The 72089-nt window shown below is 36.0% G+C and overlaps 1 protein-coding gene across 2 annotated transcripts; it reads left to right on the forward strand.

The window, feature by feature from the left end:
* Positions 1-16154: 16154 nt before the first annotated feature.
* Positions 16155-53440, forward strand: LOC149530887 (uncharacterized). Of its 2 annotated transcripts, none has more exons than XM_089808979.1 (4): positions 16155-16672; positions 51649-51767; positions 51869-51956; positions 52741-53440. In XM_089808979.1, the coding sequence occupies exons 2-4, from the start codon at positions 51654-51656 to the stop codon at positions 52869-52871; spliced, it is 333 nt and encodes a 110-aa protein (XP_089665105.1). In that variant the 5' UTR covers positions 16155-16672; positions 51649-51653; the 3' UTR covers positions 52872-53440. The 2 variants fall into 2 exon arrangements, with proteins under 2 accessions (XP_089665105.1, XP_089665106.1); XM_089808980.1 differs by having other exon boundaries at positions 16212-16672; positions 51636-51767.
* The last annotated feature ends 18649 nt before the right edge of the window (positions 53441-72089 follow it).

Below are 72089 nucleotides of genomic sequence, written 5' to 3' on the forward strand. Positions count from 1 at the left end.
TATTCGGTGAATTGGAAAAGGAGGAGTTTGATGAAACATAGGATTTTAAGACTCCTTCAGCACACAGTCAAATTAATTACCAATAGGATCTCGAAATATATATGAATTAGGAAGGATTGAACTCTCCAATATATGGCAAATCAAAAGGGAAAAAAGGAAAGAAATCTTTGAAGGAGTTAAGAGAGGTTGATAGTTTGTGCAAAAAATAGATAAAAATTGATTATTTACTTAATATTGCGAAGGGGAAGTGCCTTCCCAAGGCATCATGAGGATTACCACATGGAATGCTAGGGGCCTAAATGCTCTAGCAAAAAAAGGTTAATTAAACAATATCTAAAATTAATTAATTCAGATGTAATTTTGCTCTAGGAAACAAAATTAAACTTGTTAGAAGGTTCAAAATTTAATAGGTTGTTAGGAGTATGAGAATCGGTCTTTCTAGAAGCTATAGGTGCATCTGGTGGTTTAGGTATAATTTGGAATCCTAAGAAAGTAGATTTGCATTATTTAGAACATAGTAGTAATTGGATGTGTGCCAGTGTGCAGAGTTCAAAATCAAATTTGAAATTTATTTTAATCAATATTTATGTTCCAAACAGCCCTATACGGAAGAAAGTTCTTTGGGATGAATTAAGTTTAGCTTTTCTTAATTACAATGATAGTCAAATTGTAATAGGTGGTGACTTTAACACCATTTTAAGCTTGGATGAAAAGGTAGGAGGTGTGCAACACCTCGCTTCTGCATCTTTAGAATTTAAAGCTTGGATAGATAAACATAGTATGATAGACATCCCTTTAAATAATGGTCCTTTCACATGGAAAAATAGAAGAAAGGATCAAGCTTATATCGCAGAGAACCTTGATAGGTTTTTTATTTTATGAAATTTTTATGATTGTAAGAAAAACTTTCAATCCTTCATCCTACCTTATGCAAGATCGGATCATTTCCCTATTTGTATGGACTTTTTTTGAACCCTCTAAACCAATCAGAAATCCATTTAAATGTGAAAAGATGTGGTTTTAGGATCTGAAGTTTATTGAGCACATTAGGACATGGTTGACACAAGCTAGCTTTGAAGGTTCTAAGATGTTTATATTTATTTCTAAACTAAAATTATTAAAAGAAAATATCCTAAGGTGGAATAGAGAGCATTTTAACAACATCTTCAGAGAAAAGATGGAAATTGAAGAAAAGTTAAAAATTTGGAATCAAGATATTATAAAGTAGAGCATGAACTATGAGATTTATTCATTTCAAAAAGAGCTTCTCATGAAACAGGAAGATATCCTTTCCAAAGAAGAAATATTCTAGAGACAGAAATCTCAAGAAAAATGGTTGGATGAGGGTGACCGGAACACAAATTATTTTCTCAATTCAACCATCTACAATAGATCTCAAAATAAAATCACTAGTATCACTAATCAACTAGGTATTCGCACAGAAAATCCTCAAAAAATAGCAAATACATTAGTTTCTCATTTTCAGGAACTATTAAATAACTACGAAGGTTCAAATAGGGAGGCTCAATCCAAGATGCTCAAATTTATCCCTAAATTGATTATGTCTACAAATAATAAAAATCTTAATAAACCTATTACTTTGCATGAAGTATGATCTGTAGTTTTTAATATCAATCCTGACAAATCTCTTGGACCCAATGGTTTTCAGGCATTTTTCTTTCAAAAGTGTTGGGATATTTTTGGGGAAAATCTATGGAAAGCAATTGAAGCTTCTAGGAATGGAGGATCCTTGTTGGCTGAAATTAATTACTCCTTTTTTACTCTAATTCCTAAGAAGAATGGGTTGAAACATCCTGGAGACTTCTATCCAATCACCTTATATAATACGATATATAAAATCTTTTCTAAACTTTTGGCAAATAGACTCAAGGGTCTTTTGCCAAATTGATCTCTAAAGAACAGACAGGTTTTGTCCCTGGAAGATCTATTTTGGATAGTATTCTCACTATCCAAGAAACTATCCATTTGGCATCTAAAGACAAAGTAGCTTGTATGTTCATGAAATTAGACATTCAAAAGGCTTATGATATGGTTGATTGGTGTTTCCTCTACAAGTTCCTCGAGGCTTTCAGTTTCTCTCATCAATGGATCAACCTAATCTTTAAATTCATTTCTACGCCAAAGATTTCTATTCTTATCAATGGTACGCCTAAGGGTTTTTTTTGAAATTTCTAGAGCTATTAGACAAGGAGACCCATTATCTCCTTTTCTCTTCATTATCATGGTAGAAGCTTTTGGTAGAGTAGTTTTAGATGCATATCTTAATCAGAATATTTCTAGTATAACTATAACTAGAAATTTTCCAAACATTACTCACCAACAGTATGCAAATGACACAATTCAACTCGGCAAAAGTTGTCCTTGGGGCTTTGGGTATTCAGTCCTATATGGATGCCTCGGGATAGAAAGTTAATAAAAAAAATATGAAATATTCTTTTTGAATACTAATCTAGATTTGGAAGATTGGATATGTAGGATTATGGGTTAAATAAGGGGCTTTTTCCGTGTAAGTATTTAGGTATTTCCCTGGAAAAGGGCTCAAAATCTAGTAAAGTGTGGATGGATATGCTTGAGAAGGTGGATAAGCAAATAGGTAGCAAGAAAGATAAGTGCCTTACTAAGGCCAAAAAAACTGCAAAGATTAGTTCAATCGTTTCAGCCATTCCAATATTTCCTATGGTTTGCCTTCCCCTTTCCAATTGGATGTCTTCAAATTTTGAATCCAAACTTAGAAACTTCCTGTGGAAAGATAGGAATGATGATAATAAGTTAGCCCTTATTAAATAGAAAAATTATGTAAACCTAAAGAATATGGGGGCTTAGGGAATAAGAAGCTTTAGTGGCAAAATGAAGCCTTAGGTGCTAAACTTATATGGTGACTATATACAGAAAGTAACCACAAATGGGCCAAGATCTTTTATAATAAATATCTTAATCCATTTGATCCTTTGTTGCTTTTCATAATGAAAAGTTTGCCAAAAGGGTTGGAATGCTGGAAATTTATGTCTAATTGTCAAAAATTGATATGTAAATTTTTGACCTGGGATGTGGGGTTGGGGGATAAAAACTTTTTTTGGGAAGACTCCTGGGATGGGCATCCTCTGATCCTTTCCTCCCCTTGTCATGATAGTCTAAAAACTATGCTGACATCATTATGGGGTGATAAGGTCAAGGATTATACAATTAATTTTTACTCTGATGGGTTCCAACAATGGAGGTGGTGTCAGGTTGATGGGTTAGGTCTAGATTTTGACTCAGTAAAGGCATATGAGAAGATTGTTTCTGAAATATGTATCAAACAATTCGAAAGAATAGACAATCTCATTTGGGCTAGTTCTAAGGATGGTAAATATAGTGTGAAACAAGGCTATAAGGCCTTAGTCCACTCTTAGAGTTGGAAACTTGTTGAGATGTCACTCAGACTCTACTGGGATATTTCTTGTCTTCCAAAAGCTAGGTTCTTTTTATGGCTTACCCTTCAAAATAGAGTCCTAACCACTAGCAGACTTGCTAGATTTGGTATTATAGGCCCTTCTTGGTGTGTTTTATGAAAACAAAGAAACAAAGATGTGGATCACCTATTTTATAATTGTCCTTTTGCACTATCTTGTTGGGAGTGGCTCAGATCTTGGCTTATGTGGTCTACACCTTTACCAAACTCCTTTCAAGCTCTCCTCTTATCATAGCCTACAATCTTGGACCATGGGATTTATTCTAAGCTTTGAAACATTTGTCCCTCGATCATTGTGTGGGAGTTGTGGAAGGAAAAAAATCATCATGTTTTTCAGGATAGAGAAATATCCATGGAAAGATTTTTGTTAAAATTAGAAGCTTCCATTGTGGAGGTGTTCAATTCTCATCTTAGGAAATCTATTAAAGAAGAAGGTTCATTTTCCTATTGGGATGGGCTTTTGAAAAAGAATTGGTCCAACCTCATCAATCCACCCCTCGTTTATTTGAAGAAAAATATGGAGGCGCGAGCTAGTTGCAAATGGGTTCCTCCTTTGTGTGGGTGGTTTAAACATAATTTGGGTGGTTGGCTAGTATTGGTCACATAATTTATGATGATTCTGGCAAGTGGGTAGGAAAATTAGCGTCATCCCTTCCACCTACCTCTAATAACTTGGTAGAATTAGAACTATTAGACAGAGGTCTTCAGCTTTGTATTAATCTAGGAGTATCTAAGGTAATCATTCAAGGTGATTCTCAAATTATTCTAAATGCATTAAGGAAGTGAGATACACCTAATTGGATCCTAAACTCTAAACTAAAAGAAGTCCTAGTGCACCTTGATTGTTTAGAAGAGATGGAAATTTGCCATATATTCCGAGAAGGAAATAAAAAAGTGGATTGGCTAAAAAATAAGGGAGCTGATGGTGAGTCAATTTTAGTTTACAATATATAGTAGGGTCTTTTGGTTTCTTTAGTTACTGGTCTGATATAATAGGCTATTATTTTTAATATAGGTGAGTAAATCTATAGGTATTAAAGGGTTAGTTGAGATGGGTTTAAAATCTATTTTGCTAAGTTTTTTATTGGCCATATGCTTTTTATTTTTTCCTTTTTTGACCTTCCTTTGATTTAGGTTGGCTTTTGTATCTTTGTTTTGACTCTTTAGATATGTTTAATTTTAGTTAGTTTATTGAACTTTCTATCATATAAGGAGGTCTTTGTGGGATTTCCATTTCCATATTGGGAAATGTTTTAGACTTGCCTCTTGTCCTATCATTTTGATATACTTAATGTTTATGCTGAGTTTGTGATGTGTAATGATGCAGGAGCATCTTGGGTTTGCTTGCAATCCTGCATGTTTGAGAGGGATTTTGGTTAATGGTTATGGAGCTTGGTGAATATTGGTTGCTTGGCATGGTCTGGAAATTTTGTGCCTGTTTCAATTCGTGTAACTAATTTTATATAATGAGTTAGATGATGAAAATTTCAAGAATTGAAGAGAGCCTATATTTCTATCTATGGTTCGAAGCACGAGTTCTAATTCATTCTGAGCTAGGAGATATCGCAATTTTACTAAGACATCGATTTTGGAAATTTAATTGTTGTAGGAGGCCGACTTTGGCATTTAATTTATGTGTTTGTATTAAATTTGTGTTCTGGGCCGACCTGTGGCTTAGATTGTTATAAGTAGGGGTTGTGGGGAAGTCTTTGGGATGATCATTCAGCAAGGAGAAGTAGAGGAGCTTAGAAGAGCAAATTTTGAGAAGGACTAGTAGCCAGGGTTTTGTGATTGGATCTTGAGGGATCTTGCAGAACTATTACTTGCTTTGTATTTGGCCATAACCGAGAAGGCCTTATAGCCTAGCACATTGCATGTAATTAGTTATATTTTATGAATATATTATTATGATTTGGTATCAGATCTTGCATTATTTCTCCTTGTCCTTGCATTGTTGCTTCTTGTTATTTTTCTGCTGCATTGTTGTATAGCTGGGGGCTAGGATATCTCCTTTGGGGATTCTTTTGCCTTGCACTACATCAGGTGGTATTAGAGAAAAGGTTGTTCCTGAGTGTGTGGACAAATTACTGAAGTTGAGGCAATTTGCACTAGGACTTGGGTTGAAGAGGTAGATTTTGGTCGTGGATTTGTTGCTTAGGGTTTTCTAATAATTTGGAAGATGCCTCCAAAAAGATCAGACCCTAAGGAGATTGATGATGCTGTGGAAGAAAGGCTCTTAGAGAAGATTAAAGAAGATTTCAGATTTGAAATAGAGGAGGTTAGGGCAGAGTTTAGATCTCAGATAGCATTGATGAAGAGTGACATGACTGTTAAAATTGTGAGTGCTTTAGGTGGTTTACCTAGACATGTGGGTATTGAAGGCAGTTATGAGGAAGTTACAAAGGACTTTGAAGTTGCTAGATCTAGTGGTGAGGATAGAATTGATCATGTGGAGAGACCTATTGGAACTAGTGTTGGTCAGTTTGCTATACCTGGATCTCAGTTGAAGTTGAAGCATAAGATGGAGGTTTCTAATTTCTCAGGTACTTTGAATCCTGAAGACTTGATTGATTGGATTGGTGAATTGGAAGACTACTTTGAGCTTGAGGATATTGAGGATCCACTCAGAGTGAGGTTGGCACAAAAAAAGTTAAAGGGACATGCTGCTCTTTAGTGGATGGAACTACAAAGAGACAGAGAAGAGGAAGGTGAAATGAAGATCACTAAATGGAGGTTAATGGTGACTAAGTTGAAGGCTAAGTTCATTCCTGCTGATTATGAACTTGAGTTGTTTAAAAGATTGCAGAATCTGAAGCAGAAAGATATGTCTGTGAAGGATTATACAGAGGAGTTCTACAAGTTGACTATTCGGTCTAGTCATAAAGAATTGTCAAAAGAGAAGGTAGCTTGGTACATTAATGGTTTGAGATTCAATATTCAAGATGAGGTTGGTATGCTAAATATTTCTTTAGTTGAGGATGCTTATCAATATGCTTTGAGAGTAGAGGAGAAACTAAAAAGGAAGAATCAAGGTAGTTCCTAAGGAAAGGAGAAGCAAGATAGTTAAGCACAAGCTAAACCAAAAGAAGAAGGTGAACCAAAACTTGTTGAACAAAGGAGAAGGATAGGTGGAGGTGGGTTCAGAGGTAATTGTTTCAAGTGTGGTCAAGAGGAACATAGATCTTTTGAATGTCCAATTGGTAGGACAACTGCTATTGTGAATGAGGTTGAAGTCAAGGAGAGTTAGCCTAAGCAAGGAGAGAGTTTGTTGGCTCAACAAGTATTGGTCAGTGAGAGGAAATTGGATTCCTGTCACAGGACTAGTCTATTCAAAACTCATTGTAAGTGTGGTGGTAAAGTCTGTAAAGTGATTGTGGATGGTGGTAGTACTGATAACCTTGTTGTTGAAGAGATGGTTTAGAAACTTGGTTTAAAGAGAATGAGACATCCTTATCCTTATAGGATTGGTTGGTTGCAAGGTGAGCATGCTTTGGATGTAAGGGAGCAATGCCTTGTTGATTTCTAGATTGGTCAATATAAGGATCAAGTGTTGTGTGATATTGTGGATATGAATAGTTGTCATATGTTGCTTGGTAGACCTTGGTAGTATGATTGTAGGGTTGTGCATGATTGTGTTAGGAATGTGTTTACTATTGAGAAAGGTGGTAGGAAGTTTTCCTTGATTCCTTTGCAGAATGAAGAGCTTGGTAGGAGGAACCTGAGTATTGGTAGCCAAGTTGAGCTGGCAGATTCTAAGAGGGTTGGAGATCAACATGGAAAGCAGACCTATGGAACACCCGTGGTGGATGTAAAGAAGAAGAAAAGAAAGGGAAGTAGTGTGCAAGTTGAAGACTTAGAGGATATGTATGTGAATACCCAATTTGGAATTTATGTGTTGAATCCTAGAAGATGTTCTTCCAATTACCATAACATCTTTTCAAACCTAGGGTGTCTGATGTAGGAGCATCTTGGGTTCGCTTGCAATCCTGCATGTTTGAGAGGGATTTTGGTTAATGGTTATGGAGCTTGGTGAATATTGGTGCTCGACATACACAAAGAGCTCAGCATGGTCTATGGAGCTCGACATGGTCTATGAGCTTAGCATGGTCTATGGAGCTCGACATGGTCTATGGAGCTTGGCATAGTCTTTGGAGCTCGGCATGGTCTTTGGTTGCTCGACATGGTATGGAAATTTTGTGTCTATTTCAAGATGTATAACTAATTTTTTGCAATGAGTTAGAGAATGAAAATTTTAGGGCTTGAAGAGGACCTAGATTTCTACCTATGGTTTGAAGCTTGAGTTCTAATTCATTCAGAGCTAGGAGATATCATGATTTTACTAAGGCATCGATTTTGGGAATTTAATTGTTATTGTTGGCCGACTTGTGGCATTTAATTTATGTATTTGTATTTAATTTGTGTTATAGGCCTACTTGTGGCTTAAGTTGGTATACGTAGGGGTTGGGGGGAAGTCTTTAGTCATTAATCATCCATTATGGAGAAGAGGAGGAGCTTGGAAGAGCGAATTTTGAGAAGGGCTAGCAGCTACGTCTTAGAAAACAAGGAGATTGCTTGGTGGGCTTGCAAGCACAAGTTGAGATCTTCCTTGGAGGTTTCTACCAAAGTGTGGATCTGGACTAGCTAGGGTTTGGGATTGGATCTTGAGGGATCTTGCAGAACTATTACTTGCTTTGTATTTGGCCGTAACCAAGAAGGCCTTATAGCCCGACACATTGCATGTAATCAATTATATTTTATGAATATATTATTGTGATTTGATATCAAATCTTGTATTTTGCTTCTTGTTATTGTGTTTTCGTTGCATGGTTGTATAGCTGGGGGCTAGGACATCTCCTTTGGGGATACTCCTGCCTTGCACTATGCCAGTGAAGGCGGGCTTTGAGTTGAGCTCCCCTGCAACATAATTGTCTGCAACTTGTTTTTGATGGTGAAGGTTGGCAAGCCAAACTTGGAGATCTGTATCAAACAGATTCATGGCAAGAGCTTCAATGGCGGTACGAAGATCTTTGATAGTGGCCTCATAGGATCTCTTGTGATACATAGCCAATTGCCTCCCACAAATGCAAAGAAACCTCGCAGTACCGATGATGGCGTCATTCCACCACTAGATCCACCCAAAGGATGAGTGGGGCCCAAGTTCAAGGTTCCAAGTTTGTAAAATATGGGTGGCGGTGGGTGGATGGGACATCACATAAGTATTAAGGTAAAATTGAGTTTTACAATTACGAGGGGTAGAATGCCAGGTAATAGAGAAGTGGATGGGAAAATGGTTTGAAAGAGTCACGTTAGGGAGTGGAGTGACAAGTAGCAGACTCATGTGAGAAAAAGAAAAAAAGGACTGAACATAAATCATAGCACGATCCAACCTTTTAAGGACCTTGTTAGCTCCCTCTTGAAAGTTGGACCATGTGTACCAGATGCCATCAGTCCAACGATGATGAACATTGGGATCAAAAAGACCCAACTTGTTCCGCATGTAGAACCAGGCTTCTCGCTCACCAGCTAACCATCGAAAAGGTAGAAGGCCCACTTTATCAATAGCCAGCTCAACCATATTAAAATTCTTGCAAAATAACCAAGTGGCAGGTGGCAAAGAATCAACTAGCCACCTCCACAAGTGTGAGTGCTCAATCAGATCATTAGAAGCATAGATATTGACAATGCCAAAAGAATGATTTTGAAAAGACAAAAAAATCCAAACTACTCACTGCATGGGGTAAGAACCATGAGAAATAACAAAAGGAGAAAGCCAAGGAGAGAGGAGAGTGACTACACCACCTTGACCAGCTTCATGCTGGGAAGTAAAACTAACACCATTTGGCCATATCACACGACAAGCTGAGTTGAGAAGGAACCCAAAGACTTTAACTTCTTGCAAACACAAAACATCAATATTGCCAAGCCTACGCTTGGTATCACAAACATAATACTTTCTAGGGAGGTCTGTTAGCCCCCGCACATTCTACAAGAGAAAATTCATCATAAACTAGCTTGCATATTCTCCTCGTCCTCAAGCTAGGAGAAATTGTTAATGCAAGAAAGCAGAGGGTTCAAACGAAGAGTCACCCAAAGTGATGGTTCTTCGCTTATTGCCTTCAGGGCTGCATGAGCAACAAGAAGACGAAGAAGAAATCATAGAAGCTGCTTGAGGTGCCTGAACCTAGGTAGCTTGTACCTTTGGCTTAGCTATCCCTTGTGATACAAGGTTTAAAATGGGTGGTGGTGACACACCCAAAGGAGCCTCTGGTGCCGAAGGCAAAAGAGGAGCCGCACTTGAACTAGGTCGGCTAGGATCTTGAGAAGCAGGGTTTGGCTTAGCAACACCCTTGCCTTTCTTGACAACTGTTGTCCACTCATCTTTTTTAACAGCCAGAGCCGGCTTGGGTTCCTGCACTGGAGAGCGATTGTGCTCAAGAAGAGGACAATCCTTGATCTTGTGACTTGCAGATTGACAACAAAAACAAGGATTTAGGAGATTCAAGTAAAGAACCTTTTGAGAAAAGGTGGTAGCTGTAGGGACCCTCCTCGTATGAAACTATCTACTATGAATTCTCTGTTAAAACTATCATAGGAGATTGAAATGGATGTAAATAAATGCTTATACTGTGATTGTCCTAAAAGAAACTAAGATTTTTCATTTCATTCATGTTTAGACACTTAGTGAATAAAGAACTACTACATCAACTCGATTGTTTAAAATATTGAATTTTTTTCTAACGATGGTATGAAGTGTTTTCACCTGATGATGAGGATGTTGATTTGATATCTCGATGATCAAGTTTTATGCTTCGGATAGTTTAGTATTCTTTAATTGGTGTTGTTATGATGATTAGGCATATGCATGCCTAACGATGATTATTTTGGTATTTTACTCTGAGTTAATGAATAAGTTATGTTATTTATGATGTGTGATGCTTTACTTTTAGATATTTGATTTCGTTATTTAATGCTTTACGAACATGTATTGGTGATAAAGTAAATGAATGCAAACTAACACTTTGATTATATAATTCAAATGGTCGGAAATATGAGTAGAATTAGATAAATAATTGATCATTAGAAAAATGGATGTTTTAATTTATATGATTTTTCTGATACGTAAATTTCATAATGCATGTGATTTTTTGAACCTACTGATGTGTCCAATGAGTGTGAAGGACATGTAACTGGGAAACCTAAAGGAAAGACAAAATTGAACCCCTTGTTTAAATGAGCTATCCTTGCATTGTCTATCTTTAAAAGGTTGGTATTTGATTTTATTATTCTCCTAGCTTTAATTGTTCCTATTATGTCTTTAAGGGTTAAAAACATCAAATTTAAGTGCCCTCGGGGTAAGGGTATGGGTGGGGAGTACTTTCCACCCCCTTAGCCTCTTAGTTTGACTTTTAGGGTCTCTCAAAAGCCCTATTTTTGATGGATTGCGAAAATGGATTGTCATCTACTTGAGTTGTACTCAAAACTCCATCTTGAGTTTGCTTGAAGTCGAGTTGAGTTAAGGATCATACTTAGAGGATTTTGGAGGAGTTTTGGGGTTGTCACCTAATCTCTAGTTTTAGAGAAAGTTGAAGATTGAAGGAAGAAAAGGGAAAAGCTCTTCTCAACTTACCATTCTACCATAACTCTTGTGGAGGTAGGATTTCTTCACTCATTTGGTTTTGTTCTTCATGTTGTTCATGCTTGAATCTTGCATAAAGTATTGTGTTGTTCTTGTTTTTGCTTGCTTGTGTGTTGGGATGGATTGGGAGGGATTTTTGTTTGTTCTTGATGCATTCTTATGCTTGCCTTGATGTTTTGTGTTTTGAGGGGATTTCATGGGGATTGTGTTGGCATTACTCACCCTTGGATAGGGAAAAAGTGGCCATGTACGGGGGTAGGGCATAAGTTGGACCTCAATGGTGTAGAATCTTCTCTCATGGTGAGAGGAGGGAAAGAGGGTAGGGTGTATGGGCCCCTACTTGTCATCACATGCCTTGTTTGATATTGTGAATTCTTGAATATGGAAAGGAATGAAAATCCTTGTGGTATTAGCCTCGAAAGGGCCTTGTAGAAGAACGAAAGTTCTTGAATTTTTAGCCTCGAAAGGGCTATGTTATGGCATGGTGATTGACATCTCCCATTGAGAAAATCCACCTCCCCCCTAGTCAGGTTCTATGTTTGGACCTATTGTGCAAAACTGGGTTAGGGTGTATGCTTGAATTGCTATTGATGTTGTGATGTTTTACCCGAGGTCGACTTTTGTCTTCTCCTGGTGTTCCTTGAAGAATTGAAGATATTGGAAGAAAGCACTTGTGATGATTTTAGAAGAGATTTCATTTGAATTGTAATATTATGTAAAATGTATTTGAATTTATGTAAAATGTGCTTGAATTTTGATGTATTGGCAAAGACATTGGGTTTTCTTACTGGTTCTTTCCCAATGGAGCCTTGAACTAGGTTTATTAATAGAGGAGAAAAGATTGAGAAACTCTCTTGCAATGTGTCTTACGTTATTTAGATCTTGCATATGTGTGTTGATAGATAGGGTAAATGGTGATGATCAAATATGTGAATAGCATCCTTCTTGTGATGTTGTATTATGAAGGTCTTACCACCTTTTATGCATTGTAAGGATTATTGGAGGGAACATGTATTGTGTTCTTAGAGTTTTAGCTCCATGGCTTCTATGCAAATTACAAGATTGAGTTTAATTATCATGAAAATAAAATAGTCATATGAGTAGAATTAAATTCATGGAAGGAAGTTATCTTTGTAACTCTCTTGAATAATAAGTGTACATACATCGTTAAGTTGGATCCTGATCCTTGCATGTGAATGAAATGTTAGATCTTAAGTAGATGGTTTACAAGATTATTTAGGATAAGAGTAATCATTTTTATTTTTACATGACTTCCATTGTGCTTCTTTATGAACTTTTGTATTGAGATGTAGTCTAAATGAATCAATAAATTCATCAATCTACACTATATATATATGACGTAATAAATGACTCTTAAATTATCATTACAACAACATAGTAAAAATACTTTGAACTATAGAAGTAAGACTATGAATAGATGAAATAGGATATATGTAGACACCAGATACAAACTTGCTGAAGATGTCATTTTCCTCTCTGGAAAATGTATGGAGAAGGAAAAATAATCTATTCCTATAATACAGACATTAAAATAATCCAACAATATTCCCTAGGATCAAGTGCCTCAATATTGATTATAAACCTACATCCCTAATAACATAGTATATAACATAACAAACACTTTATTATATTCATAGAAATGAGAGTTCGCATAAGTCTGGTGACATCAAGTCACTATCTCATGTAAAGCAAGGAAGCATTTTAATAAAAACAATCAAATTTGGAAGGAAGGACAAGGTATTAATTGCTGCAGGAAGGTTAAAATCTGCACTTTCATCATGTCCCATACGAATTTCAGCCTGACATGATCTTTTCCTTGGTCCAATGGTAAAGGTGGACAGCAAGTTGCATAAAACAAACAAAAAAAAATGAAACAAAATCTGCACTATGGTTATGATATTAAAATCTGCATTGACTTTTATCTCACCTCCTTGTTTTGCTGCGTGAGCAGCCCATGCTAAGTGTGAGAGGGGACCATTTGGGGGCTCGAGCCCACGTGGGTAGGAGTAGGGGTCTAGTCTTGGGGAAGAGGGAAGTAGGTAGTAGTTTTAATTTAAGTAATAGGTTCAGCTTGTTAGTTAAAGATTACGTTTTTTTTAAAATTCAATTTTAGTTTATGTATTTATTTCTTTTATTATTATTTAAGTTGTGGTAGTAGAAGTTAGTTTGAAATATTAATAGTGTTAGTCTTAGTTTAAAGGTTAATGTTAGTGTGAGTAGATTTGCTTGGTAGTTGTTAGTGTTGTTAGTAATTTATTATTATTTTTAGCGATGGTAGTATTTGTTAGCTTAACTTAGCTTAGTAGTTTAGCATGATTTTAAATTAAGTTTCTTTTATGTTAGTATGTAACAAATGTTAGAGTTCTAATTGATGTTAGTAAAAGCTAGATAATGTAAATTTAGTTTTTTTAAATTGTTGAGAAAGTTAAGTAAAAATGTATTTGAATGTAATTTAGTATTAGTTTAATTTAGTAATTTTAAGTCATTATAATTAATGTTAGATATTTTTTTTTGTTTACTATTTTAATTAGTTAGTATAACTTGGTATATGAATTGTTTAGCTAGTTTGATTTTAAACTTTTTTTTATGTATATGCATATATTTAAGTGTTTTAATTAATCTATAAAATTTAATACATTAAGTTAGTAGATAATGAGAGATCGGTGAATGATAAAAAGGTAATGTAGTTAGTATATGTCATTTTTAAATTTTGTTAATTAAAGGTAGTTAGATTTTCTTTTCTAAATTGTTAAGTAATTGATATGTAGTATTTAGTTTAAGGGTATTAATCATACTTGATTTCAAATGTTTTAATTTAAAATTAGTATAGTAAGTATTTTGATTTTGTTAGCTTAGTTATCTTTTAAACGTTCTAAATTAACATTGTTAATATTACGGGATATAGTTCCATCTTAATATTTAAACTTGAAGTGGGTATAATTTAGTTAATGTCAAAATAGTAGTTAGTTGTTTTAATTGACTTATTATTTAACTTTAGGGTAATGATGGCATTATAAGGTCAGTTTGAAATCAAGCCGAGTAATTGAATGTTAGATACTATTTTTTCGTGGGTTCATTTTATATCAAATGTTCGAATAATTAGAATTAGTTCTATGATTGTAATACTTCAAAATAATTAGATCTATTTTGTTTATTATTTCATTAATTTCCATATAATTTAAATGTATTGTTTCGAAGAGGGGTAAACACTTTGACCTGGAGCTATGAACCAGTGAGGCCACAAATGGGGTACCTCATCCCCATGAGATTTGAACCTTGATGGCAAGGATAACAACACAACAACTTAACCATCACAACATGCCACTATTGGCATTTAAATGTATTGTTCATTCATACTTAAAAAGGGAATAAATGTGATAATGTGTTAAACTTTTGATTTATTAAAATTGGAATGTTTAATTCAATCGATCGATTTAATAACGAAAGTTAAATTTAACGATTTATTCCCACTCGCGATTATTAACTTAGATGGGGATGTCAAGACATCATTAGGAGATCCTGTATCTATTCCTCCTTGAACCTATACTTTAACACACACAATTAAGCATATCAAACTTAGTGGTGTTATTAATCCTTTTTAAAAAAATAAAATAAAATTGTTGGTGTGTTTTTGCCCTAATTTTTTGGGCATGACAGTAGCACCAATCTAAATTTTGACAATCTCCTTAAGGTCCCTAGAAAGGTCAACCTCAATACAAACCCTCTGTTGAGGACAAGCATTAAAAAATTTGTCTAGTTCCACACAAATGACTTTGCCAATAGTTTGGGCAATTTCAATGAGAAACTACCAATAAGGGATGGGTAACCCAAGGAACTCTACCCAAACTAGAAACCTAAGTTTGCGATCATCCGAGACGCAAAAGTCTCAAGACCATCTCTAGAAAATGAGCAGAGACAAGCATACTATCCATGGCCCATGGCTGAAAATACTCTCAGCCCAAGAGGGGTTACCAAAACGAAACAAGAAAAAACCCTTGGTGAAGTTTTGAATCCCTTCAAGACGAATCCCCTGGGGAGACCAGGCTTTGGATACCCATTCACGCAGCGTGATGGAGTGCGACCCACAAAATACCCAATAAGGGTTTTAGTTTCTAGCCATTGGCAAGCAGATTCAAAAGTGGAAATATTCAGAACCAAGTCAGGAGAGGAACTACCTTGTGAAATACCTTCGGCACAAATTTGCACTGGCGTTTGCTCGACGGGGCCCTTATCGCATGTAATAGCAACTCCAACACCAGCATTAACTGTTGGGTCGGAGAGGGCCAAGGCCATTATAGGTTAAAATAAAATTTTACACTAAATGCGAAATGAAAGGCAGTAATGCAGAAAGGGCTTAGATGCAAACTGTACAAACCCTAACAAAACTCATTCTTAATGTTTTTCTCTCAAGTGTCAGGTCATTGTGCAACTCTTTTTTTTGCCAATGTTTGTGAAAAAATATCAAACAAAATCTAACAAGAACATTAATTGCATTCTTATCTCTTGCATTGTTTCTACATTTTTCAATTTGAAAAATAAAATTTATGCCCAGAAAAATAGTCCTGGACCAATAAGAAAAAAGACCTTTTTGTTATGTAAGGGCCCGTTTGGTTCCTGGAAGATGACAGAATTTGGCTTTTCTAAAACTTGGATTTGAAAATTTGTGCGTTTGTTTCAAAATTTGCAAAATGGAATTAGCATACAAGACTTCCAATTTTGCCTCAAAATTAGGTTTTCCAACTTCTTAAAATAGTAGGAATTGAAATCAAAACCTAGTTTTGTTTTTTAAGGAGTGTAAAAACAATAGATTGGACTACTTTTTGAAATTTGCCTTCAACTCCAAGCTTACACATAAAAATGTGTCGCTTTCAGTAAAATTCCAAAAATCAAAATGAAGATATACAAAACCTTGATTTGGCTGAACCAAAGTTTGTAGAAATCCGAATTTTTTAAATTCCACAAACCAAATGGACTCTAAATGAACTTAAAAATACTATAAAACTTTAGGAATATTATATTTGGTAGAAGGACTTTAAAAAAAAAGAAAGTAAAAATTTATGCTGGTACTTTTCGAAGATTACCGTGAAGCCATTTTCCCTTGGTTCAATATTTCATTTGCCGTGATGGTTTATGTGGTCAGTTGCTGTGTTTGGGAGTTGACATTTGCGGTGTAATGCGTTGAATGTGAACAGTTGGTACCCTAGAAAATCACAGATAGTGTTTGGTCTATGCGAAACGAGTTTGGAGGTTGACGAACACACACTATTATACTTTTCTGTCCTTCCGGAAAAAGGTGTTGCATCAGGCATACCAGGCATTGCGGTCAGGTTATAGAGTGCAGATGTCATACTCTGCAAATATCATTCACCCAATACTTCAATCACAATAATTGCAGGCGCTCCGTGCAAAGGGGTTTCCTTCTAGCCTGAGGTTGGAGTGCTGTGTATTGAGGCAATTGAAAGAATAGGAGATTGCTGTTGCTGCAAACCATTATCAGATTTCCTGCATTTTATGTCTGTAATCAACTGATCGGCAAATACAAGGTCAGAGAAGATTTGTTAATGTTATGTTCTGAATCTGCACTTTTTAATCTCTGCAATAAAAACTCAGTAATGTAATGTTTGAGAAATTGTCGATGAATATTTAAGTTGCAGTAATCATTTTAGGTCTGCAGTTGCATTTGGTATTAGGAAATAAATTTAATTGCAGTTATCTTGCTTGTAATTACTCTTGTGGACACCTTTAAATTTCTACGCAAATATCAAATCTGAAACTAGAAAATTAGGGTGAAAATCTGAATTGTGAAAAGTATCCTGTTTTGGAGATATTTCATCGCAACAACCTTGAGGTACTATTAGAACAAGACAGTTTACTAGTAACATCGTATAGACTCATTATGTGATGCTAAGGTAAGCTTTCAACGTGTCCATTTTCCGCTACAGAATTCTGTCTCTACCAGGCTTATTAAGATCTAACAGTGCAAATCTCCAACAAGCTTTTGCTGCTCTACATTGATATAGCATCATCCTTCCTGGAGTTGCCATGGCAGCTCCTCATGATCCCACTGAAGCCAAGCATCAATTATGCCGATTAGTATATCCTAAATCAACACATTCTCATAACAATTAGTTGCAGCCCCAAAGAGGTAATTAGGATCCTCAAGACTTGGCTGCAACTTACTTCCCATAGGAATATGCCACTCACCCATAGAAATGTCAATCATGCATGCCTCATGCCCCACAAAGAGGAAGATTCCATACTCCAACGATGTATTTCAAGGGAAGATTCCATAGAAATGTCAATCATGCATGCCTCATGCCCCACAAAGAGGAAGATTCCATACTCCAACAATGTATTTCAGTGGCTTCTGCAAGAGTGTCCACATACAAGGATAAATCAACAATATCACTGTCCAAGTATACCCTCTCATAGGCTGCCCCAAAAAACATGAGCCCCAACATAAGAGTCTCTAGGAGAGACAACTCCACAAAATCAATGTGAAAGATCAAGGGGCCAATCGAATCCAAAACAGTCATGCCTCCCTCAACAGCTACAACACTAGTGGCTAATCCACCAACTTGTATGTTCCACTATCCTCTTTTTTCCCTGACTTGGCCCTCTAAAGGGTTCTCAAAAAGGGGAAATTCATGTGTCTCATGATGCAAATAAGGGTAGCTTTCTCCATGCCCTTATAAATGATAAATCTGAATGCAAGCGCTTCCTTGCTTGAGTAGCCATACAATTAGCTCTTCATCCATCCTCCAAGAGCTGATGTGCAAAATCAGAATTTTCATTACATTCTTCACACAAAATGTGAATGCCACATCCTTGTGTGAAGTGGCCGCTATCTCATGATTATGCAGAGGTGAGGAATGGTTGTTCCCAAGGAACAAGTCAGAAAAATAATCATGCATGCCCATAGTGTCCTCAAGGATCTCAATTCTTCCTTCCTTCTTTTTTTAAAAGTTTTTTGACAAGTGTTGCGCTGCGAAATGTCTTCAAGCGAATACCATATGTCTCAAGCTTGATTCGAGTCCTCATCCATTTTTCTGTCATGTTCATAGGTGTGCCATAGGTTGTTGTGATCCAAAACAGTGTACTCTATCGAACATTATGGAACCCAACTGAAATGCTGCTTTCCATAATCAGAAAATCAGAATATTCTGAGGTTAGATTAGTGTCAAATCCCATCATGATCTTGCTGTCGACAATTAAAGTATCAAGCCCAATCAGGAAATCAGAGCTTCCTATGTTCATGGAAAAATTAAATCCAACCAAGGTAGTGTTGTCAACAAAAGCTTCAAGATTTATCAAAGAATTGCCTTTAATTAATCAGTAAATCAGATCTTTTTGATTGTAGGGCAGCATCCAGCCTAAACAAGGAAATGTTACGCTCATGATAAGGTGTCAAGGTGCAAAGAGGTGTCTGTCATTTTGAATCATCACTAACATCTCCATACGAAGCTCCCAACTGAAAATCGTATCCTCTCCATGCCTACAATTTGAATCCTTCATTCTCACACCCACTCTTGCATTATGTGCTCCTTCCTCAGGTGTCAAGTTCAACTCTGCATCGATCTCACCAACAGAGTGTTTTTCATTGAATTCATGGCAACCTTCTCATAGGTGAGCTTGTGTACATCATGTACTTTTTTCCTCAAAGCTTTAGAATACATTTCATTTATTTGGAAGAGACGATCTTTATCAGTAAGAAGGTGTAAGAAATCTGATTTATCATCTCGATAGCTTCTCTAAGAGACTTCAAATCTTCAAGTGATAGCTTTCCCCCTTACGCTCTTGACAAACAATTTGACATCATTTGATGTGTATCATCAATGTGAGCAAGAAATGCAACAACCTTCTCATAGGTCAGCTTGTGTACTTCATCTTCTTTTTTCCTGAAAGCATCAGAATACATCTCATTGAGTTGGAGGAGATGTTCTTTATCAGTAAGAAGCTGTAAGAAATCTGAAATCATCACCTTCATAGCTTCTCTAAGAGACTTCAAATCTGCAAGTGATAGCTCTCCCTCTTGTGCTCTCCACAGACAATTTGACATCATTTGATGGGTATCATCAACGAGAGGGAGAGATGCAACTTCCAAGTGGTGTGAATTCTTAAAGAAATTTTCGGATTGGCCTCTAGCTTCTTCCTCCACACTTTTGTTTCCCATCAAACGCGTGTACAAAAAAGTTGTCATCAGCATCACTATGGATTGGATCTTTTATCTCACGCTCCTCTTCAATTGTGGTTGTGAAATCAAATTGTAGGTAATCAACATCTCCAATTTCAATCACGTGTTTGCTAACCCACTCTTGGCTGTCATTGATGCATTGCTTATGTGATGATAATAAACTGCTGATAGCTTTCAGAAAATCAGAACTATGTTTGCTTTTGCCCTTTCTTATCACACCCTCAACAAGTGCTGGCCATTTCCTTACTTATCCAGGTCTGCATCCTTATTATATTCTTTGCCCCCAACCAAAACCATGGCGAGGCAACCATGACAAAACAAACACGGTCATATTGTAGGACTGTATCTAGTCTTTACAGTCAGCTCTCTAATGCAAAATGCCTTATATGACCCCATCAAGTATTTTTCCAAAGCAAACATGTGAATGAAACAATTGAAATAAATCACACTACAAGACCAAACATCATCACTATAAACTGATTTTTGACCAACCAACTGTAGAACTTGCTGATTCAAAGGATCATTGGTACAGTCTGCATCTTGGTGAAGCTGACTGACCAATGTTGGCTTGGGAAACTTGGTGCAGGCATCTTCTTTGTCCTTGTGGCTTTCTTGTAGATTTAGCTGTTCCCCACGTGAAGGAACAATTGTTGATTCTTTCTCGTCCATATCTTTGTGTGGCTGACATGAACCTATGAGCATGTCCTCATCCTCAATAGGGCTTGTGGTGTCATGTAGCACATCATCTTCATTGCCTATCTTTTGTCTGACATTGTTGTTATAGTCTTTATTACCTTTGGATGGTGGATATCTCGTCCTCAGGTCTATGCAGTCCTTGAGAGATATGTCCATCTGCCATCCTCCATCAAACCAATCTTGCTTGAATTGCTTTTAGCCAAAGAGGGCATATCAATTTCCAGTTGCTTGATCCTTGGAGGGAAGGTTGACATCATCAGCCTTGGATTGGACTGATATTTGTGGGAACTTCCATTAGCTCCACTTCTTCTGCCAGATGTTTGAGTGTTTTCTTAATCTGCTGATGTCTTCTTGCTAGGGTCTCGCTCATCTTCTACCATCCTCCTTTGAACTCTCTCAGGAGGGCCATTTTATTTGTATGCACATCTCCCATTCTATCCAAGCGGCAATACTTTCGTCACTGCTCATTAACCCGACATGCTAGCAAGATCACCAACTCTGATACCACTGTAATGTCCCTGAATAGATATGAAGGGAAAACAATACTGCCTTCGAAATGAATGTATTCAAATCTAGATTTTCTCATACAAACTTGCTTTAGGCTCAGATACAAAAAGATCATAACAGTGACAAACTACTTCTCGTTATGAGTGCTTTTTCTCTTGCTTGATGGAATGCTTTCAGAAACATACAAATTGCACAAGATATAACATCAATTTAATGCGGTGTTATTATTTTTTATTCCCTTTTATAAAATCATTATTTGTGTGTGAAAATGGTGAATGGTTTATATGTTGGAAATAGGGTGGATGGATCTTCAAATTTTGCTTCGTGGGAGTCCAGAGTGTTGGTGGTTTTAATTTTTTTAAAGAAAATGATCTCTTGGATTACATCAATTCTTATTTTGTTGAGCCATCTGATGATGGTGGAAAAATTCAGTGAAAGAAGAACAAGATCTTGGCCAAAAAAATTATGATTGATTGAAACAAGATCATCTAATTCCTGTCATCTCAAAATTGGAAACAACTGGTAAAATGTTCAAGACTCTCAAGGATTTATATGAGTTCAATGATACCATTATAGTTTTTGCATTGAGGTGTCAATTGTTACATGTAAAAGATGGCAAGAGGTAAATCTGTAGTTTCATACTTTATGAAAATTACAGAACTAATGGATCAGCTTTGTGCAATTGGTGAAACTTTCTCATATAAAGATTTGGTTATGCTTGCTATGAATTGACTTCCCCATTCTTGGGAATGCTTCATTCAGGTGTTAGTGGAAGAGATGAGCTTCCAAAATTTGACAGACTAAGGGCAGATTGTATTCAAGAAGAATGTAGATTAGAAACAAGTGGTAATGGTCATAGAAATCATCATGAAGATGATCATGTTCTTGCAACTCATACTTCCAAAGAAAATCTGAAGGGAGGGAACTTTAAGAGATTCAGAGACAAGAGTTTCTGATTAGCCCTTGACTTCAAGAGAAAGAAGAGAGAACTCTATTGAGTTCAATACTATGGTGTGATAAGTTTGGACATTTCGCAAGAGATTGCACCACAAGACCTTTGCTTCATGCTGTTGGTGCTGCTGTAAAGGTTGAGAATTCTTCTCCGCAAAGACAGTCCAACAATAATTCTGAAGGGTTATTATTCATCTCTGCACTTTCAAGCAACATTCCCACAAATAGTGATACTTGACTGATTGACAGTGGTGCACTTCATCAAATCACAGGGTTTAAAGTACATCTATTTAATTTGAAAGAAGAAGATTCACATTTACAAGTTTATTGGTGATGATGAGAGCTACTCAGTGAAGGGTGCTGGTTCTACTTCTTTCTGTTGGAACTTGGAAATTATAGGTACTGAGAGGGGGGTTGGGGTTAAATTAGTACCTTAAAAAACTTTAATTACTTCTACTGATATCTTTAAGTAGCAAGAAAAGAGACTTTCCAAACTATAGAGCATGCAACTGAAATGTAATGTAGAAATGCAATGAACAAAATGACAACGCATGCACACACATAACAGAGATTTTTTTCTCGTAGAAACCCTTGGTCAGAGGGGAAAACCATGGTGAGGATGACACTCACAATTTTCTCACAGCAGTTGAAAAGAGTGCTTTGTTGGGAGCTTACAATTTGCCAATTTTTAGGTGTCTCACCTTGTCATGAGTGATCGATTCCTTGTTAGAATATCACAAGTTATATTACAGACTGCCTGATGCAAAGCTCTCCCTTAAACAGAAAAATTGGTGTGGTGTAGCCGTAGGATACTTCCAAGTACTCCAAAATAGAGTCAAGGGAGGGCTCAACACCTTTGAAAAAATTCTACTTCAAAATATAGCCTGGGCATCAAAGTTGCACAACTACGCTTCAAAGCACAAAATCTACTAAAACTAGGTTTTTGCTTAGATATGGAACCTATGAGTTTAGGGGGAAGTGGAAAGGTTCCTTAATGATCAACCATCTCAAACTGGTGAGTTTGGTAAGCCCGTTTTGTTCCCAAAGGTCTCAAACAATCATATTGCCTATTAGGCCAAGGAGCCACTATTAGCCCTATCAATGAGGTAAATTGGACTTGGTTTGAAAATCCTCCAAAGGACCTTGAAAACAAACTACATATATGGATACCCTTTTGGAAGAAGTACAAGATTCCAAACTTGTAGACTCCAGACTGGTCAGATGATGCCCTAACCAAAAATGCAACAAATCCCTTGTTTAAGCCTACTTACTAGGGTTTGTGAAGGAAATGCTAGTTAGCTGTTTGACCAGGCAAAACTACCAATGAGAAAACATGTAGGGAACTATCAGGCTTCAATATCCACCATTAGGTTGGCTTCATCCACCCCACAAGTGCCTACAACACTCAATATCTGTTGTTTTGCACCAAACACAAAAATGTTTGGGCTAGGGCTTGCTAGCAAATATAGGAGCCTTGACTTCCATCTTTAATCCTTCAGGTATGTTAAAATACAACTTCCTAACTTGCATTTTACCAAGTGGTTTGGAAATCCCATGGTGGGAATGCAAGTTATGGCTTCATTATTGAAACTGGCCACCAAAAGGAGGGTTTTGGTGCATTTGAGAATGATCTAACAATAACTTGAGTTGTAGAGCACTTTAGATCCTCAAATCAATTGCATTGATCAACTATGATGTCCACGATTTCAGAACAATAGGTTATTCACGTGTCAATCCGTATCTGTCCGTACACTCAGAAATTGCTGTGTTTTACAAGGAAAAATGGGATCTTTATTTGATTTGAAAGGCAAAAGTACATTGTCTGACTTCCACCTGCTTGGTAGGGCTATATGAAGTGCTTCCCAAACCCTCCCAACCGAAATTCAAAGGTTGTGACCGTTGGGAGTTGACAACTTTTCGCAAAAGTTGTCAAGCAACTTTTTGCAATTTTAACAAATTGTGCAATCTGACCCTTTTAGGACCTTTGCCTTGTGTCATAAGGTCCTAGAATATGTTTAGAAACCTAAAGATATTCCTATCCTACGCTAGATCTAAGAAATGCCTCTTGACCATAGTCAAAACCCAAGGTTTATAAAGTACCAAATGGGGACTAGGTCTTACAATCAGGCTCAAATTATTGAATCACTATGACTACCTTATTACAAATGTCTCTTTAGGCTTAAATGCCTTTGAGTAGAACTCATAAAGAGTTAAAAATGAAGATGCCATGGTGAATGGAGGGTTAGGTGCTCCTGCACCACTATCTTTTTAGAGGATTTAAAATCCCACTTATGCAAATGTTCACCCTGTTAAGGGATTTACAGTAAAGTCTTGCTAAAGACTACCCGATTAAGGGATTTAGACTTGTTGAAACTATTAGAAATATAACAAGCGAAAATTGACCTGTAAAATGCACTCCTCAATGCTAATCAGATCCTTGATGCTCTGTTCTTGACCTCAATTCAATCCTGTAATCTCTTTTTAAATAGCTCGGAAATCACAGTTCAACACTTCATCAACTTTTCATAAAAACTGTAACTCTCTCTTTCTCTCTCTCTCTCTCACTTCTCTTCTCACATCAATTGTTGCCTTATAAGGTGTCTTTTCCTTCGGGATGTAAGCCTAATTAGGGTTTCCATTTCCCTTCAAAATTGCTTTTCCAATCTTAACTAACTTGCAAAGACTTGAATTCCTTACTGTGTCAGCCAAATCATAATGTAAGTTATCATTTCCAATGTGGAATATTTCTTCATTTTATTTGCCAAAACATGTCTTGGCTTCATACACAAATTTGTACAAAATTCCTTGAGAATTGACTCATTCAATTCCTTGAACAGTGTAATACATTTTTCATGTTGTCCAGATTCATTGAATCATTTAAAATTTTTCTAATACATATCAGAAATGACTTCATAGCCCATTGGTTGTGTTGGTTTTATGAGGATCGCTGCAAATGTACTAAGCACTGCCATAATATGTGGTATGTGTTTTTCAAATGGCAGCGTCCTGGTTGTATTTGTATGAATAAACCAAAAGAGGAGACATGTCCCTTCACGAGGCATGTCTATTCATCAACATAATTAATATAATGTAATGACAACCTTAGTTATAGTTGTGTGTGTGTGTATGTGGTATGTGTTTTTCAAATGACAGCATCCTAGTTGTGTTTGTATGAATAAACCAAAAGAGGAGACATGTCCCTTCATGAGACATGTCTATTCATCAACATAATTAATACAATGTAATGACAACCTTAATTATAGTTGTGTGTGTGTGTGTGTCTATATATATATATATATATATATATGAATCATTGTCATTATATTAATATCTCTTTGTTCTCACATGTTTATCCTACTAAAGCTACCAAAACATCAACAGGTTGTATCCATATTTCGCTTGGTTCTATTGCCTCTATGCCACATTGATCAGTTTCAACCATGAAACACACAGTATCTGCAAATCTTTCCACTATCTCCTTAAGAATTCTTTCTCTTAACTATATCCTCTTTTGAGACATTTTTTATTGTCCAGACAAAGAATGCCCACCTGATCCTTGTCTCGTGATCGACAAAATTGGGAAATTTGTTGAGCTACCAATACATGCTTGTGCCACGTAACTCCCTGAACAAAGTTCATCTGATATATGAACATGTGTATAATTAATGAACCATACTTGAAAACTTTAAATTTGTCCTTTATCGTGTCCAAATTTTCCAACAATTGCATCCTCAATATCTGACAAAGATCAGATTTAGTGTCTTCTTGCAACATTCAATATACTATGTGAATAATGGTCACTAAATAGAGCTTGTTCTACTGCTATAATGTGCCTTGTATCCGAGAATCATTGAAGCTAGTTTGATATCTGACTGAATGATATGATTGATAGTCATCGTTCTTCCATGATATAATGATTGTGTTATTAGTTATTGCTGTTTATTTGGGTTAAAATCCAACATGGTATCAGAGCCAGGTTATATCAACAGTTCTGAGAAGTTGTGAGATAGATTCTCACTCTTGAAGGCTCTCTGTTTTGTTTTTGTTTTGCATTTATCTACATGTTTGCATGTCTCGTTCTTGCTGGTGCATTCATACAGGTTATAAGCATAATTATTGCATTTTGTTGGAGTGCTTATGATGTACATATGGATATGGTATTTCTGGAGAGTCCTAGTTGTAACTGTAATCTTTCTCAATATGAAGACTCCTTCTCTTGTTTTCCTCTGCTTCATCAACAACAAGTTATGTACTTTTGAGAGGGAGATTCGTAATGTCTTCTTCAATTCCATATTAGCAGACTCTCCATGTGTGCGGCCCAGTGCTCTGTGGAAAATTGAATGCAATAATACAGAAGTCCAATTGACTCATTTTTATGTGTATCTTCTTCAAGATGGTTTGCAGACTTTCAGAAGTGAGTGTTCCTCTATATCCAAGATGGGGTTTATTCTTTGTAGAGGTTGTTCTTTTGTCAGCAGAGAGCTGAACTTGGATGAGTTATTAAGCTTTGAAAGAGACTTGTTTGTAAACACTCATGCATTTTCTGTGCTCGTCATTGTTTTTTTTTCACCATAGAGGTAGGTGTCTTCAACTATTAATTATTTGTGGTAGTTCTTACTTTTTCTTTGTAATGACAAAGAAGAAAAATATGTAACAGGTCACTAAAACAATAACATCGTGATTGGATGTCATTATCGGGAGTCATGTTTTGACGTTGCAACTTTCAATGACAAATGTAAGTGGGACAACAAATATAATATGCAAATTTTGTGATGGAGTGTTAGATGCCTTCTATTCTGAATGATGATAAGGATGGGCAAGGCTTTTAACAGAAGTAAGGGTGGTAACTCAGTGACAGTTTGACACATTTGGTGGATATTGCAGACTGTAATGATGCGGAGATATACATGGAGATTCTGCGTCTTTCTTCATATCCCTTTATTATTGTCAGTTATGTGTGACTAGATGCATGCCCGAGCAAATTCCAACCATCTATCATTTATCTCACGCCATCTGTTACATGGGCGTGCTCTGAATTTTGTTTCTGTCTGTATTCAGAGGTCATGGATCGGTGTGATCTGCAAAATCTTAAAAGCTTTATACTCTGGTATTTATTACACATTTTACAAAATTTGGACTCTCAAGTTCTCTCTGACTGGCATCAAACTTCCTTTTCTCGGGATCTAATTCTCTAAGTTTGAAGCTACGGATCACAGATAATAACGATGGAAAGAATGCCTTCCGACTGCTGCAAAAGGACTATTCATAACTGTTATCTATCATGGGGAATCCTCTCTTAGGCATTCTCTTACTTTGCAACATATGGTTTACAGGCTTTAGCCTTAGAACTGCTTTTGAATCGGTATAAATGAGGTAATAAATATGCATGGAAGAACTTTTGTTTGACGGAAAAGAGCATGGTCTGACAGGTAAGAATCTGCATTTTCACGCAATTTATTATTATTATTTATTATGCTAAGACATGTAGTCTTTCATCTCTGCTTTGAGAGGTCTATGTAGTTATGTTTCCAGGTATTTCACATTTAATTATATAATAAACAAAAGGGTGTCATTTTAAATAGCTTGTGTGAAGAGTGATGTCGGTTTGGTAGAATTTTTTGTTTGAAGAGTCCCTGTCAGGCAAAGACTTATCAGGAAATACATTTGTATATGATAGTGTATGATCATTGAATGTGTTTCAGAAGTATCCGTGAGATACTTGCAGTTTTTTAAATATATTTACAGAATACTGAACTATAAATGAGTGAGCAAACATTGGTGACGGACTGGAAGCTTGAGTTGTTGGGTAAAGGAACGCTGGGACATAACAATCTGGGCAGTTTGTTTTGCTTGCAAGAAGTTTGGACTTATTTGTGTAGAAGTGATCATGTTCGCGAGGAATCATCTGAAATCAAAAGATAAGTTTTCTTATCATTGAATATTGATCTTGAACTAATGTATGCGTTTTAGCAATAATCTCTGTAATGGGCAAATTTTAGGATATCTCTTTGTTGCAGGATAAAGCAATGAGATGAGATTGTTTTGCATTCAAAGGGAGATTTTAGCTTCAGAGGGAGGCTTCATAATTATGAGGGAGTTCTTATGGAATCCCCTTCATTCTCATATATGCTTGTGGTATTTGTAAAATTTGAGGCTTAAATGGAACTAAGTCTTGTTTTTGTTACGCCTATTTCTATTATTGTGTATATAAATAAGATTGTAAGAATTGGTTATGGTAACTCTTTCACTCTGGGAAGTGAACATCATGTTGAGAGATTCCATGATGATCTCGCATTGAGAGATTTCGTGATGGGAGTTGGATGTCATGTTGAGAAATTCCATGATAGTTCATGTTGAGAGAGTCTGTGATTAAAGGCTTAGCTGTGATTCTTACAAGTCTATCATGTTGAGTGATTCCACAACTATTAACAATAAGTATATTGTTCTCTTAGTGGCATGTTGAGAGATTCCGTGACATCTTGATAAAATCTGTTTCCATTTCTTGCAGGGTTTTCATGTTGAGTGATTTCATGAAATTTTATAGGATCTATATGATTAGATTTTATCATTGACATTTTGGTTGCAGCCTTGTGTAACTGTTCAACTAAATCTTCCCTGCTCGCTAAGAGGGAGTGTTGGAGTTTGTAGCTGCGATAGAAATCTTTATTTCTAGGTGTTAATTCTGTTATAGTCACCTTCAGCTGAAAAAAATGTTTATGATAATTGTAATGTTAAATATAATGACGTGTGTCATTTATCATGTGTAAAGACATGAAAATATGAAGAGTTGTGTTTGTAATAAAAAGTTATATTGTTGGGAATTTCAAGAGACCTTTTGTTGTAAATGAAGAGTCCCTCTTGTGTTATATATATTGCTTCAAGTGAAAGGTATTGTACACTTGAATTTCATTATCAATAAAATGATCTTTTATTGTGTGTGGCTGGGTTTTTTCCTTCATTCTAGAAGGGTTTTCGTAGGATATTTTTGTGTGTCATTTGCATCTTTTATGGTTATTAGTTATTTCTGTTTATCTAATTTCTGGGTTAAAATCTAACATTAGACATGCATAACTCCATCGTGTACATGTGAAAATGCACCTTTTGGGTAGTCTTCCATTGATTTAAAAGAGTGTAGCTTGAATTTATACCTTGGCTTCTCCATAACACTTACAATCTGTTTGTAATGCCAAAAGATAGAAATGATTTGCTACAAAAATACATTATGAATGCTGCCAGGGTTTACTCATAGATTTGTTAACTTCTTGATTCAATCACTAAATTGCCTTCAAGTCACAACTCTCCAAGTAGTTCTAGTTGCAATGTGTGCAATAAGACTCAAAGTTCTTTTATCTATCAGTTCAATCATTAAATGCCCTCTGTAACCTAACCTCCAAAAGCTGATGAAAACCAGTAAGCCGACAATTCTCCTGTGATCATCCATATGACCAAATATCAACCTGCGATCCATGATTTAGCAATGTAGGACCAAATCTTCAACAATCCAAAATCGCATCGAGAGATGATGCCATCTCCAGAGGTTTTTAGATTTTCTGCCATTTCCTCCCCATTGTGTCCTTGATCTAATTAGGCTGCCAATGAAGAATTGACACCAAGGACTGGTGTGATCTGTCCAATAGAATCAATCTATTCTTTTCTAACCCATGTCTTCTTCATTTCATTGTTAACATCATTCACATCAATTTTCTTTGTCTTATTATCATTGTTTGCAATATTTGCCTTAACCAAACCATTCATTCTTATTCCATTATCTCTATATCTGCAATTCTTAGCAATATGCCCTTGATCATTGCATCTAAAACAAATGACATTTTGATTCACATACCTCTGATTGATCTGATTGCTCCTTAACCTGCAATTTCTTGCAGTGTGTCCAAAGTTGTTGCATTTGTGGCATGTAAGGTTTCCTCCATTAGCATTAGGTCTCATCTCCAATCTAGATCTCGATCTGCATTCTCTAGATGTATGCCAATACTGCCAGCACGTGAAACAATATCTAGAAAAGGGTGTAGTATTTGAATTGCTCCGACATTCTTTTGTCTTGTGATCATGTTTGTTGCATGTAAAGCATCTGCCATTGAATTTCTGTTCATTAGCCCAATTCATAGGTGTTTCCTTAGGTTTCTTAGTTAGATCTATTCTATTCTTCTGCTGCCTTACATTCTCCTTGCTCATAACCCAAACCACGTCTATCTCCAATCGGTCATTGCTTTTCAAGCTTTCCATCAATCTTCTTAGTGCACAATCTAAATTTGTTTTTGAATTTCTTTGCTTATGCTAGATCATTTCTTTATACTTCATTTACTTTCTCGAGTTCTTACTCATTATGTCTTGTTTCATCCAAATCAAGTTGCATCTGTTCAATCTAAGTGTTCAATTTGTGACATTCATCAGTTTTAATTTTTAGAGCCTTTTCGGGTTTCTCTTTCTTTTCTTGCCCTCTATTTAGCTCCTTAGTCAACCTAAGAACTGTAGTCTCCATCTCATTTTACAAGTCTTCTTTTTCTTTCATTACTTTCTCAAGTTGCTCCAAACAAGATTTGTCAACCTCTAAAATAGTGCTTCCATCAGATTTCATCTGATCAACAAATTCCTTCCTCTTAGATCTTGATTTGTTCAACTGATCTCTGAGTGTTTTGATCAATCCATCAGCCTTCTTAAGTTTTTCCTTCAACTCAATGCTTTCTTCTTTCTTATCAACATCTTTAAGTGCAATCAAGAGCTGATTTTGAATACTACTATATCCCATTAGGATTCTCCTACAGCTGGTAGAATCTTCCAAGGCACAAAGCTCTGATACCAATTGTTAGGTTTCAAAAATACTGAGAGGGCAGGTGAATCAATATTCTAACACTTTTGATAACTTCATAGCGATTGCACAAGTACCATATAACACATAAGCAATCAGAGAACTCATAACACCATGATTTGTTTTTGAGGAAAACTTGGTTAAGGGAAAAACTCTGGTGGGGATGGTACCCTCAAAGATCTCACTACTGCAGTAATAATTCTCCCGTTCATAAGTACAAAAGAAGTGTTTGAGAATGCACTTGCATCCAGTCATATACAAAATGGATCTGACCCTTAGTCAGGTTCACTGATCAAGATACACTACAAAATTGGACTTACTGCACTTTACCGAATTGACTAGTAGCATCTACTATGCTTGAAAAATTCAGATGAAGTTCTAGCAAAATCTCTGCATTAACACTACCTTGGACAACACAATTTGCATCGAAGCATCATAACAATCAACCATAGTTTGCATCTTCCCTTCGTAGTCAATACCTGATCTTATATATGATCACCTAACCAAAAATATATTCTCTGTCGGCTCCATAGAATCTAACTTATAGAATCTCCATCAGAACAAATATGCAATACATGCCGATCAAGACTAGAAGTCGTTGATGTCGGCTTAATCCAAAACATACCACTTCCCAAAACTGATTTACCATATTGGTAAATCATTACCAATCTGCCCTGTTCTAAACAAAATTGTCAACTTGATATTCAGAAGAAGTGAATATCTCAAAAATGCGATCTCCTCAGAAATTGCATTGATCGGATTAGGCATAATAATATGTTTACTTCTATGCCTTGCAATTGCATATCGTAATCTTCTGACTCTGCTCTCACTGAATTGATCTGTATAGCTGTTTGAATACTGCTTCCAGAAAACTGTGAAATGTCTAAGTATGAAACTTTCGTTAAATCATCTGTACTCCAAAAATGGCCAGGAAATAGGATAGTAGTTGCCATAAATGGCAACATACCATGCTCTGCTAGTTTATCTTGCAAACACTAGTTCCAAGTAGAACAAAAAGTAGAACTGAATTAGTAACTGTATGTATGTGGTTGAGGTTTTGCAACATGTTAGGAAATCAATGAAACATGATCCACAAAACAGATTTTTATTATTAGAGAGATTAAAAGCATAGATATTTCCTACTAGGTTTAGGTACATTAATTTAATCATAATATATATTTAATTTATTGATGGAGTTGAACCATACAAGAGCTAGGATAAGTGGCATACTAGAGTGCCTTACGCGATCCGCTACCCTAGGTCCAAGAGCATATATCATCCTTCTTGGCCTCATGTGGCCCTTTGCTATCAAAATGACAGGGTGCCTCTAGTGAGGAGTCCATGGCCATTCTCATCTTCCATTACCACCCTTATCCTCTTTCTTATGACTAAAGTTTCTTAACATAATGGTCAACCAAGGTAAGGGGTTGAAGAAACTACAATAGGCTGCCCGAAGCATCCTTCCCTTCTAAGTCCAAGGGCTGGGCATCCTTGGCACCCCTTGGCCTCATGGGACTATCTGTTATCACCATGAGGGGGCATGCTTAGAAGAGGATCTCATAGCAGTTTCTCCCTCTTTGTATTCCCTTACTATATTTACCATGATTGATACAACAGACATGTAAAATGTTTTTTCATTGTTTGAAGAGGATTTGAAATCAGCCCCATCGAGGTGCCTACAACATGACTTTGCCACTAAACCAAATGCACATTATTGCATGTTTTCTTCAAATAAAAGATCACATAATAAATACCATTTTCATACGCATTAGTCAAAAGAAAGACATAATACACAAGACCCATTGTGCCGCCGATTATAAGAGTTGATAATTCATACCAATTTATAGATAGATATAATATTCAGATTGTATATGCCTGAGTAAGATTTCTGTAAGTCAGATCTGATTGGTTTGCTTCATCTTTTCTAATTGATCATTTGTTTGTCATTGAATGATTGATATTTGTATGAGTGATTGATTGACTGAATTCCTTTGATTTGTTGATTGAAGGTATTTGTGAGTTATGATTAGTAATTGTCAATTAGATGATTGAAAATTTCTTAATAGTAGATTCTGGTTTTGATTGTGTGTGAATTTTTGGCATCAGCACTAAAGATCACACTCTGTGATTCATCATTAGGATGTGAGAGAGTGCACTCTCTCACATCCTGATTTTGAATCACGGAGTGTGATCCAAAATGTTGATTCCGAAAATTCACACAAAATGAAAATCAAAAGCTACTAAACTCTCTCATGCTCTCGCATCCTGATGATGAACCACAGAGTGTGATCTGAAATGTTGATGTCGAAAATTCACACAAAATAAAAACCAGAGGCTACTATTGAGTACAAATGGATTTTGGAAATATGATAAATCTGATTGAAAAGTGAAGCACTCTCTTACATCTTGATGATGAATTATGGAGTGTGATTTAAAATGTTGATGCCGAAAATTTACACAATAAAAATCAGAAGCTACTATTTAATACAAATTGATTCTGGATATATGATAAATTTGATTGAAAAGTGATATACAAAATGCTAGTTTGACATATTGATGGATAATGGTTAAATGAATGTTGATTTGATAGAGTGATGCTTGACTTCTGTATTGAATGTTTTCTTCATCCCCAAGATGAGTTGATTATAATGTGGATTTGATTATTGTTTGTTTGATTTCTCGAGGGATGGATGAAGGATGATGATTTATAAGTCCTTCAATAATTGGAATGGAACTTTTCTTTGTACTTTAATGTTGAAAGGATCAACACCTTTCATAAGAATCAAATCTTCACTTTTCATTGTTGTCTTTGAGAATAATATATTATCCCCAAATTGATCTCCGTTGGGTGTCCTCCTGAAATGAAGCCATCTCTTTATATCTTCTAATGTGAGGGAGTGTTACACCTCTTCATCATGTCTGCCCTTTGCAGTCTTTACAACTTTTCACAATTACAACCCGTTGGAAGAGTCACATCCCTTCATCATTTCTGCCCTTTAAAAGAGTTACATCCTTTCATAATCATCACTTCTTGAAAGAGTGGCAAGTGTTCATAACTTTTGCCTTTTGAAGGGGACACTTCATTAGTTCTTGTCATTCCTTTTTTCTTCTTCCATTAATTTTTTATTTATTTACACCTTTCCTTTTCTCTTCCTTCCTCTATCCCCCTTTCAAATGAAGTTCTCTTCTTTGTTTCACATCTCATGTTCAAGGGACTTGCAACTTTTCATTTCATTCCTTTTGACAATTCATTAAACTTAACTAAATTCTAGTAAGGTTTAAATATACTCTTTTATATTTTTTTATACTTCAATTTTTAATTTTTTTTTCAAAAAATGGATGAGGCTATTGAGAACTAATATTAATAATAACTAGTTTGATAACTCGACAGGGAAAGAACTAGTAAGAAAACCTTGCCTTGTCGTTGCTTTACAAGATAGAAATTTTAATGCTACAAGATTAGCCAGATATGAAAGAAGATCAACTCGTCAATGCTGATAAGAACTATCAATACCAACCAGCAGCTCAAGATTTATTATATTTTGTCAATACCACCATTTGGCACAGAATCCTCTTGCCCTACTTCATGGCCCACACACAGACATGCATCATCTATATGATCACAATTAAGAATCCCTCCAAACAGCCTATTGAATACATCATGCCTATATGCATTGATAAAGTAATACAGAATTTGGCTTTTCACACATTTTTTATCACATTTTCTTTATGGCTCACAGTCTTGTTGAGAAAATCTGAATGCTGAATTACTTCCCCAACATGGAGTCAGCCATAATCTGATACCTCATTCCTAACATATAGTCAGAACTTCTTCTTTTATCAACATACCCAGCTGCTCATGGAAATCAATAAAATCTTTGGGGCATAATGAATCCGTGTGCACCCAATCACATCCCCAGTTTGCGTAGGTCTGCAACTTATTCCTCCACACAATATGTGGAATATGTGAACCTCTTGAAAAGAGTAACAATTTCCATATTTGATTCAAGATATAAGCTAGCTTCCAATTGTGCATATATCTTTTGATGCACACATTAACTATTACCATGGAATCACCTTTGATGTGCACCCTATTGAATCTCCCCCTTTTAGCTAGTATTAGTCCATGTAGAAGGGTGTATGCCTCTGCATTATTAGTAGTTCCTTGAGGAATGGGAGAAGATTTAATTGCACACACATTACCCTGTTGATCACAGATGTAAATACCAATGCCTGAAGGACCCGGATTACCTCTTGAGACACCATCAAAATTTATAAATTCTTGAGCTGGTGGAAACCATCTTACATTTTTCCTGTCTATTGCAGCAACAACATTCCATTGAGGGATTGACCCAAAAGGAATCATGATTCCCATCCATTGTCTCACTACTTGTCCATCCCAAGCAGAGAAGAAATAATTGCATTTGACTGATAATAGATTTGTATTAACCATTTCTGATATTGATTTCTCAATGCCTTGCACCACTTCACTAATACTTTTACTTTCTTTTTGCAAGATGCACTTATTTCTCTCCCACCGGATTGCCCATGCAACTATGGCTGGAATACATTTCCAGATACAATTAAATAAAGATGACAAATTTAAAACAGGCCAAGATTGGAATAGATCCCACAATGTATTTGGTAAGGGCATACTTTAATTCAGTTTATTGAGAACAAAAGACTAGTACTGATTTGCAAAAGAACAGTTTAATAACAAATGATCAGTGCTTTTGCAACTTCATTGCAGAGGACGCAGCAAAATGGTAATACAATAGATAATTTATGAAGCCTGTCACTTGTGAGGATTATATTCTTCAAGGCTAACCATGCAAAACACCCGGCCTTAGGAAGAACATACTTATTCCAACAGAATGAAAAAGCTCGATGGGGGGGTTTCAAATTATGAATTTGCTGCAATACTTTATAACCCTCTTTGATTGTGTAGTTTCCATCTTTGGCAGGAGCCCAAATTAATGAGTTCTCTCTATTAGATAAATATATAAATATATCTCCCTGTCCTTAAATATTGTTTGAAGAGCTCTTTTTTGATTCTCATTTATTAGTAATTTAGTAGGGTCTTTCTAAGTAACTTTCCCTGAGAGTCTATCAACTGAGTCTACATAATCAATAAGTTTGTTTCCCATCTAATAGAGCAGATATTAATTAATTCAGTGTCCTTATGTAAGCTAACAAGAGCGGGAAGACCATGCCATGAGTCTTTCCAAAAGTTTATATCCTCTTCGTTGTGTAGCTTCCATGAGATGTATTGCTGGATTAGCTCTTTAGAATGCATCATGGAGTTCCAGACAGCTGAACCCTTGGGAGGATCTGGAGTGGTAAGAACTCTTTTTGGATCCTCATTTTCAAGATACTTTTATTGCATAATCCTGCACGATTTTTTGTTTGGCTTTCTATACATCTGCCAAATTAATTTCCCACCAAAAGCCTTATTTCTAAAATGCAAATCATGAATACCTACCCCTCTAAATGCTTTAGTTTGTGCCATATCTTGTAATGATACTAATGAAATTTTTCTCTCTTCCGACAAATTTCTTTTCCACAGGAAGTCCTTCATCAGATTCTCAATTTGTTTAATTATTGAAGCTGGAGCTTTGAGAATTGCAATGTAGTAATTTGGAATAGAAGATAATACCACCTTAACTAATAGAATCCTACTTGCAAGTGACAATTGTCGAGCTTTCCATGCTAATATCTTGCTTTTTATTATTTCTATAATAGAAGACCAATAACACACTTTATTAGTTCCCATAAAGAGAGGAAGTCCTAGATATGATGATGGTAATTGCTCAACCAAGAAGCCTAGAATCTTGACAATCTTACTAGAGACCTTATCATCAATTTTAAATAAGAAGATCTTGGATTTCTTGTAATGTTCTCGTTATAAAATGAATCATTTTTTAAAACTATTGTAACGGGCCGATTGCTTTAATGTATCTTGGACCCATTTCTATTTTGTTTCTGTAGTTGTGTCGCCGTTAGCTATCTTTGTACACCCTCGTAAAGTTGTCCCCGACGAGTATTTAAGCACGGTTTGTAGGTTGTCTTTAGGTATTCATTTTTGGATTATTTCTTTATACTGTGAATTCTAGTTGGGATTCCCTATAGTTCGCCATTTCAGAAGTGAAAGATCTTCCCTATTTGGTTTATTTCCGGTTTCGGTGGGATTCAACCCTCATCCTATTCCGTCACTTGTAACACTTCGCTTGGATCTGGCAAATCAAAGCATCATCTTTTGGCATATCTTGAAGGGTCATTCATATTTGAGTTTCTAATATTGTATTGAACCTACCTGTGTTTTATGAACAAATTTGCATTCACTATGTGTGGCTCAGACATCAATTGTGTGGCATTCGTACAATTCCATACGACCTCTTAATTACCCATGTGGCATATCATCTTTCAAGCCATCGTACTTCCCTCACATCCTTCATCTATCAACCGTACAACACACTGTACGACCATCTTGGCACTCTCCGCATACACCTCACCTCCCATCACCATCGTATGCCATTTCAAACCACCATACAACCCTCCCAAAGCAACCGTACGACCCTCCTATTACCTCATACGATCTCCTGATTGCACAACATATGGCCTTCTAGTCATCTTTCGCCATACATCCACTCTCTCCCTCAACTTTATCGTACTGTATCCCTCCACCTGGTGCCATACGGTCCTCAATTTGTACTGTATAGACTCATCCGCACACCATCTGCACCCCTTCTTTCTCCACCGTACAACATACTTCCAAGTAGCCTCCCACCCCGTACGGACTTCATTCCAGAACACATATACAAACATTATTACCACACAATTTGCTAATCGTATCTTGTACACTGTGTCGCTAGCTCGAAACATTACAGTGGTATTAGGGCTTTGGTCTTGCTAGCCAGTGGACAATGAATGAGAGTTTATAGCCGGAAGAGAAGGACTCATTCCATTGATAGAATGGCTGCCGAACCGGAACCAACAACTGCTGAACTCCTGGCACTACTGAGAAAACTCACAAAGAATCAAACCCAGATCACCGATACTTAGCGGCTCATGGAAGAGACTCTCAAGAAGTTGGCAGACAATAAAATATCTGGAGAACATAATGGTCATAGTGCGGACTTGGTGTCGAGTAAAACAAACCCTCATCCAACTCGCTCTCAACCTTCCATGCTGTCTTTTCAAGCACCATACAGAGCGAAACAACTAACCTTTGAAGAGATGCAAGAGCAATTGAGAGAAGACTGGAAGAATGCAAATTTTGAAGAGGATATATCCTACAAAGACTATGCGGATTTGAGAATGAGATATTCGGGAGGCGGAAACCGAGGATATTTTAATGATGATCTCAGAAGAAAGTTGAGTAAAGTAAATTTGTCTCCATTTGATGGATCCAGATCCATATTTGCCCAAGCGTGGGTAATGAAGGCCGATACTTACTTCCAATTGAATCCTATGCTAGAAGAAGCAATCAAATTTGCGGTGCTGCACTTGGAGGGAGTTGCGCATGAATGGTGGCATCACGGCACCATCACACTGGGGCATGATCAAATAACTACTTATGCAGAATTCACCGAGAGATTGATAGAGCGATTTGATGGTAAAGATTCGAAATTCAATTTCAAAGATTTGGCATAGCTGAGACGAACTGGATTAGTCGACCAATACATTGCGGAATTTCAGAAACTTTGTTTTGGTCACGAACATTTCAAAAAGAAGACGGATAGTGCTCTTCATGGATGGACTGACAAAACCATTGAAAGGTTGGGTAAAAGGGTTCAATCATGCCACTTTGTCGAAGGCTATTAAGAAGGCATGGACCATGGCATCATCATTGACATCATCCTCTCGAAGGTACTCACACCCCAAACCGTTGGCGTTCCTGAGGGACAGAGATGATAAACCTCAGCCCAGGAAGCTGTCATTGGACAAAGCTACCAAATAAGAACTCCGAAGGAAGAAATTATGTTTCAATTGCAAGGGATCATGGGAACCTAGCCACAGATGCCTTGGAAATCAAAAAATACACTATAATGAGGTCGTGTCCGATGATGAGGATGAATAGGAAGAAACGCTCACCAAAGACAACCAACATCACAACGACACCAACATGGTTAGTCTGAACCGTACAGAAAGAATTGTAGCTTTGGTACGGCACGGAGGGACTATTGCCCTAGCTGGTAGCCCAAGGTGGACAGTTTTTCGTGTACGAGGTACCCTTCAGGGACAAAGGGTTATAGTGATGCTGGATAGCGGAGCTACTCTAAATTTCATAAACTCATCTTTGGTGAAGCGAAGATGTCTACCTACAGAGACACACAGGATTTTAGGTCAAGGTTGCCAGAGGGACTCTTCTACCCAACACGCACCTTCTTCCTTAGCTAAGTATCACAATGGCAAATCACATGGCAATCGAGGATTTCTTCATAGTGGACCTCGATGACATGGAGGTTATTCTAGGCATACAGGGGATGGAGACATTTGATGAATACACTCAGAGTTTCAAATGGATGGGTTTCACCTTTGTTGTCGATGAAAAGAAGATTGTTCTCCCTGGAATGGCAAATGAGGGTCCGAAGGAAGTTTTTGTGCATTGGATGGAGGCAATTTTTTTGCGTGATGATGTTGCGTTGGTTGCACATTGTCTTGTCTCGGCGGAACCTATAAAGGGGCAACAAACACCTCCACAAGATGTTGATCTCTAGGATATTTTCAATAAACATGGTAAAGTTTTCATTGACATTCCTCCTGGCATATTGCCTCATCGAGGGTTTGAACATACAATCGAGTTGGAAGCAGGAGCCAAGCCAGTCATAACCACACCGTATTGCCATCCCATGAAGTTCAAAGATGAGATTGAAAAGACGATTCAGGAACTGCTAGAGAAAGGATGGATCTGTCCTAGTTCTAGCCCTTTTGCGTCATCTGTGGTATTGGTCAAAAAGGACGGGATGATGTGCATGTGTGTGGACTACTAGGCGTTGAACAAAAAAACAATAAAGAATAGATATCCCATTCCAAGGATAGATGAGTTGCTGGATGAATTGCATGGCACAGTCTATTTTTCAAAAATAGATCTCCGTTCTGGATACCATCAAATTTGCATGAGGGAGGAAGATATAGAAAAGACAGCCTTTTGTTGCCACTATGGACATTATGAGTTTCTGGTCATACTGTTCAGATTGACAAATGCACTTGCTACATTCCAATCATGCATGAATCGCATTTTCAACAAACAATTGCGTAAGTACTTATTGGTATTTTTTGATGATCTTATTTATAGTAGGACATGGGAGGAGCACCTGAAGCATCTGGATGAAGTCTTGAGGATCATGGAGGAGTAGTCTTTGTTCACTAAGCAATCCAAGTGTGAATTCGGTATGGCAAAAATATGGTACCTGGGGCATGTGTCAGTAAATACGGAGTTCAAGTGCATCAGGAAAAGATTCAGGCTATCCTTGATTGGCCTCCCCCAAAATCACTCATGGATTTGCGAGGGTTTTTCAGACTGTGCAATTATTATCGGAGGTTTGTTAAATGATTCTCTCAGCTCATCGCACCCTTAACGGATCTGACAAGGAAGAGGTCCTTCTAGTGGAATGAAAAGGCACAACTCACTTTTGATAAGTTGAAAGAGGCAATGAGCACTTGTCTCGTATTTGCATTACCTGATTTCACTCGACCGTTCATTTTGGAGTGTGACGCATCTGGAGAAGGCATTGGAGCAGTACTGATGTAAGATAGACACTCCATAGCTTGTGAGAGCAAGAAGTTTACGCTGACAAAACGCCTATATTCCACCTATACAAAGAGATGTTGGCCATCGTACATGCACTAACCAAGTTCTGATAGTATTTGGTAGGTGCCAAGTTTGTCGTCCATACGGATCACAATAGTTTGAGATATTTTTTGGAGCAACGAGACTTGAGCGAGAAGCAACAAAAATGGGTAAGCAAGGTTCAAGCTTTCGATTTTGACATTGAATATGTGGAAAGAAAGAACAATGTGGTTGCAATTGCCTTGTCCAAGAAACCTGCCATTTGCTCACTAAACCAAATTTCAGCTGACTGGAAGGCACATCTGTTGGTGGAATACTCTAATAACACATTTGCCTGTGAGCTAGTGGATGGCAACACCTAGGATGATAGGTACATAGTGGTGGATGACATCATCTACTTTAAGAATCGGATATTTTTAGTGCTGGAACCCAAATTGAAGCAGAAAATCATGAAGTACACGCCTCACCCTTGGCAAGACACCTGAGTTTCCTCAAAACTTATAGAAGTCTATAGGAGAGGTTTTCCTGGAAAGGACTAAAAGGGGACATGTTGCAATATGTAAGAGAGTGTGCAGTTTGCTAGCAAGACAAATCTGAACATACTCTACCAGCTGGGTTACTAAAACCTCTGCCAATTCCAGAACATAAGTGGGAAAGTATATCGATAGATTTCATAACAGGGCTTCCCAAGGTGAACGGAAAGGATTGTATTTTCGTGGTGGTTGACAAATTGACAAAGTACGCACATTTGTTCGCCATTCCCTCCAATCTTTAGGTCACACAAGTTGTCGATTTGTTTTTTAGAGAGGTCTTTTGTCTGCATGGGTTACCTCGAAACATTGTCAGTAATCGGGATGGGCAATTCATTAGTATCTTCTGGACATAACTGTTTCGGATGGCAGGGACAAAATTATCGCCAAGTACTAGTTACCACCCACAGATAGATAGACAAACGGAGATTGTAAACAAATGGCTTGAAGGTTACCTTCGAAACTACGTTTCGGCACAACAACGAGCATGGGTCAAATGGATACATCTAGGGGAATATTGCTACAATACCATGTACCACATGTCCATCGGAATGGCACCATTCAAAGCTCTGTATGAGTATGAACCCCTTTCCTTCATCGACACAATTTTGGGTGACAGCTGTGCACCAAGGATGAAGGACTGGCTTCACAAAAGGACAAGACATACTGAGATGCTTGAAGGAAAACTTACAGCAGGCACAAAATCAACAGAAGATGTACGTCGACAGACATAGAATGGAGAGGAGTTTCGAAGTAGGGGATTTGGTCTATCTTCGGCTTCAACCATATTGACAATCCTCATTGAAGGAAAAGGGAAAAGAAAAATTGAAGCCACGATTTTATAGCCCCTACCGTGTAGTTCGTTGCGTTGGCGAAGTCGCATACAAAACTGGAACTTCCAGAGGGAAGCCGTATTCTTAATGTCTTCCATGTTTCATGCCTGAAGAATGCCGTAGGGCAGAACATCACAGTCACCACAGATCTTCCACCACTCAATGAAGAAGGAAAGCTCATATTGGAACTAGCCGAGATCATCGAAGTACGTGAGAAGATTTTGCGTTATCGCATGCTGAAGGAATATTTGGTGCATTGGAAACACTTGCCATTGGACAACGCGACATGGGAGGGCGAGCACATTCTCCAACACCCAACATAGCATTTGCTTGAGGACAAGCAAAATTTGTGATGGGAGGATTGTAATGTTCTCGTTATAAAATGAATCATTTTTTAAAACTATTTTAACGGGCCGATTGATTTAATGTATCTCAGACCCATTTCTATTTTGTTTCCATAGTTGTGTTGACGTCGGCTATCTTTGTACACCCTTAGAAAGTTGTCCCTGACAGGTATTTAAGCACGGCGTGTAGGTTGTCTTTAGGTATGCATTTTTGGATTATTTCTTTGTACTGTGAATTCCAGTTGAGATTCCCTGTAGTTTGCCATTTCGGAAGTGAAAGATCTTCCCTATTTGGTTTGTTACCGATTTCGATGGGATTCAACCCTCACCCTATTTTGTCCCCTATAACACTTTGCTCAGATTTGGCAAATCGGAGCATCATCTTTTGGCATATCTTGAAGGATCATTCATATTTGAGTTTCTAATATTGTATCAGATCTACCTGTGTTTTATGAACGAATTTGCATTCACTGTGTGTGGTTCAGACACCAATCGTGTGGCATCTATACAATTCCGTACAACCTCTTCATTACCAGTGCAGCCTATCATCTTTCAAGCCACCGTACTTCCCTCACATCCTTCATCTATCAGCCGTACAACACACCGTACAACCATCTTGGCACTCTCCGCATACACTTCACCTCCCATCACCACCGTACGCCATTTCAAACCACCGTACGACCCTCCTCTTACCCCGTACAGCCTCCTGATTGCACAACATACAGCCTCCAAGTCATCTTTCACTGTACCTCCACTCTCTCCCTCAACTTTACTGTACTGTATCCATCCACTTGCTGCCATATGACCCTCAATCTGCACCGTACGGACTCATCCATACACTGTCTGCACCCCTTCTTTCTCCACTGTACGACATACTTCCAGGTGGCTTCCCAGCCCATACGGACTTCATTCCAAAACACATACATACATTATTACCACACAATTTGCTATTTGTACACTGTGTCGCTAGCTCGAAACATTACATTTTTGTGGATTAACTTTGTGCCTTGAAAAGGATGTTTATAAATCCAAAGTGTTTTTAATCTGCTTTGCTTCCTGTATAGACACTTCCCCAAATAACAATTATCATCTGCAAATAGAGAATGTGTGGTCGCAATGGAAGTACCTATGATTTGAACCCCCTTCCAATGACCAGTAATATGTTTGGACTAAATACTTCTATTCAAAGCCTCTGCCATTATAATAAAAAGAAACGGGGAAAGAGGTTCACCATGCCTTTCCCCCTGGAAAGATTGAAAAAAGGCCATCGATACCCCATTAATAATTACTAAAAACTAGGCTCCAGAGATGCAAGCCCTTATCCATTTACACCAAGCTTTTGAAAATTGAAATTTATGCAAGACTCTGAAAAGGAACTGCCAACAAACTGAATCGTAGGCTTTCATCATATCTAGTTTGATAACAAAACTAGGCAAACAATTCTTTTTGATAGAATTTAGGGTCTCAATGGCAACTAACGCACCTTCCATTGTTTCTCTACCTGGAACGTATCCACCTTGCTCATGAGAGATGATGCATAGGATGATCTGCTGTAATCTCATGTAGATGGCCTTAGTAACAATTTTGTAAACTGTATTGCAAAGAGAGATAGGATGAAAATCATCAAATGTAGTTGAGGTTGGACTTTCAGAATGATTGCAATATTAGTTATATTCAAATATCTTAACATAGCCTTGCTTCTCCTTGACTCTTCAATAGCTGCGAGGTCACCACAATAACATCCCAACACTTTTGGTAAAACAATGTAGTAAACCCATATGGTCCTGGAGCTTTATCTGCAAGCAAAGAAAAAACTACTTTATGCAATTCAGATGTAATTAAAGGAGCCATTAATAGTTTGTTATCCTGATCTAAAATAAGACACGGTATTGATTCCACAGTATTGTCCACTCTATCCTCCAATTCCAAAGGAGCAGTCAAAAGATCTTTAAACAACTTGACCCCTTTCTCTTGAATGGCCTTTTCTTCTGACATGACATTATCATCTTTGCACTCTGCGGTTGAGAAGATAGTATGAGTAGCCCGTTTTTGCTTTGCAGAAGCATGAATGTAGGAGGTGTTTTTATCTCCTTCTCTAAGCCATAATTCTCTAGACTTCTGCCTCCAAGTCTCTTCCTCTCTACAACACAGCTCAGCCCATTCCTCTTGGTAATGTTTCATGGACAGCCCATGATGAATAATATGTTTGTTTACATCTGTTAATTTTTGTTTAACTCTCTCCTTCTCATGAAAGATATTTTTAAAAACTTTTGAATTTCATGCTCTAATTTGGACCTTAATATGTTTAAGTTTAGCAGCAAAGTGAAACACTTTCATACCTTTGACTTCGGGAGCACTCACCCACCATTGCCTATGAAGTGAGTGGAATTGCAGATGCCTGAACCACATTCACTCAAATTTGAAGGATGACTTATGGATACAATCAGACACAAGTGCACCTTTGTTGAAATTAAACATGATAAGGAAATGGTCTGATTCCGAGATAGTAATAATTGTTGATTCAAATGAAAAACCCTTTAAACTACTCGTTAGAGACAAGAAAGTGATCTAATCTTTCCGCAATCTGTGTAAACCCCACTCTCTTGTTAGTCCAAGTGAAATAAAGAACCATATTTTGGCAAAACATCACGTAAGCTAGTATCCAAGATAAACGCAACAAAGCCTTGCATTGTCTTAAGAGGTGGTGCTATACCCCCACATTTCTTAGATGACTTGAGAATGACATTAAAGTCCCTTGCTAGAATGAAACACTGACCAACTTGCTGTTGGATAATTCTAGTAAGAGCATCCCACAAGTTTTTCTTATCTTGTGTCGAACTAGGCCCATATACGTTGATAAGAAAGAAATCTGTATCAAACCATACACACTTAATCATTTGAATGTTAGTGTCTTGTTGAAAACATTGTCCTTGAATAACCTTAGGATTCATAATACTGCCAAACCACTAGAAGCTCCCACACTTGGACTATGTACAACCATAGTTGGAAAACTCAGACTCGGCGGCAACTCACAAAGCCCCCCAAAAGTTTAATAGGGAAAAACTCGACGATTTAAAAAAAAACTCGGAAACCTAAAAAAAGGCTGAAATTTAATTAAAAATACATTTTTTTTGCAAAATTTAATGAGAAGATGCATCTAATAAGTTAATTAAAGAGTACACAAAAGAACCAACCAGAATTTAGATATATATAAATGCACAGTGGGTACAAAATTGCATTCTCATGCGGAATGCTGATGGCGGGAAGCAAAATAGTAAATAATTTCAATCTGTCAAACTAGAAGTAAATACTAAATATGTCATTACAATCACATCTACCTCTCTCCAGCTGTATTAGCAGGAAAGCGAGGGCGTCTAGTCCTCGAAGAAGTGCCCCGCATTGGGATTGGGCGTGAGCTGCGTAACTGTGAAGTCTGTGGCTGTGCCTCCTTGCTCAACATCCCTACTGACTGGCTCGGCATCCTGGAAGAGGATGTATCTGCTCCTATATGTGGCACTGGTAATGCCTCCTCTGAGCTTGAATCATCATCATTCTCATCCATTATGAAATGAAAATCTGTTCTAGCACTCCCCTCCATGGCCTACCTCTCCAGATTAGTGATCTCATCCGCTGAAAACAATGGACCTGGCAACTATTCCGTCCAATCAAAATGAGGATCTATCTCTTCTAGATCAAGTGGACTAGGTATGTTGAACTCTGTGCCTTTTTTATGCGCAACTTAAGATTATAGTGCACATAAACAAGGTCATTATGCCATCTTTGAGTCATTATGTTTTTTTCTTTGTGTGGATGGACTCAAATAAGCTCCAATTGCGCTCACAATGGGATGCACTACAAGGTTGGCATAGGACTCTAAGAGCAAAATTCTTTAAATTGGGGGATTGCCACCCCAACTTGCCCACCAACCATCTGCAAAACAAAATATGATAAGTTATAAAGCAATGAAAAAAGATAATCATAAAACACAACTTATCAATTTGCAAAAGTTTTTAAGTTTGACGCTTTACCTGGTGCTTGAGTAGCTCTTGCTCTCTTTGCTAGCATAGAAGAGAACAAATTACCCCTTGATTCCACATAGACTTGTTCGATCACAACAAGGTCTCTCTCTGCTTCATTGGATATCATTCTCTCAATGCATTTAGAGAGACCTTCCATGACCTCTTTGTTAGGATCTAAGTAGGAATCATTAGCCCTAAAACATATAGAAAATGATATCAAGTCTTACTACACAACCTTAAAAAGCAAAGTAAAATGAAGTCTTAGTAAAATCTCAAGGATAATCATAGTACCTAAATTTGGGGTTGAGGAAGTAACCTGCTGCATGAATGGGTTGGTGGAGCATATTGTTCCACCTCCTATCAATTATTTCCCAAATGGGGTCAAATCTGAGTCTGTCCGCATGATAGTAATTTCTAACAGCCTCTTTTGGTCTTATCCATGGCCTCATAAAAACCTCCTATTAGGGATTGTTGCCCATCACATATGACTCTAACCAGGGGCATAGACATCTACATTTGAAATTTGAAAAATACAAATTATTTAATAACATAGCAAGTTATCAATTAATAATAAAACTTGAATCAACTAAAAATATAATGTTTTGATTCTTGAAGTTACCTCCACAATCTCGTTAGCCTTTGCAAAAAAACTATCATCAAAGACTATCTGTGCCACAGCCTCTCCTTTGGGCTTCTTCGAGTAAGGTGAAGCAACCCCATCAACACACAAACATTTGTTTCAGAGCCAATATGTGGTCGAGAGTACTTTGCAATGTCAAGAACAACCTTGTCATATCGAGTCTCACCAAATCTTTGCTTTTAGTGGTCTTTCTCATCAAACTAAGAACCCATGGGTGATTATAGATATATTTGGTGACTCGCCTAGCATCTTTCACAACTAGACTCACCCAATCAATTTTTGCTATGTCCTCCAAAAGAAGGTCAAGGACATGTGTTGCACAAGGTGACTAAAAAAGTGTGGGATGCCTCTTTTGGAGGATTTTACCAAAAAGATTAGTAAAAAATCAATAATTTGTAACAAAATTTCCATATATAGATCAAATCTAAAGTGAATAATACCATAGTATTACATTCATGATTCATATTGAACATAAAGAATTAAATTTATTCGCACCACATTCTATACTCCCACCTCCATGACAACATTCTCCAACATTAAAGTCAATGTGTGTGCATTTTTCACTTTGAGGCGTCAACAAATTTCCAAAACACCACATCATCTTTGCAAGCAACCAAGAAATTAATAATGGCTCTGCTTCTTCCATCTGTCCACCCATCAGATAAAATGGTGTAGCCATATTTCTTCCACTCTTTCTTTTGGTCTTCTATCAAATTATTAATACTCTTGCCCTATCAATGACATTGTCAAGCAACCTACAAAATTTAAGTGTAATAAAGTGTTAGTAAAAAATAGGAATAACAATTAAGATTTAAAATATAACAATGAACTGAAGTGAATCACAATTATTTACAATTACTAAATAGTAAAATACTAACCTTCCACTCAAATCCTTGCGAGAAGGCGGCTTGTACCCTTTGCTCGATATTGACATTGCATTCACCAAATTCAACCAATAGGGACTATCAACCAAATACATTGAGATTTTGAAAAACCAAAAATCAGCTGCTGCAATATCAGCTTGCTCATGCACCTCCTTGTTCCATCCAGTGCCCTCTAATTTTGGCTGTGATCCAGTTGTGTTCTTGGACACAAAATAACTCCTAGTCCCTAATGCTGATGGTGATGAAGAACTAGGAAATCTAGAGGAAGTGGAACCAGCAAAAGCGGCACTTTGTTTGCTGATCCGTGGGCCACGAAGAGATCCCGGTATGTTCTCAAGTGCTTCTTCTTCTTGCATATGAAAAGGAGCTCCTTGAGATTCAGCTATGGCTGCCCTAATAGCTAATTTTGCCCTCTCCTTATTCAATTTTTTCTCTTCAGCAGCTACAAGTAGGGCATTGATGAATCTTTTTTCTTCTTCAGTTACCTCGAGACAAGGATTTGAATCATGTTTCTTTATGCTTGCAAGGTGGTATTTGAAGCGGTTTACGCCTCCAAAAATAAGTTTTTCACATGGAATGCATATAACCTTTCCAACATCATTTGGAGCTTCATAGGCAAACTGCCTTGCCTTATCTCATGCATTTCTAGGCCGAGTGCCTATATATCCAGATGGGCATGGTGTTTGCGGCCACTCTTCTTGCGGATTTGTCATGCTTTTTTAATGCTTAATAGCTGCCTACACATAAATTTATAGAAAAATGAATAAATTAAGTTAAAAATTAGAACTTAGAAGTTAGATCTATGAGTATGAACTAAACAAAGTAAATGAACAACTAGGGTTTGTTTTTAGAAAATCTTACATATTCTTCAAACTGAATGGCTTTCAAATGATTCAAACATAGAGTTAAAATGCTTTTAAATGATTTGAATTCATTTACAAGCAACAACAAAACAATAAAACATTTTTTAAAACTATGATAAAAAGAGCATACCTGGAAAGTTTTCCAACTACTATAATAGAAGAATCAAGTGCTTGCTTGATTCTGTATCTCTTGTCAGAGGCGTTAATGCCTTTGACTTTCCATGATAGAATTTTCATTTTTGGCAGGAAGAACACTTAGTTCTTCTTGCTTATCTTTTTAAGGGTGAGAACTTCTCATCCAATGTACTTTGAAGTCCTGTTGCCATCTCCTGTTTCATTTTTGACACTTTTTGGCTTCCTCCCTCTAGTCTTTGGAGTTTCGCCTTGCAATTTTTACTGGAAGGAGATTGCATAATTGACAAAGTTTGGGTTGGATTAAAAAAATCTTTCTGGTCTGCAAATCTATTTTGATCATTATTTTCTAGCCTTTCTGTAGAGGCTTCAGTCGACTTTTGCAAGCATGAAAGATTACTATCATTCCTAGAAGCATCTAGTTCCTGTAAAACAGTGGACTCCCAGTCCAATACAGTAGACTCCAAGTCATTTAAATTGTTCAACTTATCAGCTTCACACATCTTCTCATTCTGCTTGATGCTCATCTCACCTCCCTGCTCGTCGAAAACAACATTCTGATTAAGCTGTGTATCTTGTAGTAAGGCTACCGTTTCTGCTACCATTCAGTGCTTTGTTAATTCCATACTCAATACACCTATGCGGATCCTGAGGAACTACTTGAGATTTCAATGGCAACTCATCCAAACATTGCAGCCTTTCTCCATGATTTCCCTCCTTAGAGTACTGATTAGAACTAATAGGCATGTTCTTGCCACCTATTATCTGGCAATCTTGGTAGGGACATTCTTCAGATGCTACACATACTCTTTCCTCAATAAACATTTCCGTAATCATGGTGGAGGCAAGGGACTCCAAGATATTCCTGGTTAGTTTCTCCATCTGTACCTCTGATAACCCCTGAACCTTAAGGTCTAAAAACTTTAAGGGGATTACAATTAGCTTATTCTGAAACATTAGTGCTTTTGTGATGTTATTAATTTCACGAAGAAGAATACTCATTCCTGTGGTGGCTTTTTAATGATGGGAAGCTGTCAAATCCTCGCAATTTGTATCCTGGGGGCTAGACGTGATCTTTCCACTAAGGATATCTGTAGTATTTGTGATTAGACAAGGAATGTGGTTGTGACCACGAAATTCTGAGTTGTGCTGATTTATCAATTATCTGTCCTACAATGGACAAAATTTTCTTCATCATATTTGCAATTACATATACGTCAGGCCCATGTGTTTTACCATCAGACTGTTGTTTCAGAGAATAATCACTGTCATCCTCGTGAGACTTTAACTGATGAACTGACCTTTGAGAAGCTTCACCTACCAACAGTCCTGACGCTGTATACCCAGCCCCACCATCCAGCTGGTCCAAGGGATGTTGAATAGAAGAAGAACGGAAATTTGATCTCAGGGAGAGTCATCACGTTCATCAATCAGCACCTGTTGTTGATGTTCTACCTTAGTATTTTTCTTTTTACTTTGAGATGTATCATGCAGTATCGATTCTTTACAAACAGCCCCAATTGTTGTAACAAAGTGGTGGTGGTCATCATGTTTATCTGGGACTGAAATGTGTCGTTGAGAGTGAGTACACCTATCTGGAAAGGAGGAATGATCATGACACTGTGTTATGGGATCTCGATTATTCCCACCACATTGAAAATTGTAATGCCCCAAAAAAATCTTCATGCCAGTCAATCGTTTGGGCATCCTGAATGACTATTTGCTGTTCCCAAGCACCCCACTTAGATTTAATAGTAAAGGTTTGAGGCAGTGATTTACGCAAGTTCACCAATATGCAAACTCTCACTGTCAATTCTGTCCTCAAACGGGATAAGGTCATGTCTAACAAAATTGCCCAATGGGTTAGCAAATCTTTCAATAATATCTAGGTCTTGATATTCTAAGGGGAGTGAGGGAAATGAGATCCAATAAGGCATGAACACGCAGAACGTTTGGTCTGGTTTAAAATTAGGTACCCATGCTAAAGTAGATCAAAGCCTTTACAGAACCATCCCTTATGTTTATGTACCGAATCTCTACTTGATTCAGATTCAAATAAAACCATTAGAAATGAAGAATCAGAATCTATATAAAATATATCTTTCACACCCTGCCAATGGCTATAAGCCCAGTCATAGATTTCTGAAATCTGCAAAGAGGAGTTACTAAACTTAAAGATCAAAGCCCTCTCCCTCAAGTAAGAGATTTGGGCTGACAGAAGATCTTCCAGTAAAAATGTGGAGATGATCTCTTTAGTAACCTGAATACCCTGACCTGGAGAATGAGCTTGAGAACCTATTTCTGCTTGTGGTGGCTCCATCTCTACTAATATCTTTTGATCTAAGGTGGCTCTGTCAAATCCACAATCTGACGATGAAAAATCCTAGGAGCCCTTTGGAAGGAGAGACTGATCATTCTATTTTACTGCAAATCAAGGGTTTATTACTGGAATTGTATTCGGCCAGGTAAGAGGAACAGACGAGTGCATTTGACCTATCTCGTTAATGGGTTTCTGTTTGTGAAAGACTGTGGGGAACATGGAGGCGTGCCATAGCATATGTTGAAGACTACTGGTAGCCTGCTTGTTTTCATTTGCCATTTAGTAGCTCTCCAATGCCTACCCCTCTGTTGTGTTTGACGACCCCTGAATAGCTTACCATTTAGCGGATGTCGCTGAAAGTGGTCTTCTTGCCATTTCCCAAATATCGTGTTTTGCTTGCCTGTTAGAGGTCCTTGCTGTCGTTTCCCAACTTCCTCATAGTGCCTGTCTCCACCTCGACCAGCCTTCCTGACAAGCCTGCCCTGTTCTCCCCTGATCTGCCGCCCTAGACGATTCCCCCCTTTGGAGAGTGCGAATGCCCTGTGGATTGATAAAAAAGGGTTTTGTGGGCTGCACAATAGCTGTCTTCCTGAAGATACCTCTGCAATGCTCTTGCCCTGTCCATGGAGCCCACACTGGAACCCTAGATCGTCCTCACATTTTCCAATCAACCTTAGTTATACATCTTCCCCAAAGGATAGTGCTATACTTTATTTTATTATTATTGTTCTTATATTCTATTCAAAAAATGGACATTGTTTTGATCTTTTTATTTTAAAATTTTCTATTTTATACAGTTGAAGGGAAATGTTATAGGAAGTGTTCTGATTTAAAACTTGACCAAACTAGCATCCAAACATATTTAACCTGTTAGTCTTTCACATCTTACCTGATGTTGTTTGGCTGTTATGGAAATATTTTGCACGCTTAGAATGCATAATTTTTCTCTATTTTGAACTGTTGTTTTGTTAAGCTGTTGAATGCAGTAATTATGGAATTCTGCCCCACGTGTGGCAATATGCTTCAAGTTGAGCTTCCATACATGAGACAAGAATTGCGCTTTTTCTGCCCTACGTGCCCATATATCTTTCCAATCCGACGCAAGGTAAGTGGTACCTTCAAATAGGTTAATCCTCTTCAATGCATTATTTGTTGTTATATTATTTATATGAAGCTGAAGCTAATGTGCTTAAGTTAGCAATGCAGATTACCAAGAAAACTCCTCTTTCCAAAAAAGAGGTGGATGATGTGTTTGGTGGCGAGGATGCCTGGAAGAATGTTGACCGTACAGAAGGTATGTGTGGTGCAAGTTTAACATGCTTGCCAATAAGTAAATGCTTTTGTATGGTCACGAATATTTGTGCCTGTTGTCTCTCAACAATTTTCTTAACATATAAATGAATAACACTGATTTAGGCAAATGCATGTAATTCTAATGCCGTGCCATACCATTGGTGCTGTTGGATGTGGAATTTTATCAAAGTATGCATATATACATATACTTCAAGAAGTGATGGCTGACACAAACTGAAATTAATGGTTTATTAATTGTGCGCTTTGATATCTAACATTACAAATGAGTTGGGTAAACTTGTAATGTTAGATCCATTGAGGTGGACGTGGGTTATTGCTCATCAGATTGGTATGTTGATACAAGGGGGGCAATTTTAAAACATAATGGTCTCAATTGGGAAATCATGAAACAATCTAGATTAGGAATTTGGAGGAGTCATGGCATTGGTGGATGCCATGGTGTGGATAGGATTTTCCACTTATGAGCTCAAGAATTCAGTGAGAATTAACATTTGATATTGCGGCCTAGTTTCTTTGGCATTGTTTCAAACCATCGCCCATGGTGTCTATTCATCTAAATTATGATATGGATCTGGAGGTTATGCTTTGATTTGCTTTTAGATTTTCATCTGACTACGCACATGAGTCTGTCTCTACATTGTTATGGCCTTAGGCTGTGTGTTTTATTATTGTCATCTTCACAGTATAATATATCTGCACATTACAGTTGCCATCATTTTGTCGTATTCCATGACATATCATTGTAATTCATTTTGTGTGTGCAGCCAACTGCCCCAAATGTAGCTATGGACAAGCTTATTTCATGCAAATTCAGATCAGATCAGCAGATGAACCATCTTCAATATTCTACAAGTGCTGTAATTATCAGTGCCAGTTTAGGTGGCGTCAGGATTGACATCTGCTGTGTTGGACTATTAATGGTTTAGCAACAATGTACATTGTTCCATTGTACCATACGATACAAAATGAAAAAGGAATGAGTAGTTATGTCAAGTAATGTGTTGATTATTTAAGGTCTGTGCTCAAACCCGGTCCAAGTTTTCTGTTAGTCTATAGGAACCAGAAAAGGCTGATTGTAAATGATGTCTTTGCAAGATATATTTTCTGTGATTATCCATTTGAGCTTTGAATGGGGACAACACTGAGACTTCTTTGTCAACAACAAAAGTCTTGATTAACTGCTCTATGCTTTCTGCATTTCAGTGGTAAGGTGCTTACCTTTTGTAGTACTTGAATGTTTGAGTTTCTTATGCAGCAAATATACCCCCAGTCTTGTGCCAGAAGGAATGTCCCAAGAGTGCATAAGAATCAGAAAATGGTTATCTTTTTAACTCACAGCTGATAATTTAGATGGGATGTCTAGGAGTGGTAAAATGCTGTAAATCATAAGCCGGCATTGTCTGATCATATAATGCCAACAAATGCTGTTTTTTATTTTTATAAAATGATATTTTATTTAGTATATCTCATGGAGTGATAATGCGAGGAATATTGAATGTCCAAATAAAGAGGATGTATTCTTTTAGAAAAAGAATTTGGAGTTTTTATAATAGGATGGAACTTCTCACTGTTTAATAGACCACTGTCTGCTTTTTGTGCATTCAATTATTCAGCACTGCATTTTGGGTCTTTAATTTTTTTATAATATTATAATATGGCGTTTTCTGTAGATGATGTCAGATTAGGGTCTGGACCTTTTTAATTGCTTTGCAAACGATTTTACAAAGACAGTTTTGCAAACTCCTGCTTCTAAAAGCCTCTATGCAGGAGATATTGGCTCAGTTCATTTTTTGCATTGAATATGTGCATAGTTCATCCTTAACTGATTTATCTATCTTTTACAAACTTAAATTCACCTATGAATAAAGGGAATATTCACATGCAAGATCATACATCCATTTAAGCTATTCTGCGATATCATTTCCTGATGTCCATTCCACCTGCTGCTCAGCCACCTCCTCTTGCTGCTAATAGTAGTTCTTTGATACTTACCCGTCTTTTCTACTAGTGAGCTGGTCTTGCAAACATTACTGCCTCTCCTCAGAGAAGGCTAATTTGATAATGTTCAAACTCATTCAAATCTCACCAATCGGAATCAGAACCCTATTTAATTCCAATTTAATGCAATACACAGTTTGGTGCTACCCAATAAAATCAACCTTGGGGGCTGCCATGAAGCATGAAATGTAGCTCACTGCAAAATTGAGATTACGCCTAATGACAGTGAGATACATGGGATAGCCCGCTAGATGCCTGCAAGTGGTTTCATCAATAGGAAGATAATCAAACTTGGTTGACAAATTCAGTCCTTTTTGCATAGGTGTGGAGGTGGGTTCACAATCTTGCATTCAAAACATGTCAAGCAAGTTCCTAGCATAGTTAGATGAGAAATATAGATGCTACCATCAGTCTACCAAACTCCCAACACCTAAACAATAATAAAGTATTAAATCTGTCATATCAAAATCCTTGCACAAGTCTTGTTTGATTTATGCAATTAGATCTATTGACCTATTAGTAATAATTAAGTCATCCACATAGATAGCAAGAAAGAGAATAACATCACCAAAGAATTTGATCAGAAGGATAACATTGAAAACCTTGAGCAACTAAGTATTGATCAATCTTGATGTATCACACTCAAGGGGCTTGTTCTACTCCATAAAGTGCTTTCTTGAGTCGACATACTAGGTGGTCTGTACCAACAACCTTGAAACTAGGAGGGTGTGTCAGGTAGACTTCTTGTAACTCACTGTTGAGGAAGACACTCAACATCTATCTGATGTACTTTCCATCCAAATTGAGTTGCAATGACGAGAAGAAGACAAATAGTACTAATGTTGGTAGTAGTAGCAAAAGCCATCGCATAGTTAATGCCCTCTTGTTGAGTAAACCCTTAAGCAACTAATCTGGCCTTGTATTTATCTAAGGTACCATCTGCATAATACAACATTGATTTCTAACTAATTGGCTTCTTCCCTGGATGAAGGTTAGAGAGAACCCATTTGTGGTTCTTGATAGTGGTATTTTGCGTTGATAGCCTATTCCATCTTTGGATCCCCTTGCACCTCTTTAAATGTGTGAGGCTCATAAATACTATGAAGTTTGGTCATGAAAACAAAGTCAATTGTATTTTGTTGCTTACCCTTATTCCTAGAAGATCCACCCTCAATGAGCTCATCGGGATGAAGAGCATTGATGGTCTTAGCTTACCATTTAGGTCAGAGAGTAGATGCGCCAAGATTAGATGGACTAGCAATGATTGGAGTTGGATGAGGAAGATGATTTGCAAGTGGAAGAGTAGTATCATATGGAGGAAAGTCAGGTAGTACATCATCAAAGATAGAATCTACATCATCCCTCGCAATAGTTGAACCTAATGAAAGAAAAACACCCAAATTAGAAGCGTTCAAAGGTTGATCCTTAGAATTTTGCTTAGACAAGGAAATATGAAATGGCCCTTGGTTCTTCATCAAAGACAACATTGTGACTAAATTTAAGATGATACATATCTGCATCATTCAATTAGTAAGCCTCATGGTTGTCACTGTACCCTGTAAACATAAGCTACTGGTCCTTGGAATCCAATTTGGAGCTTTAAGCATCTAGGCTTCGTACATATGCTAAAGAGCCAAATTTTTTTAGGTGGCTAATACTAGGTTTGCAACCGGTTCAAGCTTCCCTAGGAGTCTTCCACTTAATTGCATGTGTGGGAGACTAATTAAGGAGACATAATGCTTTAAACGTTGCTTCTACCCAATATTTCTTAGAAACATTTCTGTGTTACACCATAGACTTGACCATTTTTATAATGGTGCAATTGTGATGTTCTATAACGATGTTTTGTTGAGGGGTGTATAGTGTGGTTAACTGACATTTTATGCCATGTGTATCACATAAAGTAGAGAAAGTTGTAGAACAAAAATCTCCTTGTTATCAAACCTAACCACTCTTTTTCTAGCAAGGACTTAAATTTTTGAAAGATAGTAAACACAACTGATTTCTATTTAAGAAAATAGACCCCCTTTTTACTACTAAAACCATCAATAGAAAAAACGAAATATGAAAATATCCATAAATCAATCATGATTGTTAGTGAAATATTGAGAAGCACCAAAATCTATAGTCTAGGGAGAAGATTCAACATGGTCTATAGGTCTTTTAGCCATGACGACATTAGAGGAAGACTCTCCCGTTGTGCTCAACAACACTGGCTTTAGGTTGAGACCCTCACCGCACTTGCTGATCATAAGCTAATCGATTGCAACAATCCTTAAGAAAATGACCATATTTGTGATAGTAATTACATTTCACCTTCTTCAAACCATCCTGAGATTGGATGTGCCTCTTCTATTGAGATGATTGAGATTTTTGAGATTTGCCTTTATTTTGTGAAAGGGTTTGGTTGTAAAGACACATCATGAGGAGGACATGGTGGCATTGCTACCAAATTATTATTTCAAATGCTGTAGAAGTCTGGCACACAACTTTGACAATTTCAGATCAATATTAGTAGAATAATGTTCATAGTCTATAAAGTGCTCATAAGATATGGTTAGAATCTCCAAGGTGATGGCTACAATATTTTCTTCCTCCATTTTCCAACCAATAGCTTTGAGCTAATCTCAATTGTCCTTGATCTTTGTGAGATGCTCTTGTAGGGGCATCTACTCATCCATCAAGATGAAGAATAAATGGTTCTTCAAAAAAAATGCTTGGCTCTTGTCAAATGCTTTGTGCAACTCCTTTAGATATCGCTAGATGCCTATTACAAACTTTCTAGAATGATTATGAGGCAACTGATCATTTGTGACATAGAGACTAAAAAGCATAACTTCTTTTGGATTCCAATCATCAAACTTGTCTTGATTTTCCTAGATTGTGGTAGGATGATTCTTTATTTCCAAAACAAGCATACCAAGATGATGATATTCAAAGATTGTTAACATACACTACTTCAAGATGTTATGATTCTTGTCGTTGACTATTTGATTGCCCTTCAACATGAAGTTGGTTAATGACACCATCTTGCATGTTTTCCAATGCACAATAAACAAAAATCAAAGAAGAGGTGAGAGCACATAAGTTGAAACACAAAACTCCAATGTAGATTATAGAGGCAAATGTAGGTACATGCTTCAAAAAATAATGAAGTATAATTGGCATGAATTTTGAGAAAATTTCTAGCTAGCCTAGAAAAATTTGACATAGACCGAGGAGAGATCTCAAAAAACCCAAAAAGAATATGAAAAAAATAAATAATTTTTGGCTGGTAAGAAATTAAATGCAAGAAAATTGAGGCACCCAACTTTTTTTGATGACAACCCTATTGAGGTTTCAAAAACTCCACCACTAATTTGTAATCAGATTTTTAATTTGGTACAAAATAAGATAGTTTCGATTGAAACCCTAGTCATCTATACAAACCTCTAAGAAAATGATAGAATGATGCATAAAAAACAATTTAAAAAAAAATTGTTATATGCTCCTGGTTGTGTAATGGAAGTAGGTGCCAAGAACAAAACATTTGTTGTAGAAGTCAGGATGGATGTGCCTTAGGTGATGTGAAATGTAGAAAAAGTTTGTCAGGAGTTGCATAAAAATAGGCTAAAGCTAAAAATAATGTAGATAAAAGGCTTGCAATTTGCTAGAAGCACATGCCTTTGAGATGCATAAGACATCCTTTAAATAGAGGAGGGTCCTTACAAAAAAAATGGCAATGAACAATGGAAACAATTTGTATATGAGAGACCATGCAATTATAGGGACAATGACAAGAAAACCAAGGCAATTGTTAGAGGAAAAACTTACATGATTAGAGAAGATCAATGCTAAGTAATAGCTACGATCCTTCTAAAACAAGATGTAGACACAAATGGGGTTCTTGAGGCACTAAATGCACTAAATGCCCTATTTGTAAATTACACAAGCACAATCAAGGACAAAAAACCGGTGAAAAACAACTAGAAATAATTTGAAAATACTATACATTTTCAAGAAATTATTAAGAAATTATTAACAAATTTTTAGTTATGTTGAGAGGCGTTCTATAGAATGGCCGCACAAATGTCCTACACGGGAATATGCCAAAAAAATTCCTTGTCAATATAAAAGAAAATCAAGTGGTTACAAAGTATTTTGGTTGAAAATGTATTTATAAATTCATTTTATTTTGGCCTTGCCATGTGGCATCTTATAAAATAATAAAATTGAAATGTATATCCCTAATAATATGCCTCAAAATAATAGGGTGACACATGGACATCCCAAAATAATAGGCCCCAAAATAATAGGGTGACACATCCATAACACCAAAATAATAGGAACCCAAAAAATGAAAATAAATAAATAAATGATATGAATAGTCAGGAGAATGTGAACCGAATAGTTAGGGAACTTGAATGGTTAATAACCAACATGATGTATTTAAGAATTGTAATGGATTCCTTAGGCTATCGATAACCAAAGATCAATTGAAATGTCAATACAGTTTCAAAATTCAGTTTTGTTTCAGCCTTTCTGCTTTCAAGTTGCAGAATTTTATATGCTTTGTTTGAGACAAACAATTTGGTATTAATTTGATGTTTGAAAAATCGTGTTCAGACATGCTATCAATTATGATAGATTTCTATTATTATGGGATTCGTGTGATTGGTAATAGTCTGCTTATAATTTGAATTGATTATACATTTCAAATTTTGATTTGGCTAGAAAAGGAATACGAATTGACTATTCTCTTTGCTGTCCAAATCTGATATAATTTTTTTTCTAAAATCGATCTTTCAAGGGGTATCAATTTTCATTTAAATGGGTTTGCATATATTGTTAAATCGATTGAAGATGGATTATTTTGCAAATTTATTCAAGATATATTATTCTGCAAATCAAAATAGGGAAATGGAGTTTTCAACTTTTATTTCATACTATGGTAAGTTTATTTGAAAGAATCAATATGTATAGTGGCAAGTTTCAGGTTTCGTATGATGGGGATTCCACTCATCTCTAAACCAATTCCATATGTTTGCATTTGATGATTTACATTCTCTCTATTGATAGAATCAATTGAGCATAATTTCAAGAATTGATAACAAAGGATTGTGGGTGGATTATAATGCTTCCAAGTTTGACAGTCGACCCTTAATCATATTTTACATGCAAGCATATCATTTTTTTTCATGTAGTAGTTGTAAGAGAATCCAGTATAATGGAAAATCAATCTGGATATTGGGAAGATGAAATGATTAAAGATTTAGAAGTATCAAGTTGTGATTTGATTTAATAGTTTTTTTTCTCCTCCTTTGAACAACAAATGGGTAATTGATATATGAGTTAATGAGCTTTAATTTCATTTATTTGGTGAGTAAGAATTTATTTTTAATTTTTAATTTTAAATGGTTTGTATGAAAAAAAATTCAAATATAATAGAAATGTTGCCCAAAACAATTAGAAACATTTTATTCCTATGAGATTTGAGAAGTTTAAATGATTTGCATGAAAAAACTACAAACATAATAAAAATGTTGCCAAAATGATTAGAAACACTCTATTCCTACTAGATTTTGGTTTTTAATAATTGATTTTTTAAAAGGAAAACAAAATATAATAGTGATTTTTCGTAGAGATTTAAAAGAAGTTTTATTAAGTTTTTAATTTTTCAAATAAAAGAATACTCTTTCTTCTAATAAGACCTACATATCAAGATATCTACTACATTATTAAACAAATTAGAATTTAGTTTTAATTTAAAAGTCTAAATGATTTGTACCACAAAACTAGAAACATAATAGAAATGTTGTTGAAAATAATTAGACATTCTATTTATATTAGATTTTACAAGTTTAAATGATTTTTATGAAAAAAAGTACAAACAAATATAATAGAAACATTGGTAAAAACAATTACAAACATTCTATTCCTATTAGATTTTAGTTTTAAAAGCTACTTTTTCAAAAGCAAAAAAAAAACGAATACAAAATAGTAATTTATCATCTAATAGCACCTATATATTTAAATATCCAAATTTGAAAATTAAAATTATTTTTAAATTTATTAAATATTCATTTAGAATTTAGAAAAGATAGAATCTAGTTAAATTTTATAATTTTAATGATTTTCATGCAAAGAGGAAAAATAAAATAAAATGGTTGAAAGGCATAAATTTTATTTGATTTAAACTTGAAAAAATTTGTCTTTATTTTAACTATATTTAATAGATAAGTAGGATATAATTTCCACACCAAGTCAAATTGTGATATTGTTATTAGGATTTAACTATGTGATTTTTGAGTCAAACTCATTGACCCATGTTTCATGAGTAGTGATTCAACATGAATCCGTCTCTCATGAGATTAAATGGAACACTTAATGCTCATTGGATCAAGGTGATGCTCACAGGGGTGAAGCACTGGGACTAGCTTTGGGTTTAACCATTGACTAAACTTCATAGTTAAGTGTGCTCATGCTTGAGTAGTACTGGGATGGGTGACCTCCTGGGAAGTCCTGGTGCTTCACCCCTATGAGCATCACCTAGATCCAATGAGTGCTAAGTGTTCCATTTAATCTCTTGAGAGATGGATTCATGTTGAATCACTACTCATGAAACATGGGTCAATGAGTTTGACTAAAAAATCACATAGTTAAATCCTGATAGCAATATCACTATATTTAATAGTTTACTAATATATTTTATATAAATAATAATAATAATTTTTTTAAAAACATTATTTGACATTAATCAAATTAAGATTAGGATTTAATTAGGATAAAATTTAATAGAAATGTTATAATCTATTTATTATATGTTAGTAAAAGTTTAATTAGATAGGGCTATTTAGGGATAAATTTGAAATTAATTTGAAATTAAGATAAGAATTTAAGAAAGGTTGTGAATTAATTGGAATTGGTCATATAGTTAGGGCTATAATAAGTTCTTTATTAGCTTCCAAAATAGTTAGGATTTGAAATTAGGATAGGGTTCTTCAATAAAGCTAAATCAAATTAATTTGATAGTTAGTCTTTGACCCAATTTCTATGTCATATGATAACCCTATTATTGTTTTAATATCCATCCTTAACTTTACACCTACCCCAATTTCTACCACTAAACCTACCTCTAACTCTAACTTTACTTTTTAACATAATCCTAACCTCAATATTAATCATAATCATAATCATAATCATAACCCTAAAGCCCAATTCAAAACACCAATCCTATGAATAATCCTAGCTCTAACCCTAATGATATTCATGGTGTAATCCTAACCTTAAACATAATCTAAACCCTAACCCTAACCCTAACCCTATCTATTAAATAGCCTTTAAACAATAGAATCATAATAAATATCCCATGCATAAAAATTATTTTAACCATAACCATAATCCTAGGTAAACCCTAATCATAGAGTTAGGAGTATGATAAGTTCTTCATAATCTTCCAAAATAATTAAGATTTAAAATTAGGATAGGGTTCTTCAATAAAGCTAAATCAAATTAGGGGGTGTATCTAGAGAGAAGAGAGGGAGCGAGAGATATATTGGGAGTGTATCTAGAGCTCAGGGAGATATTTATAGATTAGCGAGCATGGTTAGAGAGAAGGGAGGGAGGGAGAGAGATTGGGGGTGTGTCTACAGAGCAAGGAGGGATAGAGAGAGATTAGGGGGTGTATCTAGAGAACAGGAAGAGAGGGAGAGAGATTATGGGGCATATCCTGAGATTTGTGTGTGTGTGTGTGTGTGTGTGTGTGTGTGTGAGAGAGAGAGAGAGAGAGAGAGAGAGAGAGAGAGAGAGAGAGAGAGAGAGATTAGGGGGTGTATCTATAGGTTAGGGTGAGAGAGATAAGGGGGTGTATTAAGAGATTAGAGAGAAAGATTTGGGGGCATATATAGAGACTAGAGAGAGAGAGATTAAAGGATGTATGTAGAGAGAGTGGGAAGAGAGAGAGAGAGAGGGTTGTATCTAGAGAGTAAGGAGGGAGAGACAGAGAGATTAGGGGGTGTATTTAGAGATTAGGGAGGGATATATATATATATATATATATAAGTGGGTGTATCTAGATAGAGAGATTAAGGGTTATATCTAGAGAGTAAGGAGGGAGAGAAAGAGAGATTTGGGGGTGTATCTAGAGAGAGTGAGATTGGGGGCATATCCAGATACAAGAGGAGGCTCATAGTATGTTTCTTGTGAGACATGTTTTCAGTAGAGAGGGAGAGAGTACATTATTAAAAAAGTTAATAACTTGTGTCACAATACCACTAATCATGGACATTATAATAGAACTAACCCACATAATTTTTTAACCTGACAGTTATCCTAACACTAAGCTAAAGTGTAATAATAGCATTAAAATTAGTTGTAATATGATTAGTAACCCAAAAAAAACCTTAACTGCAATAATAACATAAACCCTAACTCTAACCCTAATTCTAACTCTAACTCTAACTCTAACTCTAACTCTAACTCTAACTCTAACTCTAACTCTAACTCTACCTCTAATTCTAACTCTAACTCTAAGTATAATCCTAATCCTAATTCTAATTCTGAGCCTAACCCTAACCCTAACTTTGACTCTAACTCTAACTCTATCTCTACCCCTACCCCTAACCCTAACCCTAACCCTTTATAACCCTCACTCTAATCCTAATTCTAACCCTAACCCTAATATTGCCCTAATCCTAACCCTTACTATAATTCTAATCCTAACTCTAACTCTAATTCTCACCCTAACCCAAACCTTACCACTAATTCTAACCTTAACTCTAATTCTAACTCTGCTACTTCTAACCCTAACCCTAACTCTAATTTTAACCCATATTCTAACTTTAACCCTAACCCTAACTCTATCCCTAATTCTAACCCTAACCCTACCCCTAATTCTAACCTTAACTCTAACCCTAACCCTAACCCTAACTCTAACTCTAACTCTAACTCTAACTCTAACTCTAACTCTAACTCTAACTCTAACTCTAATTGTAACCCTAATCCTAACTCTAACCCTAACCCTACCCCTAATCCTAACCGTAACACTATATATAATGCTAATCCTAGCACTAACACTATATGTAACTAACCCTAACCCTAATTCCAATCCTAACCCAAACCCTAATTATAACCCTAACCCTAACTCTAACTCTAAATCTAACCCTAAATGTAACCCTAAACCTAACCCAAAGCTCTAACTCTACCCTAAATCTAACCCAAAACCCAACTCTATCTCCAACTTTAACTCTAACTCTAACTTGATCCCGAACTCTAACTCTAATTCTAACCCTAACCCTAACCCTACCCTAGCCTCAATTCTAGCCCTAATTCTAATCCTAACTCTAACACTAACACTAACACTAGCAACAATAATGACTCTAATTGGGACCCTAGCCCTAACTCTAATTGTAACCTTAGTGCTAACCCTAATCGTATCTCTAACCCTAACTCTAATTCTAACCCTTATTCTAACTCTAACTCTAACTCTAGCTCAAAGCCTAACTCTAATTCTAACCCTAACCCTAACCCTAATTCTAACCCTAAGTGTATTTGTAACCCTAATTCTAGCCCTAACCCTAATTTGTACCCTTACCCTAACCCTAACTCTAACTCTATCTCAAACCCTAATTATATTTGTAACCCTAACCCTAACCCTAATCCTAACTCTAACTCTAACTCTAACTCTAATTCTACCCCTAACCCTAATCCTATATAACCCTAACTCTAATCCTAATTCTAACCCTAACTCTAATTCTAGCCCTAACCCTAACCTAATTCTTAACCTAACTATAACTCTAATCCTAACTCTAACCCTAACTCTAACTCTAACTCTAACTCTAATTCTCACCCTAACCTTAAGTCTAACACTAATTCTAACCCTGACTCTTACTCTAATGCTAATTCTAACCCTAAGTCTAAGTCTAACTCTAACCCTAACTCTAACTCTAACTCTAACTCTAACTCTATCTCTAATTCTAACCCCACCCCTAATTCTAACCCTAACCCTAATGATAACTCTAACTCTAATTGTAATCCTAACCCTAACCCTAACTCTAACCCTAAACTTGTCCCTAATCCTAACCCTAACACTATATATAACTCTAACTCTAATTGTAACCCTAATTATAATCCTAATCCCAACCCTAACTCTAACCCTAACCCTAACTCTAACCCTACTCTAACTCTAACTTGAACCCTAACTCTAACTCTAATTCTAACCCTAACCCTAACCCTAAGCTTAACCCTAAGCCTAACCCTAATCCTAACCCTAACTCTAACCCTAACTCTAACCCTAACTCTAACTCTATCTCTATCTCTTTCTCAAATAGTAACAATAACAGTAACAGTAACACCAACACTAACACCAACACTAACACTAACACCAATTGTAACCCTAATCCTAACCCTAACCCTAACCCTAACACTAACACTTACCCTAACTCTCACCATAATTCTAACTCTCACCCTAATTCTAACCTTAATTGTAACCCTAACTTTGATTCTAACTCTAACCCTTATTCTACCTCTAATCCTAACTCTAACTCTAACTCTAACTCTAACTCTCTAACTCTAACTCTAACTCTAACTCCAACCCTAACCATACTGCTAACTATATTTGTAACCCTAATTCTAACCCTCACCCTAATTCTTACCTATATCCTAAGCCTAACTCTAACTCTAACCCTAACTATATTTGTAACCCTAATTGTAACCCTAACCCTAGTCCTTACGCCAACTTTAATTCTAAACCTAACCCTAACCCTAACCCTAACCTTAATCCTAACTCTAACTGTAACTATAACTCTAACCTTGACCCTAATTCTAGCTCTAATTATAACCCTAACCCTAAAAGTGACCCTAAATCTAACCTTAACTCTAATTCAAACCCTATCTCTAATTCTAATCCTAACTTTAACCCTAACCTTAACACTAACCCTAACCCTGACTCTAACCTTAAACCTAACCTTAACTCTAACTCTAACCCTAACCCTTAACCCTAACCCTAACGCTAACCTTAACACCAACCTTAACCATAAACATAACTCTACCCCTAACTCTAACCCTAAATCTAACTCTACCATAATTGGACTCTAACCCTAACCCTAACCCTAATCCTAAATTTAATCCGAACTCAAACCCTAACCCTAATTCTAAGCTTAACCCTGACTCAAACCCTAACCCTAACCCTAGCCCTAGTCCCACTATAACCCTAACCTTAACCATAACTCTAATCCTAACCTTAACCATGTCGATAACTCTAACCCTAACTTTAACCATAAACATAAACTCTACCTGTAACTCTAATCCTAAATCTAACTCTACCATAACTAGAATGTAACCCTAACACTAACCCTAACTTTAATCCTGATGCAAACCCTATCCCTAACCCTAATTCTGACCTTAACCCTAACTCAAACCCTAACCCTAGCCCTACTATAACCCTAACCCTAACCCTAGTTCTATAACCATAAATCTAACCCTAACCTTAACTATGACCATAACTATAAACCTAACCTTAACCATAAACATAATTCTACCCCTAACTCTAACCCTAAATCTAACTCTACCATAATTGGACTCTAACCCTAACCCTAACCCTAAATTTGATCCTAACTCAAACCCTAACCCTAACCCTAACTCTAACCTTAACCTTGACTCAAACCCTAACCTTGACCCTAACCTTACTATAACCCTAACCTTAACCATGACCAGGACTCTAACCTTAACCATAAACATAACTTTAATCGGAACCTTAACCATAACTCCAACCACAACCATAACCATAAGTCTAACCCTAACCTTAACTGTAACTCAAACCCTAACCCTAACTCCAATCCTAACCCTAATGCTAACCCTAACCCTAATTCTATCCATAAGGTTAATATTAATTGTAATGGTAACTTTGTCCCTAACCATATATCTACGTTTGACTATAACATTTTACATTACAATATCCCAAAAACAAAATAATTTTTTTAATCTAATTAAAACTCCATATATTAAATTTAAAAAAATGTTGAAGCATAATTTTATAGTAACTTTATACAACTATAATAAAATATTAATTAACAATTTTATAATAACTTTATAAAAAACAAAATGTTGAAGCATAATTTTATAGTAACTTTATACAACTATAATTAAAAATTAATTAACAATTTTATAATAACCTTATCAAAATATAAATAAAAAGTAAATGTTTTCCCTAATGCGCCACGACTGCCACTAGCTTATATATGTATATTACGTCGAATGTAATCATTCTTGAGTCACCTATTTTCATAAATCCCAACTACGATTAAAATAACCTTAGGATTAAATGAAAATAGGCGCCTCGAGAATCATTAGTCTCGGTGTAATATATATATAGGTATATATAAGCTACTTAGAAAATTATTTTAGAAATATACCAATGCTATACCATATTACTAAGAAATAATTGGTAAATTAGTGGTTGTACTAACAAATGATAGAATATATCATTATAAAGAATTTACAATAGTTACAAAATAGAAAGTCTCTAGTAAGAAACTAAAGAAGATCATAAAAATATTATCTATCTAATTTACATAATAAACAAAAGATGACTATTAAAGTAATATAATAATATTTTAATACCTATATCTAGAGCTGACAATGTTGTGTGCATCTCCACCAAATTATTAGTCCCTTCCACAAGATTCTTGGAATCAAAGGCTATTGGATTCCCCTTTCTATTAAAATAATATCATATTTACTATAATGGTCACCATACTTTCTATATTTAGATTCAAATATTTTGAGTACTTTAGTCCACTATGTTTAGTGTCATTATTTCTATCAACTTCTTCCTTGTTATTTTTAATTTAAAGTGACCTATCACTTAGTTTAATGCAAAATCTCTTAGTTTAATGCAATCATGAATTCTATGTTTAATACTTCCATGACATTAAAGAATTTTTTCCTCAAAGTTGTATTTGAAAACATGCGAAGAAAAAATAAATTAAAATTGTTTCGTTGATTTACAGTCAACTTCAAAATCCAATTAGGGTTTTATTGTAAAATTTGGACAAAGCAAGAGCTTCTGAGTTTTTAATGTTTTGGCCAGGTATGTTCTTAGTTGTCATGATTTTCAATAGCTACTTGTGTGCCTTTGTTTCATGCACCCATTCTTCCAACCTTGCATTAAAGTCATCCACATCAAAAATTAAAAAAATAAGATTGTGGGTTATTCTTGAAGCCAACATGTTTTTTTCCTATATGTCAATTTTTTTTTTCAAATCATGACACCTTGGCAAAGGATTTCTAACCATTTTTTTCCGTACAACAAACACAAAAATTGGTCAATGTTGTCATCTTTTTTGGCTCATTTGCCTTATGTTTTAACTACTCCTTTCAGTAGTTTTCAGCCCGTGATTTTTCATATTTCTCTTGTAATTCCCATGGGCCACCTTCTTAGTTATTGTCATCATCTTTTCATTTTTTTAGCCATGATTTTCAGCTTGGAAAAACATCCCGATTTTATTAATTTTTGTGCATAGCTTTTGGTGCATTTGCTTGTGATTGTTTTTGGGAGCTTTTGATAGGATTCTCACTACGTAACCCTCAATTTGTAGGGTTTTCTAACATGCAATTTTCAGCTCTTAAAAAGGCCCACATTATCTGCATCTCCCAACTAGTGTTTTGTGGCAATCACGTAGAAAATAAAAAATTCTCAAATTTTGTCAAATAAGACTCTAAATTCAATTTATTCATGCCATTAGGATTTCTAGATTATTTTAGCCAAAAAATGGAATGAAAAAATAAATTAACTTTTTTTTTTTTGTTCTACCAAGTTTTTTATAGGTTATGTACATTCTATTTAAAAAAAAACTTTTTTCTCAATGTGTTTTGTTTTGTTAGTTGTATATAATGTGCCTTGATTTTCATGTCTTCATATAATTGACTAGTAACCTTCCTTTTAGTGATGGAATCTTGACCAAAATTATTTTGTAAGGTTTAATGGATGCAATTACAACATTTAGAAGAAATTTACAATGACAATAGTTGAATATGGTTATTAGTACTCAAGTGTGTAGCCTTTTTGAGTCAAAGTTATTAGTCCATGTTTCTTGAGTAGTGGTTCTCACTAATCCATCTCTCAATGATATTTGAATATCACTGTCTTATAAGATTGTTTTGGGTGCAAAAGTATGTCTTACTCAAATTTAGATAGATCAAGATAAAAGGGATGAACGCAATAAAAAAGATGTTATGTTGGTCAAACCACTAGTAAACCTATTTTTCAATGCCATTTAGTCAAAATTGTGACTATAAAATGTCGAAAACTACCATCGCTAAACGTCAGTCAAATGTTCGATGACCAAGATTAGTGTTGATATATTGACGAAAAAACTGTCAAAAATTATTGCCATCATTGTCTCGTGGCAGCATCAGACAATTGGTTCATAATGTCGAACCGTCAATGCCTATGAGAGAGTTCAACAACCAAGATGAATGTTGAAACATCAATGAAAATGCCATCAGAAATTATTACCATCATTGTCCATGATGGTGTCAGACAATTGGTTCAGAATGTCAAACTATAGACGATTTTGAGAGATGGTTTGATGGGTAGTCGACAACATCGATGATATGATGCGTTGAAAGAGAGACAACCTGGAGATATGTTGTGATAGATTTGTCATACTCTCGATGATAGTTTCCGTCGAACTATAGATGACTTGTAGAGATGTTTCGACAAGTAACCTATATTGTTGACGATAGATAATGTCAAAATATTGATGGTAGTCAGAGTTTAAAAAATAATAATAATGCAACAACAAGCAAAATTCTATAAAATAATTGATTGTGATATAGATTGCATGTGTATAGATCTCTTGCCGACATCCTTGTAGGAGATTATTACAGAACTAGATATGCAGGCCTTCATGAGAAAGGGTATAGGTTAATGCAAAAGAGGTTGCATCATATGCTAATGAAAGGAGTGTTTCTTGTGAATTTAGTTCTTTTGTAGTTTTGCTCTACTACTTTTCTGGAAGGTTTCAACATCCTGACAACAAGTTTGACCGAATGCCTTGTTGAATCTTGACTTAAGAGCCAATGACAATTGGTTTGTTTCCTTTTTAAAGGAATTGCCCTCTTTCTTTTGGCTTAAGAGCCAGTGATAGTCAGTTGGTTTGTTTCCTTTTTAAAGAAATTGCACTCTTTCTTTCCTTTTCTAATGGCATTTTTACAGATAAGGTGCAAATGTATGTAGGTTGTAGACTTGGCAGAGGCTCCAAAGGAGAAAATTACAAGACTTTTTAAGCAGGCTAATGATCAAGTGAAAGTTACCATTATTGATCTGTTGGGGGTGGATTATTGGTCAACTAGGTATGTGCATGATAGGAAATTGATTTTTGAGCTTTTTCATCCTATTGGCCAAGTGTTTGGTCACCCAATGCTTATTAATGGTATGCTTTGTAGAATGTTGGCATAAGATATTTATGAGATTATATCTATTGCAATGGAACTAATTGATACAAGATTATCAGGTGACAGGATTTGAGTTTATTTTGTATGGAAGAGGCAGGTAAGAAAAAGTTGATGAAAAAAGCTTGGAAGGTGTTTCAGAAATGTGTGGTGGAGCTTGACATGAGCAAGTTTGAGTCTTTTTGTTCTTCGAATGAGAACCTATTTCCACTAGAAGTGTTAAATTGGCTTATCTTTGTTGGCAATGGGATAGGTTATCTATTTCATTAAGGTAGTAGGATGGGTTTTTTTGTTGAAGTGGTTCTGTATTGGAGAGTATGCTCCTTCTTTTGATCTAATCATTTTCTCGGTAATATAAATATTATATTATTATAAATATTATCTTTGTGATATGATTATATAGATTAATTTGATCTTAAAATATTTCCAACATAATAAGGATAAATGGTACAAATAAATTTCTAGAAAATGTCAATACTCACAAGCCACAAATGAAGCATTGGAACAAATTTTACGTTAAATTTATATTAACATTATATTTTGTCTCTTTTCTAACATTATGTCTTGTTTGGTGCAACTAACTGAACAAATATTAATCAGTAAGTAAGATGTGCAATTAACTTCTAACCATTGTGACAATTTGAAATATACTTGTTTTATTTAAGGTTGGTGAAATCAACAAAATAATTCATAGCAAGACAATTAGATTTCCTATGTGAATACAATATATATTTTTATTGAATCAAATACAATGACATTGAAATCTAGCCAACTTTATAATGGACCCCAACGAACAAAATCTTATACTTAGAGATGATCCACAATATTTACTAGATTTTGAATGAGGAATAGGTGGTCACTGTATTGGCCTTTGGCATACTTTAGATGATCAAATATAACGTTGGATGGTATTGCAAAAGATGAAATTCACCAAAAAATCATATTGCATCTCTACAAAAATCTGATAGGAAAAAGTAAGCACTATCAACAAATCGACTCCAAATAACACCATGGTCAACTAAACTTGAATGAATAGTCAAATATCAAATAATAATATCTATGTGATATAATTATAGATTACTTTGATCTTAAAATATTACAAATTTAATATGGATATATGGTATAGATAAGTTTCTAGAAAATGTTAATACTCACAAGCCATAGACGAAGCATTGGAACAACTTTTATGTTAAGTTTACATTAGCATTATATTTTGTCTCTTTTCTAACATTATGTCTTGTTTTGTGCAACTACTTGAATAAATATTGCAATATGCCTTTATTTTATTAATCAATAAGTAAGATGTGTAATTAACTTCTAACTATTGTGATAATTTGAAATATACTTGTTTTATTTAAGATTGATGAAATTAGCACAATAATTAATATCAAGACATTTAGACTTCCTATGTGAATACAATATTTTTTTTTATTGAATCAGGTACAATGATATTGAAATCTAGCCGCCTTTATACTAGACCCCAATGAACAAAAGCTTATACTTATAGATGATCCACAATAAAAACTAGATTTTGAATGAGGAATAGGTGGCCACTATATTGGCCTTTGACATATTTTATATGATTGAATATAATGTTGGGTGGTATTGTAGAAGATGAAATTCACCAAAAAATCATTTTGCATCTCTGCAAAAATTTGATAGGAAAAAGTAAGCACTATCAACAAATCAATTCCAAATCACACCATGGTCAACTAAACCTAAATGAACAGTCAAACATCAAATAAACTAAACATGAATGAATATTCTCTACTATAATATTGTTATTGATTTACATTCCTTCAATGTCTTGAATGCAACTACTTGATACTTGAGTCGCTAATGCTTTAATGACCTAGTCATCCTCAATCTATTCCAATGGCTTTCACCAACATATTACCTTCATTTGCATGGCCATTTCATATTCCTGATTTAGGAAATTCATTTACTTTCCTACAATATGATTACTAATCGCAACAATATCAAAATGAACTAGTTTTTGCACCAACTAGAAATGTTGGAAACTCTTTTGCTTCTCTTAATATATCATATGCATTGAGATATGGAACAAGCAACCAAATAGAAACTATATCCCATGTTGGAAATGCTCAAAAATCTAATATGATGCATTCATAATAGGCCGATCTAGCTGGAAAGGTCCCACAACCTCAATCTCATATAATATTAATAAGATCTTCCTGTTACATAATACTAAAAAGCATTACAAATGTAGCATATTTCTTAAATGCCATACAATAGACAAAATAAGCATCAAAACTTCATAAAATTTTACTGCATATTAAGCTACTAATCACCCAAGACCATATTGATGTTGATAACTTTAAGTCTACCATATAAAACATATAAATAGATTCAAGTATTATTATGAACTCACCACTTGATATCTATGAAGTAAACATTATGGCTACAAGGCATGACTAAATTTTTAGTAAACTTAGAAGATCAACATACCTTAATATTGACAATCAAATACTTTCTCCTCCTTGGTGGACAAGTGTGATACACAATCTCTTGCGATAATCTCTTGTGTAAGTATCATGTTGGAGACTTCAAAGTTCGAGCTTCCCCATGATCTACAATAATGACAATAATGCATGTGAGAGTCAATAATGACATGATACATAAGTTGTAATAAAATGCATGTAAGTGCGAGGTAGAATGTTTG

The sequence above is a fragment of the Cupressus sempervirens genome, chromosome 11 (genome assembly GCF_028749045.1).
Source record: "Cupressus sempervirens isolate cs-2001-9-10 chromosome 11, ASM2874904v1, whole genome shotgun sequence".
NCBI classification, from domain to species: domain Eukaryota; kingdom Viridiplantae; phylum Streptophyta; class Pinopsida; order Cupressales; family Cupressaceae; genus Cupressus; species Cupressus sempervirens.

Coding starts and splice junctions, on each gene's coding strand:
- LOC149530887 (XM_089808979.1), top strand. CDS start 51,654: ATGGAATTCTGCCCCACGTGTGGCAATATGCTTCAAGTTGAGCTTCCA. Junction 51,768..51,868: donor TCTTTCCAATCCGACGCAAG/GTAAGTGGTACC, acceptor TTAGCAATGCAG/ATTACCAAGAAAACTCCTCT. Junction 51,957..52,740: donor GAATGTTGACCGTACAGAAG/GTATGTGTGGTG, acceptor TTGTGTGTGCAG/CCAACTGCCCCAAATGTAGC.